The sequence below is a fragment of the Dendrobates tinctorius genome, unplaced genomic scaffold (assembly GCF_039654945.1).
Source record: "Dendrobates tinctorius isolate UK_male_01 unplaced genomic scaffold, ASM3965494v1 ptg000056l, whole genome shotgun sequence".
In the NCBI taxonomy this organism is placed as follows: Eukaryota; Metazoa; Chordata; class Amphibia; order Anura; family Dendrobatidae; genus Dendrobates; species Dendrobates tinctorius.
Window position 1 is genome coordinate 1,179,757 of NW_027361724.1, and position 72,089 is coordinate 1,251,845.

The following is a 72,089-nucleotide window of genomic DNA, read 5'->3' on the forward strand; positions in this document are numbered from 1 at the left end:
ACATGCTACATACATTCATACAATACATACATAGACATACAGTACATATAACATAGAGTAACATACTTACCAATACTTGTCACATTGTTCCCCGAAGCCATTGTCTATTCCGGGATAAATATTAACATAACAAACCACAAAAATACTCACCCACGATCCGAAGCAGTCCACGAGTGTGTCCCACGACGATCTTGGGTAGAGAACTGCAGCATCAGATGATGCTGCCGTTCTCTACGGGCTGTAGGAATCCAATGACGGAAGGTAGGTATCCTTCCGCACTGTATTCCTCCGCCACTTAAAAAAAAAAAAGTCCCTAGTCTCACTTTATGCCATTGCTGTGTGGGAATTTCCCACACAGCAATGGCATAAAGTGAGACTAGGGACTTTTTTTTTTTTTAAGTGGCGGAGGAATACAGTGCGGAAGGATACCTACCTTCCGTCATTGGATTCCTGCAGCCCGTAGAGAACGGCAGCATCATCTGATGCTGCAGTTCTCTACCCAAGATCGTCGTGGGACACACTCGTGGACTGCTTCGGATCGTGGGTGAGTATTTTTGTGGTTTGTTATGTTAATATTTATCCCGGAATAGACAATGGCTTCGGGGAACAATGTGACAAGTATTGGTAAGTATGTTACTCTATGTTATATGTACTGTATGTCTATGTATGTATTGTATGAATGTATTGTATGTATGTAGTATATATGTGGTATGTATGTAGCATGTAGTATGTATGTGGTATGTATGTAGCATGCATGTAGTATGTATGTAGCATGCATGTAGTATGTATGTAGTATGTATGTAGTATGTATGTAGTATATATGTAGTATGTAGTATGAATGTAGTATATATGTAGTATGTATGTAGCATGTAGTATGTAGCATGCATGTAGTATATATGTAGTATGTATGTAGTATGTATGTAGCATGCATGTAGTATATATGTAGTATGTAGCATGTAGTATGTATGTAGCATGCATGTAGTATGTAGCATGTAGTATGTATGTAGCATGTAGTATGTATGTGGTATGTATGTAGCATGCATGTAGTATGTATGTAGTATGTATGTAGTATGTATGTAGTATGTATGTAGTATGTATGTAGTATATATGTAGTATGTAGTATGAATGTAGTATATATGTAGTATGTATGTAGCATGTAGTATGTAGCATGCATGTAGTATATATGTAGTATGTAGTATGTAGCATGCATGTAGTATATATGTAGTATGTATGTAGTATGTATGTAGCATGCATGTAGTATATATGTAGTATGTAGCATGTAGTATGTATGTAGCATGCATGTAGTATGTAGCATGTAGTATGTATGTAGCATGCATGTAGTATATATGTAGTATGTATGTAGTATGTATGTAGCATGCATGTAGTATGTATGTAGCATGTAGTATGTAGCATGCATGTAGTATATATGTAGTATGTAGCATGTAGTATGTATGTAGCATGCATGTAGTATATATGTGTTATGTATGTAGCATGTAGCATGCATGTAGTATGTATGTAGTATATATGTGGTATGTATGTAGCATGCAGTATGTATGTAGCATGCATGTAGTATATATGTAGTATGTATGTTGCATGTAGTATTTATGTAGTATGAATGTAGCATGTATGTAGTATGTAGTATGAATGTAGCATGTAGTATGTATGTAGTATGTATGTAGTATTTTTTTTTTTTTTTTACATTTAACACATTAGCCGGATGATGGGACTACTACTGTCCCATCATTGGCTAATGTGTCAATCACTGTCATGGTAGCAGGCATCGCCCGATGGGACTTGTAGTCCCATCGGACGATGCCTGCACAGACCCCCGGAGCCTGCACAGACCACCGGCAGGCCGGCACAGCCCCCCGGCAGGCCGGCACAGCCCCCCGGAGCCTGCACAGCCCCCCGGCAGGCCGGCACAGCCCCCCGGCAGGCCGGCACAGCCCCCCGGAGCCTGCACAGCCCCCCGGCAGGCCGGCACAGCCCCCCGGCAGGCCGGCACAGCCCCCCGGAGCCTGCACAGCCCCCCGGCAGGCCGGCACAGCCCCCCGGCAGGCCGGCACAGCCCCCCGGAGCCTGCACAGACCACCGGCAGGCCGGCACAGACCACCGGAGCCTGCACAGACCCCCTGGCAGGCCGGCACAGCCCCCCGAAAGGCCAGTACAGACCCCAGAGAGGCTGTACAAGGGCAGGAAAGGGTTTTTCTTATTCCGATACCGGAAGTCCCATAGACTTGAATGGGACTTCCGGTATCGGAATCGGCGATACCGATACTTTTTTTAAAGATCGGCCGATACCATCCGATACGATACTTTGAAGTATCGGACGGTATCGCTCAACTCTAGTAGTCAATTTACTATTACACCTCTGACAGTTTCCTGACGGCAAAAAAGGTTGTCAATTATAGTGCGCTTGTTATTTGAGCAATAATTTGTGACTTTTTTGCTGATGATGAATCATTTCTAAAAAGAGGACTAAGCTAAATGGAATTAGTGTGGCTACCAGCAGTTATACAAATTCACCAAATTATACTAGAGATGAGCAAATTCATTACCTGGAGCCTTGTCCGGTGGTCCCATCAGCAGTACCAGGGTTGCCAACTGTCCAGAAATTCCAGGACTGTTCTTAAAAATAAGCACTTTTTTTTCCTTGTCAGTAAGAAAAATTTAAGGCTCCCATGATTTTTTTTAAGCATTTTTGGTAAATATCATCATTTACAGGCTGGTAAACAAACGCAACATGTATTGGTCTACCGGTATACTGAAAATCATGAATGTGATTTCACAAGAGAAAATAAGTCATTGTGGTGAATCTACCATTTTCCTCATGCAAGCTTTCTGGTGATCAAAAAAAAACAGAAAATGATGGCGCATTACTGACACAATAACTTTTGATTTTTTTTCCTTTATTTTTCGTTTCTAAAAAAGTGAAAAAGCTTAACAGCCAACATGCCACAAGGTGCCTGAAAATGTACCCCAATTTATGCTAAATTGACACAAATTATAGCACAAATCCACACTATCATTCATCTGCCCAATATTTAACTTTCTGTTTCATGGATTGTCAGTTATTGTATTATGAGACATGTGCCAAAATTTACAACTTTTTTACATAAAACACTGATATACAGTGAATAATTAATTCCAAACTTATCTGCTGGTTCCTTCTAGTTACTTAGTCCAAGAATCCTTCTCGTGCACTACCGGTGGCTCAGTGCTGACTCGGTTAGACCCCCCACAAGGTCCAAAGCCATGGAAAATCCAAGATTCCGGCGCACCAGAGAAAATGGGGATAAAACATATCCTTTATTCCATCCTTAAAAATCACATGGTGAAGTACAATTGAGGTAGACAAGTTAAGCATCGTTTTGGCCCAAAAAGGCCTTTTTCAAGCCAGAATTACAATAAAAATTGCAGCCTGTAAGGCTCGGAATCTTGGATTTTTGGTTCCTTCTAGTTAGTTCCTAGTTACAAGAATTGAGTTTATGCTGCTGATAAATTCCATTTCATGTAAGGCTATACCTCACAAATCTGCAACACCAATTAATATGTGTAGTTAGGTAAATTATTGATCTTAAAAATATATGATCATACTTAATACTGCCACTTCCTGACAAAATGACCTGATTATCACTGTAAGGGCTTTCCCACACAAGTGTATAACTCAGGCGACTCCTATTCAATGTTTTATCACTAGTCCAATTTTTCAGTCATCGGACAGAGCCCTTCATGCATTTTACCCTACCAAACAGGCTAGAGAGGTGTATATCCATACTGTTGCTTCCAAACTGGTAGCTTAGTAGAGAAAACAGATTTTTACTCCGTCTCATCAAGTGTCTGCTTTGTGTTGGCCAAGTTGTCCTGAGGTTTCGCCAGTAAACCTTTTTGAATCCTCCCTCTCTCGTTTTGAATGACAGTTTTAGCATTCCTCTGGGGTCTTCAGTGTGAAGCCTTCTCCATTGATTTTGGTAATGAACTGCACATGTGCCGGCCTCATAGTAAGTGATGCAGGTTGATGGTTTCATTCTGAGTGTCAAGCCAGATACTCACCTCCATACACTCCAGCACTTTCTTACTGTCAAAGGAAGCTTTATGATGTCCATCCCTATTAGTCTGATCCTTTTTATCTTTCCTGTCCTGCATGGAATGTAGGAATCAGTGCATGGCAGGAGGAGAGCGTTCTGCCTAATTAGGGGGTATGGAATGGGCCGACTGCCACGTCCAGGTCTTCTGACCAGGACCACTTCCTCCAGGTCCTCTTGCTATATGGATGGCCATGCCTATAGTGTATATCTTCGAACTCTACCAGAAAGTGGTATAGAAAATTTACATCTCTGATTCCCCCCAGCAGTATACTGAGACAGAATATATTTTAAATCAATGTATTTTTATCTGTCTTCCTCCTGAATCAACCAAGGTGCTCAGGATGTGACAGTTTGGTTGAAAAGCTGCTGCTATGTAAAGTGAATTCAAAGACTACAGTCTCTGACACATTGACAACCTAAGTCATGCACTTTCATATAAACAAGGAACATAGTCCAAAAATAGGTATATGATTTTACAAATTAGCATTTGCTCTGTGGACTTGCATTTGCGCAGCTTAATAAACAGCATTTATGGAGAAACATGTTTGCTTTTCATTTTGGCTAAGATACATGACGAAACTTTGCAAACCCTTATGTGATGTAGAGCATATTATTAATATAAAAAATTAAAAATTTCAACACACAAGATCCTCAAATGTGTGAAGAGAAAATCTACACAGTTTTAATTCTTTACTGGTGGAAACAAAATCTTGAAAATATTGAGAATGGCAAGAGAAGCCGTGTCATACATTGGTTTTTCTTGACCAGGCAGAGGTCAAGTTATTGAAAAAATTGGACAAACACTATAAAATGAGAATACAGCGACTTGGTATGATAAAAGCCATCCCAATAATACTGGCCTATAATAGAGCTAAGTTCACACTTCAGACTTTATGTTTATCTGTTCAATTTTGTAGGAACAGACAAATAGCGTTAATGTCTAAAATGGATCCATTGCTTATCTGATGTAAGTGGAAGCAGAGGGACCCCATTGATTATTTTGGGGTCATCTGAACTCCATCATATGACAGTTTTCAGAACAGATTAAAAAAAGTTCTGCATTATGCACTTTTACGTCTGTTCTAGGAACCGACACATAACAGAAGCCAGACAGACCACATAATAATTCTTCTTACTTATGCATCAATTATGCAGTAAATCCATTTTGGATGCTAAAGGGGGGCATTTATTTTAAATAAAGATAAATATTTTGGGATAAAAATACTTTTTCAATTGGGTTTCATCAAAAATTTTGCAGTTTGCCTTTTTAAAATTAAACCTGTCAGGAGGATTGTGCACAGTAACCTACAGACAGAGTCAGGTTGGCGCCATTATACTGATTAAAATGATAACTTGGCTGCTACAACCATACAAATGGGTAATTGCTTTTATTACTTATGCAACTCTTGTATCACTATCCTTCTTTGAGTTTTTTATTGAAAATGTCACTTTTTGCATTTGCCAGCAAAATATCCATGCAAGATCAGTCTGAACTATAATTTGTTGACACTTATTGGCATAGAATATCACCAGATCTTGCTAAGAGGACACACACAATTGCAGACCTGGTCCTAGGTTAGATATACATACTGTTCCTCTGACCTACCTTGTGTGGATTTTTTTCTGTATTAACTTATTATTATCATGACCTGGCTCCTAGGATATTCCGGGACAGTTACCGATCGCCAATGACCTCGTGGATGATCCAGAGGAGGCATGGGAGAAGGTCATGTGGTCAGATGAGACCAAAATAGAACTTTTTGGTATCATCTCTACTCACCGTGTTTGGGGGAAGAAGAAGGATGAGTACAACACCAAGATCACCATCCCAACCATGAAGCATGGTGGGATAGATATCATACTTTGGGGGTGCTTTTCTGCAAAGGGGACATGACAACAGCACATTTCCTCGGTAAGAGCATAGAAGATGAGACATAGCTGGGTGTTCCAGCATGACATTGACCTTAAACACACAGCCAGAGAATCTAAGGAGTGGTTCTGTAAGAAGCATTTCAAGGTCCTGGAGTGGCCTAGCCAGCATCCAGACCTGAACCCAATAGAAAATCTTTGAAGGGAGCTGAATTCATTGTTGACCATTGACAGCCCCGAAACCTGAAAGATCTGGAGAAGATCTGTATGGAGGAGTGGGGGGAAATCCCTGCTGCAGTGTGTGGAAACTTGGTCAAGAACTACTGGAAACTTCTGACCTCTGTAATTGCAAACAAAGGTTTCTGTACCAAATATTACGTTCTGTTTTTGTATCAAATACTTATTTCATGCAATAAAATGCAAATTAATTATGTAATAATCAAACAATGTGATTTTCTGTTTTTTTTTAAACATTCTTTCTATCACAGTTGAAATGTACCTACAATAAAAATTACAGATCTCTCCATTCTTCGTAGGTAGGAAAACTTGCAAAATCAGCAGTGCATCAAATACTTATTTTTTCTCACTGTATACGCAATTCTTGTGGTCCCAGACAATATAGGGAACTGGATCACAATCTTTTTAAATAGAGAGAAAAATCAATTTCTAAAAGTATATGTGCAATAAGGATTAGTACATAAAATGTAGTAAAAATCTCTCTGTAATACATGTAGTTGCATTACATTGATTACTTCCATGTACAGATTGGTATCATCGCCTAGATGTTGTAGCCAATAACAAAATTAGTAAAAGGGGCTTTTACCCATAGTGGATTCAGAGAGCATGTTGCACGTGCTCCCCAACACTCGTTTTGCATTTCTCACTTCCTCAGGGAGCTGCCATTCATGACGAAAGCTTATCATACTCATAGTATCCTATGTATATGGTCATATTTAGTCTTGAATGGAGCCTGTAGAGATCGTACTCACTCAGGTGCGGCAGGAGGAAAACAGGATGCGCGTTTCTTTGAAAATCTCCGTGCTGGTTTATTTACTTCATAAACCCCTAAGGCCTCTTTCACACATCAGGTTTTCGACGTCAGGCGCGATCCGGCGCTTTTGACAGAAACCGGATCCGGCGAAATGCAATGCCGGATCCGGTTTCCCCCCCATTGACTTGCATTTGCGCCGGATGGCCATGCGTTTCATCCGGTTTTCGCCGGATCCGGCAATGTGTCACGATCCGGCGTCTGGAAAAAACGGCTACTGTAACGTTTTTTGTCTCCAGCGAAAAAGCCGGACACGCCGGATCCGGCGCGTCCGGCTTTTTCACACAATGAAAGCCTATGAGCGCCGCAATGCGCCTGATCCGGCGAAAGTGATCCGCAATGTGCCTGATCCGGTTTTTTGGTCTGAGCATGCTCAGTAGCTCTGCCCACAAGACATATATAAAAGCAAGACAGTGGGACCCACAGCCACACCCAACATGCCACCCAAGAAAGCAACCAAGCGCAGCAGGAGAAGGCAGGAGACCACTGCAGCACCATCAGCACCACCACCACCCCAAATGGAGCAGCAAATGGAACATGCTGAGGAGGGGAGGCCAGCAGCAGATGAGAGACGGTAATTATCAAATCCCCCATTCCTCCAAACTAGGGCTATTGAATATCAAGATATTCATTGGCCCTTTGTTTTTCTTTATTCAACAGCCGCCCAATAGATGCAGCAGCAGCAGCAATGGCAGCAGCTGGAACACCACCCACAGGCATGGAGTGTGGCCACCAGGAAGACAGCAAATCATCTTCTGGGAGCCCTCCCTCGCATCGTCAGCGTTTGACGGTAAGTTTTTATTTCCAAAATCCATCATCTCTGTAATATATGTCTATTCATTGCCTTTTATTTCAAAACAGGATTCACAAGATGAAGAGGAGCTCCCAGAAGAAGAAGGAAGGGGTGGACAGACACTTGGAGTGGGCTCACAATTGGTAAGTTTTTTGCATCAAACGCAGAAACACAACATCACACTACACACAACACATAGAAAACAATGTTCTGCAGACCACACACAGCAAACAAATGCCTACATCCAAAGACATAACATTTTTTGCTTTCTTCTCTAGTTTTCCCAATCTGGTGCTCGGCCAAGAGGTCCTCGCAGTGCCTCCCAGGGTCGTCGGCGACAGCAACGCGGCGGTCACCAGCGTGTAAGTATAAATATTTTTGCTTTGTTTTTTTGCACTTTTTATTTCATTTCTTTTGTGGAGGCTAATTATGTTATTTTTGTCTTTTTCTTTAACAGCCTTCACAGCGTGCTCCCGACTCTGACGGTGAGGATGGAGGACTCGATGTGGACCACCTCATCGATCTCGTCAGAGAAAGGGAGCCGCTCTGGAATATGGCTGACCGCCGCCACGCTGACCTTATCGTTACTCGACGACTCTGGGAGGAAATCTGTTCGCTCCTTGTGGGCCGCTGGGAGGACCTCGATGTTCGGGCCCAGATTAAAGAGCGTAAGTATATACAGTACCGGTTGCTTGATGTAAACCAGTGTTTCCCGAACTCCAGTCCTCGTGGTCCCCACGGATCATGTGTTCAGGATTTCTATTTACTATGGAAATCCTGAAAACATGACCCCTGGGGACCATGAGGACTGGAGTTTGTGAAACACTGATGTTGTATACTAACCACTCCTTTCTCGTTTCAGGGAACAGAATTGTGAATCGGTGGCGGTCTGTGAGGGATCGTTTCAAGAAGGAGTTCAATAAAGAGATGCGGGCCCCGAGTGGATCTGGAGGACGCAGGAGCAAGTACAAGTACGCACAAGCCCTGTCGTTCCTCCGGGAAACAATGGTCACTAGAAGGTAAATATTACACACCACATGTGAAAAAAAATGTTAGATGTAACTTTTTTTTTTCAGCCAGGGCCATACCATGTCAGTATTTTAATTGTTTTTTTTTCTCTTTATTCCACAGCACGGTGAGCAGCACTCGGGAGCCTGCACGATTGGACCCTTCTGAGGCAATCCCTGAGGAGACCGGCACCGAGGGACACTTCGACCGCCCCGGTACATCTGCACCTTCCCAGCCTTCCCACACATTTGACCCATCTGTCCCATCCACCAGCACAGGAGCATCGTGGCCGCCTACATTACATGAAGCTGCTGGTGAGGAGATCGCTTTCCCTTTACCCCACCCTTCTTCCCCTGCCACCTCTAGTATACCTGCGGGTACTGGGCGGCAGCGGCAGAGGGGTCAGGAAAAGAGTTATGCGCCAGAGTTCTTGCATCTGAATGCATCTTTCCAGAACTGTCTAAAAGTCTTGTCAGAGCAAATCTCCACAGGCTTTCAGCAGATCAACTCCAGCATTCTGGAGGTGAAGACACTTCTGCAAACCATGCATTCAGAAGCAAGATCTTCGCCAAACCACACCTTTTTCAGGTCTGTTGTGGAGCGCATGGCAACACTATCTCCTACCCAGCAGATGCATGTAATGCATTCGTGCCACGGTGCTCTACAGCAGGTTACCTCCCAACCTCCACCTCCCACCACTGTAGTTCCTCCACCTGCACCCCCTCCAGCCACTTTCCATCCTCCCCCTCCTATTACATCTGCACCCCCTCCAGCCACTTTCCATCCTCCCCCTCCTATTACATCTGCACCCCCTCCAGCCACTTTCCATCCTCCCCCTCCTATTACATACCAGCAACCTCACCAGTACCAGCAACCTTCCCAGTACCAGCAACCTCCCCAGTACCAGACATCTCCCCACTTCCAGCAACCTGCCCCATACCAAACTCCTTCCCCGTACCAAACTCCTTCCCCGTACCAAACTCCTTCCCCATACAACTTTCCATCAACATCATCTGCTCCTACAGTCCCTGCCCAACCCTCCACTCCACCGCCCACCACCTCTTCTGCCTCCCACATGTCCACCCATTCTGTAGCTTTTTCCACACCATCACCTCTAACTGTTCCTTCCCCACCACGATCCCAGTCCTCTCTCCACACTCCCATTGTCGAAGTGTCCCGCAGCCCCTCCAGCAGTATTTCCACCCCACACTACACCGAGTTATAATGTTTTTTTTGTAATAAAAATGCCCATTTGGTTGGTTTCAAACCTTTATTAAAAAAGTTTTTTTAACTTTAAAAACAGTTTACACAAAAAAAAATATTTTAAATAAAAGTTAAATTATTGTTTACACTGGTTGTCTGTCATTTCTTTCTGCGGCGAAATATGTTTAAAAAAAAGGTTAAATACAGGGTATTTAAAAGGTAAAAAGGTATTCAAAACCAGGTATATAACTGTGGGTAAATTTTAGCTTTTTGCCACAGTTGTGTTCCTGGTTGTGTTTGAAGCAAAGTATTTCACCTGAAAAGTTGTGTTTATTGTTGGTGATTTCCTAACAATGTACACAACTTTTGTTAAAAGGTGAAATACTTTGCATAAAACACAACCAGGTACACACCTGTGGCCTAAAGCTAAAAATAGTAAGACCATGACAAGATAGCCAACTTTGGTTGGCAAAGGTATATACTGTTGGTCCAGAAGGTACACAAGTTTGGTTAGGGCACAAATCTTTCACACTCTGTCATCCTGCCAGTGTACTCTGCCTTGAGGTGACATAAAGTATAGTGCAAAATTGTCCCTCATTACTGAAACCGTCACAGAACTTCTAGTGGTAATATTTCCAATGACAACATCCATCTTCGCCAGTAAAACTTGCTCTTCTCTCCAACCTGCACTTTCTCCTCTACAACCTGTCAAAGAAGGGCTGTAGGAACATGCTATATATAGTTTTCCAGTAGCCAATCCCGTTCGGAAGGCCACAAGGGTCAATTTTAAAAACCAGATCCGGCGTAATCCGTCGAAAAACGGATAGAAAAACGGATGAACCGGATGAGACGGATCCGGTTTTGTCTGTCAAGAGCAAGACGGATCTGGCAGAAAACCGGATCCAGCACATCTGGTTTTACAATACACCGGATCGCGCCTGACGCTGAAAACCTGATGTGTGAAAGTAGCCTAAGCAACAACAAAAGGGTAAACGACCTTCAGAGCAAGCAAAACAACACCAAAATGTCCTCAGCCGGGTTCTGCTCCCTCAGGTCTGTGGGCTCAAGGCCGGGCAGTGTCCAGCATACAGGCTCAGTCTGGAGCCACACACACTCGAAGGCTTCTCCCTCTCTGCACACAGACAATGTGCCAAACAACAGCCTCCATTATGTAGGCTGTAACCCCATCCACATGTGAGGTATGTGGGTAGTCAGACTCACCCATCTCTCATAGCTACCCGCAACCCGGACCCAGGTGCACTAAACAACATCCTAGTGCTTATGTGCACTAAAGGAATATACTCCAGGTTAACACAGGGAGCAGCCATCCCTGTGACACATACCTCCCATTGACTACACGGCCATCAGCCTCCTTACAGGCCTCAGATTATAAAACCATCGTTTGTGTTATTTTATAGCATATTAATCCCTTTGTGACCAGACCAAATTTTTAAAATCTGACCAGTGTCACTTTATGTAGTAATAACTATGGAATGCTTCAACAGTTCCTAGTGATTTTGAGATTGTTTTTTCACGGCACATTATACTTTATAATAAAGGTAAATTTAGCTTGATATGTTTTGTGTTTATTTATAAAAAATATCAGAATTTTGACAAAAATGTAAAAAAATTAGCAATTTTCAAACTTTGAATCATTAATCCTTTAATCCAGATGGTCATACCACAGAAAAGCATTAATGAATAATATTTCCCACATGTCTGTTTTACATCAGCACTATGTGTAAAATGTTATTTTGTTTTGTTAGCATTTTAGGATGTTTAAAAATGTAGCAGCAATTTTTCATTTTTTTCATGGAAATTTACAAAATGTGTTTGTTTTTTTTAGGGACCTATCCAGGTTTGAAGTGACTTTGAGGGTCCTATATATTGGAAAACCCCAAAAGTGTTACCATTTTAAAAACAGCACCCCCTGACATACTGAAAACTGCTGTCAGGTAGTTTATTTACCCTTCAGATGCTTTTCAGGAATTAATACAAAGTGACATGACAGGAATGAAAAAGTGTATTTTTACCACCTAAATGTCGCTAACTTTTGAACAGGTTACAAGAGCCGGCAGACTCTAAAGCCACTATTTGGCCGTGAACTGCCATTGCAAACATCAGGGTCACACAATCATGAGCTCATGGTGCCAATGGGGATAAGGAGGGCGCCCCCACACTCTTTTAACCATTTATATGATACAGTCATTATGAACAGCATCTAAGGGGTTAAACAGATATGGACAGTGCCAACATTAACCGTGGCTGATGCAGCAAGTAGTAATGAACGAGTAGCATCATTGCTCTGGCTTTCCCGAGCATGCTCGGGTGTTCTCGGAGTATTTTGACGTGCTCGGAGATTTAGTTTTCGTGTCCGCAGCTGCATGACTTGCGGCTGCGTCGAAAGCCTGAATACATGTGGGGATTCCCTAACAAACAGGCATTCCTCACATGTATTCAGCCTGTCCAGCATCCACAAATCATGCAGCTGCGTCGACAAATACTAAATCTCCGAGCACACCCAAAATACTCGGAAATCATCCGAGCATGCTCGGGAAAACCCGAGCAACAAGTATACTCGCTCATCACTAGCAACAAGTTGTCAGCTGTAGTATACAGCCAACAGCTACTGGATTGTCACCTGTATGGGAATACTATTCTCTTATATCTCATTTCAGTAAAAAGACGTATTGGCGGTCATTGACTTCCCCTTGCATACCAATGGAGGCATTACTGGTTACCAGATTAATTAAAGCCTTATTATTTTTAAATTAAGGGGCAAAATATTAGTCAATCAGTCCAAGATAACACCCAAGGCTAGAAAGAACTGTGCATCATTTGTTGAGTACTTGGTTAAGGTATTTACTCGGCCACATCATAGATGTAGATATAGAGCAATGATTGTCATGCCGTGTTTCTCTAGTTGAAAGATTTAAAGCAGCTGGATACAGCCCCTACTGTACTTTTGGCTTTTGATGTCAACCCATATTTCAGTATTCAAGGGTGCATTCTTCCTTGGCAATAACATTCTCTTTTATTAGCTGTCATCTACTGGACATCAGCTTGAGTTTTATAGTACAAGGGATGATCGGGTCATGTTAACCAAATGATGTGTCTCTAGATCTTCTTATATTTCATTCTGATGTCAAGGTTTATTTTACAAGTTTCACAACTTTTATACTTTGAGAAGAAAAAGAACATAAAAATATTTCTTTGAATTTCACCTTAATATTACGATCTGTGGTCATTTGTAAATTATGCTTTATTGTTACAAATCAAAAGTGCCATTGTGTCGAGTGATAATTCATCTTGTTTTTTTGTTCTTTTTTATAACATTTAGTATGTATATGATGGAGGAAAACTCTAGATGTTGGAAGATTAAAGAATATGCAGTAGCTTATACTTTATATGGAGGGAGTCACAGGTTGCAGTCACACGTGGTCTCTGGCATGTGAAGGAAACCAAAAGCCCCTCTGCTATTTAAAGGGGTTGTCTGGCCTTAGGGTACAAGTCTGTAGTCACTCTATGTCACTGCAGACTTTGTGAATCTTCAGGGTGTGCTCAGGATACTCCAGTATCAGCACCAGGATTGTGACTGCAAGTATGTAATTTGTATACATGTGGTCACTTGCCAACTAGATGTGCACAGCCTTACTCAATACAAATGAAATGAGTGAGGATGGACATGTCTAGTCAGAATGTTGCAGGAAGTATGTAAATTACATACTTTTGGCCCTCTTGAACCGGAGAGTCCTGACAGCGCGCCGTGAGCTTGCGGTTAGGATTCACATGTCTGCAGTCACACAGAGTGACTGCATACTTGTACCCCAAGGTCGGACATCCCCTTTAAAGTAATTTTATAATAAAGCTTGTTCAGGGCTATCTTGATACTGTTATTTCACAAAAAAAATCACTGTTCATTAAAATACCTTATTCTTTACATTAGGATGTAGTAAAATTCAACAAATTTCACTCATTTTACTCAAATAATGTTCAGATTTACATTAGGTATGTAAAACCCCAGTCTTATGTGCCAACAACCATGAGTTGCCAATATGCCTGACATGGAAATGCAGTTATGGTGGCATACACAATGAAAAATTATCTGGTTGCTGTTCTTTAAATATCAAGACGAAAAAACAATAATTAGTATCCTGACATAACATACTCACCTACACCATTCGTAACCTAGGGCAGCACGGTGGTTAGCACTGCAGCTTTGCAGCGCTGGGGTACTGGGTTCGAATCCCCGTGTTTGCGTGGGTTTCCTCCGGGTACTCTGGTTTCCTCCCACATTCCAAAAACATACTGATAGAGAATTTAGATTGTGAGCCCCATCGGGGACAGTGATGATAATGTGTGCAAACTGTAAAGCCCTGCGGAATATGTTAGCGCTCTATAAAAATAAAGATTATTATTATTACCCTAGATCCTGGTTTAGCAAATAGGACAATAATGTAACAATTCTTTAGCCTCTTTTCGTAGAACTCTACTCCTTGAAATTCGACTTTAGAAAATTCTTTAAATTGAGGGAGGGGAGGGATTCTATTTGCATCAAATAAATTCTATGTTAAATGTGTTGGCCGCGAAAGGGATTAAAAACTCTTATACTCACCTCTCCTCATCTCTTCCCATACCTGCCACACCGATGTCAGTCCTCCACTGTCTTCTAAAATTCTAAAATTTTTGAACAAATTAATTCCACTCAAATAAATTTGCCCAACTCTATTGAGTATCTTTTCTTCTTATCCCTTGCCCTCTATAATCCAGAAAAATAGCTCATGAATACCATTTTGCTGAGTTGGCCCAAATCAAATTGCAATAAATTCAGATTCTGGTAAAATCACATTTTTTGAAAGATTCAAGTGGATTTGCCTGGAATCAAAAAGTCGATGTTATTGTATAAACGTAGATGAATTTCCTAAAAGAAAAAACATAACGTAAAGTCCGAGGTTAGTGATTGCTTAAGGGAGCGCGTAGGCTTCGGGGCAAATTACATAATGTTATAGGCGGACATTTGCCTTGTGAGCACCGAGGAGGGTCTTATAAGGGTCTACAGTCTATTGGACTATAACAATCCCCCAGCAATGTCAAGATTTACATTATCATTACTGCCCCTGTTGTGAACCTTTTCTATTCATCATACAGACACCATGGAAAGTGTCCAAAACAACCAATAATGCAGTGTAAACATAGTCTCAAAGTAGAGTTCAGTTTAACATTGAGACTGCTGTCCAGAGATCGAACACAGAGATAAGCGCTGTTCTTCCATTTCCCTTTGTGCACTTCAGTCATGACCCTAATTAATGTGCTTTGTTTAAACATGCATTTCTCCAGCTAATGGGTGGCTCTGTTTAGACAATTAGGCAGAGCTGACAAGGAAATATTCCCTCAAACCCGGTCATAAAAAGTACATTATGCTATATTATTATGAGTCAAGTAGCGTTTATTACCTGGGCACTACAATACGAAGTGATCAATCATTACCTGCCACTGAGCTATGTTAACATGAGATCAAAAGAGCGAATGCCAAGTTAAACAAACAAAGACACATAAAAATCGCCTTAGTATTTTACATATATAGTAAAAGGATAAAAAAAATCTTCAGCCTCCCATAGAAATTGAGTTACATTAGCTGGGAGAAGTAGATAAAGTTTAAGGTTACTTCTATAAACAGTCAGTAAATAATCTGCATGGATGTATTCATACGTAACACAAGTAACAGAGACTTGAAGAAATGCTTTCTTTAATGAACTTAGATCTTTATAATGGATCGTAAAGATAGTCGTGTTGCCTAGGTTATTTTTATGCAGTTTTCACATGTGGCATTGTTGTAACTTCTCAAAGTTCTTTGTCCTTTAAAGGGTTATTCTCATCTTCTAAAATGAGTACATTTACAAGAATCTTGTAAAAACAAGAAGCTTTACAATTTACTTGTTTTAAAAATTTTGTACCATTCTCACCAAATGTTTAATTTTTTTATTTTATTTTTTTTACTGCTCCTTGCCAATGGGGATCAGCCATCACGGGTTTTCTAGAAACAACTGCCAAAATGAGCAGCGCTTACAAGCTCTTTCATAGTGAGTTTATAAGTGCTACACTGTGCTGTGCTGTTGTGTTTTTTTTTAATTATTTTTGTCTGGAAATTTGTAAAGCATTTTCTTAGGTCTGCTGATTTTTTTTTTCCCAGCATTATACCATTTTGTAGAAATGTTGCAGGGAGTGGCAGAATCCAAAAAGCAAGAAAAACAAAAACAAATCTTAGATGCAAAAAGGTAAAACAGAAAACTTAGCTTTAGGAGAGCAGGAATCAGACTGGCGTCCAAGAGTCCACAGAGAAATCACCAGCAGGGCAGAAAGGGCGTAGGCTGCCTTAAATCCAGTCAGTGACTCCACTCAGCCAATCGTCTTCATTAGTCCCAGGTGCCTGATAATCAGGCTCACTACCTTCCTTCACTAGAATAGGGAGTTCACCAGGCCTCAGTGATGGAGGGGAAAATGAACTCACAACAGTACCCCCCCTTGAGGAGGGGTCACCGAACCCTCAACAACGCTACCAGGGCGATCAGGGTGAGCCTGATGAAAGGCACGCACCAATCTTTTGGCATGAATATCAGAGGCAGAGACCCAGGAATTATCCTCCTGACCATAACCCTTCCACTTAACCAAATACTGGAGTCTCCGTCTAGCCAGACGGGAATCCAGAATTTTCTCTACCTCATATTCCAAGTTACCTTCAACCAATACAGGGTCCGGAGGTGCCACCTCAGGCACAACTGGCTCAACAAACCTCTTCAACAAGGACTTATGGAACACATTATGGATCTTAAATGTGACAGGAAGAGCCAAACGAAAAGAAACCGGATTAATAATCTCCAAAATCTTGTAAGGTCCAATAAATCTAGGCTTAAACTTAGGAGAAGCCACCTTCATAGCAATATTTTTTGATGATAACCACACCATATCACCAATCTTAAACTGGGGACCAATGGTCCTATGTCGATTGGAAAACCGCTGGGCCTTTTCCTGGGAGAGAGATAACTTATCCACCACTTGGTCCCAGATCTGGTGCATTCTCTCCACCACAGTGTCAACACCTGGGCAGGCAGAAGGCTCCACCTGCCCTGAAGAAAATCGAGGGTGAAAACCAAAGTTACAAAAAAAAGGTGACATCAAAGTGGCAGAACTAGCTCTATTATTTAAAGCAAATTCGGCGAAGGGCAAAAATGAAACCCAATCATACTGATCAGCGGAAATAAAACATCTCAAATACGACTCCAAGGTCTGGTTTGTTCTCTCTGTCTGCCCATTGGTCTGAGGGTGAAAAGCAGAGGAGAAGGACAACTGAATTCCCAACTTGGAACAGAACGTCCTCCAAAATTTAGACACAAATTGAACTCCTCTGTCAGATACAATGTTCTCAGGAATCCCATGCAAGCGAACCACCTGTTGCAAAAACAGGGGCACCAACTCAGAGGAAGATGGCAACTTAGGGAGTGGTACAAGATGAACCATCTTAGAGAACCTATCACAAATCACCCAAATAACAGTCATTCTTTGAGAGACCGGCATATCAGAGATGAAATCCATTGAAAAATGGGTCCATGGCCTCCTGGGGACCGGCAAAGGCATCAACAACCCACTAGAGTGAGAACAAGATTTAGACCGGGAGCAAGTCCCACAGGACTGCACAAAATTCCTGACATCATGAGACAAGGTGGGCCACCAAAAAGAGCGACTCACCAGATCTCTAGTACCAAAAATACCTGGATGACCAGCCAATGCAGAGCAATGAACTTCAGACATCACTCTCTTCTTCCACTGGTCAGGAACATACAATTTTCCACTGGGGCAACGCTCAGGTTTGTCCTCCTGGAACTCTTGCAGAGCAAGTCTCAAATCGGGCGAGATGGCAGAAAGAACTACCCCTTCGCCTAAGATGGTGGCAGGCTTGGTCACCACAGGAGAATCAGCAAAGAAACTCCTAGAGAGGGCGTCTGCCTTGACATTCTTAGTTCCAGGAAGGAAAGAGACCACAAAATCAAAACGTGTAAAAAACAAGGCCCACCTAGCCTGTCTAGGGTTCAAGCGTTTAGCCGACTCTAGGTAAATCAAATTTTTGTGGTCAGTGAGGACCACAACTTGATGTTTGGCTCCCTCCAACCAATGTCTCCACTCCTCAAATGCCCATTTCATGGCCAACAGTTCCCGATTCCCCACATCATAGTTACGTTCAGATGAAGAGAACTTACGGGAAAAGAAAGCACAGGGATTCATTTTAGATGTTACCGGATCCTTTTGGGACAACACCGCTCCTGCACCAATCTCAGAAGCATCCACCTCTACCTGGAACGGGAGTGAGACATCAGGCTGCCGCAGAACCGGGGCGGAGGTAAATCTACGCTTCAGCTCCTGAAAGGAAGCAACCGCCTCCGGAGACCAATTCAACACATCCGCACCCTTCCTGGTCAGGTCAGTCAATGGTTTGGCAATACTAGAAAATTTTGCTATAAATTTCCGATAAAAATTAGCAAAACCCAAAAACTTCTGGAGGGCCTTCAAAGAAGTGGGCTGAACCCAATCATAAATGGCCTGTACCTTGGCCGGGTCCATTTCAATAGTTGACGGAGACAAAATAAATCCCAAAAAAGAAATTCTCTGTACTCCAAAAAGGCATTTTGATCCTTTGACATACAGAGAATTCTCTCTCAAGATCCGGAACACAGTCCGAATATGTTCCACATGAGAATCCCAATCCTTGGAGAAGATCAAAATATCATCCAGATAGATAATCAAAAATTTATCGACAAAGTCTCGGAAAATATCGATCATGAAGCACTGGAAGACAGAAGGGGCATTAGTGAGCCCAAAAGGCATCACCAGGTACTCAAAATGTCCCTCCGGAGTATTAAACGCCGTCTTCCATTCATCCCCCTGCTTAATGCGGATAAGATTATACGCCCCCCTGAGGTCAAGCTTGGTAAACCAGCAAGCACCTCTGACTCTAGAGAATAGATCCGAAATCAGGGGTAACGGATACTGATATTTAATAGTAATTTTATTGAGGGCACGATAATCAATACAAGGCCTTAAAGAACCATCCTTCTTGGCCACAAAAAAAAACCCGGCACCTAAGGGTGAAGAGGATGGTCTAATATGACCCTTCTCCAACGCCTCCTTAATATAGGACTGCATAGCCTCGTGCTCGGGTACAGATAAATTGAAGAGCTGACCCTTAGGAAATTTACACCCCGGGTTTAGTTCAATTGCACAGTCATAACTCCTATGAGGAGGCAAGGACGCAGACTCATTCTCACTAAATACATCATAGTAGTCCGCCAAATAGTCAGGAACCTCATGCGACTGAGGAGAGGTGGAAAAAACCGGAACCTCACTAAAGGTACACCGGCAACCCCAACTCACCACAGACACAGACTTCCAATCCAAAACTGGATTATGAATCTGCAACCAGGGAAACCCCAGAACAACGGCATCATGCAGACCATACAACACCAAAAATCTGCAATTTTCTTGGTGGTCTGGGGTGACCCGCATGACCAACTGGGTCCAAAACTGAGGTTTATTTTTAGCCAGAGGGGTAGCATCAATCCCCCTCAAAGGGATAGGTGTCTGCAGAGGTGTCAACGGAAATCCACAACGTTTAGCAAAATCCAAGTCCGTTAGGTTTAGCGCTGCTCCCGAATCCACAATAGCCTTGGCGGAAAATGTGGACAGGGAACAGATCAGAGTAATCGCCAAAAGAAACTTAGGCTGAACCCCACCAACAGAAAACGTGTGTGCAAAGCGTTTCTCACGTTTAGGACAAACAGAAATAACATGTGAGGCATCTCCACAGAAAAAACACAGCTTATTACGCCTTCTGAATTCCTGACGTTGCGCCTTAGACAAAACTCTATCACATTGCATAGGTTCAGACGTCTGTTCAACCGGTGGCAACACCTCTCGTGTAATCCTGCGTTCACGTAAACGCCGATCAACCTGAATGGCTAAAGACATAGAATCGTCCAGACCAGAGGGAACAGGAAATCCCACCATAGTATCTTTTACGGCTTCTGACAAACCCTTCCGAAAGAGAGCAGCCAAGGCACTATCATTCCAGGTAGTAAGGACCGCCCACTTTCGGAACTTTTGACAGTACAACTCTGCAGATTCTCGACCCTGGTTCAATGCTAACGGGGTCTTTTCAGCCTGATCAATAGCATTAGGTTCGTCGTACAGCAACCCCAAGGTTTGAAAAAATGCGTTCACATTAGTCAGAATAGGATCATCTGGTTTCAAAGAAAATGCCCAATCCTGGGGATCGCCGCGCAGCAAAGAGATGACAATTTTAACCTGCTGCGCGGGGCTCCCTGACGAGTTAGGCTTCAAAGCAAAAAATAATTTACAATTATTTTTGAAACTCAAAAATTTAGATTGATCCCCAAAAAATACATCAGGTGTGGGGATCTTTGGTTCAACAGCATGTGAACGAGCAAGATAGGCGGAAATTCCTCGCACTTCAGCAGCGAGCTGCTCCACACGATCAGACACTTGCTTTATCTCCATTGAGAGAAAAAAAAATTCCCCCTACGGCCTCAGAGATATAGAGGAAAGAATATACACACACCCTTTTTTTTTTTTTTTTTTTTTTAAACACAATTCTTTCCTGCTATTGAGTACCCCAGGATCTGCGGTTTGGGCGGGTGATTCTGTTATGATTGAGTCACCGTAGGAGGCAAAAACAGAAATGCTAGCTAAGTCCTGAAAACCAGAGAAGTTGGCAACTATCAGATTGCAGACCCCTGAACCTATCAACACAACTAGCAGTAGCCGTGGGGGGTTCCTACAATGACTTAGACCCCTCGATCACAGCCGGAGAGATACATAGGCCTAAAGAAAGAAAGGGGAAATCTAACTGCCCCAGAGCAGACCCCAAAGCAATAGGCAGCCCCCCACATATAATGACGGTGAAGCAAGATGAAAACACTTACACAGACAGAAAGACAGGCTGAGCAAAGACGGGGCCCAAAAACTACCTAGATAGGAACGGATAGGAAGGCTGCTGTCTGCAATCTGCCAAAACCCTATCAGAGACAAAAGCCAACAAGCTGATATAAAAATGGCCCTGAAGCAACTAAGCTTCAAAAACTAAATCAGCACTCAGGTACTTTCAGAAGACAGAGCTCACGGAACACTGCACACTCCAGCAGGGAGTGGCAGAATCCAAAAAGCAAGAAAAACAAAAACAAATCTTAGATGCAAAAAGGCAAACCAGAAAACTTAGCTTTAGGAGAGCAGGAATCAGACTGGCGTCCAAGAGTCCACAGAGAAATCACCCGCAGGGCAGAAAGGGCGTAGCCACATGCGTAAAGTGAGCATTTCAATGCAATCTTATGGGTGCGGAATCGTCGCGATTCTGCTAAAAGAATGAGCATGCTGCTGATTTTTCCGCTATTCGATTTCGCAGCAGAAAAATCCGCAGCATTAGCACAGCATTGCGGAATCCCAAAGGATTGCATGGGATGCGTTTTCTTTGCGAATCTGCAGCAGAAAAACGTAAAGACCCTACTGATGATTTCAATGGTCAACTTGAACAGCTACTCGTTAATGCTTTGGAATCGGGCATTATTTCAAAGAATGAGAAAGCATTTATGTTTCAAAAAACTCCCACTGTCTCCATTTTATATGCCCTACCAAAAGTGCACAAGGGGCTGTCCCCTCTCAAGGGACGCCCCATTGTTTCATGCAATGATTCTATTTCTCAAAATTGTGGCATTTATATAGACAGGGTGCTACGACAATCTGTGACAGCACTACCGTCATATATTAGAGATACTTCGGATCTTCTAACAAAGATTGAGGATATGTTACTAGAGGACAATATACTCTTGGCCTCAATTGATGTCGAGGCACTATATAGTAGCATCCCCCATGATATGGGATTAAAAGCAGTGGAGTTTATTCTGAAATCGAGAGGGGTACATTGTAATGCACATAGCGAATTCATTTGTACCCTACTACAATTTTTGTTGACACACAACTATTTTTTGCTTGATGTGTTTTTTACCACCAGCTCAGGGGCACTGCGATGGGCAGCCCTTGTGCGCTCACGTACGCCAACTTGCTCCTGGGCTGGTGGGAGGACACTGTCATTTTTGGTGACGACAGGACAGCATGGTAGTGCCCCCAGATTATTTTCTGGGGGCACTACATTGATGATATTTTGGTCGGGTGATATGTCCTCCTTTAATAAATTTGACCAGGAACTCAATGTCAATGATATAGGCCTTAAGTTCACTTCTGAGGCCAGTTTGACATCCATCAACTTCCTAGATATAAATATTCAGAAAGGAGTTGGTGGTGTTTTGGAAACTACAATATTTAGGAAGTCATCCTCAACTAATAACTTACTTGATTGGGGGAGCAACCACCCCCTTAGCCTACGTAAGGGCATCCCTAAGGGGCAATATCTCAGGGTCAAGAGAAACTGCTCCAAACCATCTGGCTTCTATAAGCAAGCCAAGGAGCTCAAAAACAGGTTTCTCGACAGGGGGTACCCAGAGAGGGTTCTGGTGAATGCATTCCAGGAGGCTGAAGCATGTACCAGAAGTGGTCTTTTGCACCCTAAAGAGAAAAGAATTGACAAAAACACATGTATTATTGGAAATTATGATGGATGCTCATTGGAAGTACGTAATATAATCAAGAAGCATTGGGGTATTCTAAAGGCCGACAGTGAAATTTGTGAGTTTCTATCGGATACTCCTGCTATCACCTACAGGAGAGGCAGATCTGTCGGCGACCAGTTGGTGCATAGTTTATACACTCAACTACCCAAAAAGAACACTTGGTTAGATAGGAGAGCAATGGGAACCTTCAAATGTGGGGGTTGTTCTTTTTGTAGATTCATTGAAGTGTGGAAGGATTTCCCTAGTGAATCTACGGGCAAACTTTACCAGAGTCAACATTTTGCCAACTGCAAAACTAGTGGAGTCATTTACCTCTCCAAATATTCTTGCCCACTAAATTATGTTGGCAAAACCAAAAGGGAACTAAGGAGAAGGATTGGTGATCATCTGGGTGACATTCGTCACACCAGAGATACCTCAATCTCCAGACATATTAGAGATGTACATCAGGGAGATCTGAATTCCTTTTCGTTCTGTGTCATTGAGGTCATTGCACCATCAGTACGTCGAGGTGATTGGAATTAAAAGATCTTACAAAAGGAACTGAAATGGATATACAGACTGGACACGGTCACTCCAAATGGTTTGAACAAACAAATGCAATTTAATTGTTTTCTATAGTATTTCTGCCAGATATAAATGATTATTCCCCCTCCCTCCCTTATTTTTCCCATGTGCCCTATGATCTCCCACTTTGGTGGACCTGAGGTCATCGTTTGCCGCCTTATGTTCATCGGCCCTAATGGGCTTTACATGGTTTTATTTGCTTTCATGGTAAAGCGCTGTATCTTTTGTCTCCCCAATCACTTGGTGAGAATACCTTATGTAGAAGTGCAACTAGTGACTCAGTGCCCAGGAGAAGTAAGTTCTTAAAAGCGTTTATATAATTAGAACCATATTTGTGCATCTAATATTAAAATAGACTGTCCAAGAGTTATCTTTATGGTACCATCTGTATGTAGTTCAGTGATATGGGCAGGCTTAAAGTATCATTATGATTATATCTATAGTGCGTGATTGTACTACAGTTGTGGCCAAAAGTATTGACACCCCTGCAATTTTGTCAGATAATACTCAGTTTCTTCCTGAAAATGATTGCAAACACAAATTCTTTGGTATTATTATCTTCATTTAATTTGTCTTAAATGAAAAAACACAAAAGAGAATGAAGCAAAAAGCAAAACATTGATCATTTCACAAAAAACTCCAAAAATGGGTCAGACAAAAGTATTGGCACCGTCAGCCTAATACTTGGTTGCACAACCTTTAGCCAAAATAAATGCGACCAACCGCTTCCGGTAACCATCAATGAGTTTCTTACAATGCTCTGCTGGAATTTTAGACTATTCTTCTTTGGCAAACTGCTCCAGGTCCCTGATATTAGAAGGGTGCCTTCTCCAAACTGCCATTTTTAGATCTCTCCACAGGTGTTCTATAGGATTCAGGTCTGGACTCATTGCTTGCCACCTTAGAAGTCTCCAGTGCTTTCTCTCAAACCATTTTCTAGTGCTTTATGAAGTGTGTTTTGGGTCATTGTCCTGCTGGAAGACTCATGACCTCTGAGGGAGACCCAGCTTTCTCACACTGGGCCCTACATTATGCTGCAAAATTTGTTGGTAGTCTTCAGACTTCATAATGCCATGCACACGGTTAAGCAGTCCAGTGCCAGAGGCAGAAAAGCAACCCTAAAACATCAGGGAACCTCCGCCATGTTTGATTGTAGGGACCGTGTTTCTTTCTTTGAATGCCTCTTTTTTTTCTCCTGTAAACTCTATGTTGATGCCTTTCCCCAAAAAGCTCTACTTTTGTCTCATCTGTCCAGAGAACATTCTTCCAAAACATTTTAGGCTTTTTCAGGTAAGTTTTGGCAAACTCCAGCCTGGCTTTTTTATGTCTCGGGGTAAGAAGTGGGGTCTTCCTGGGTCTCCTATCATACAGTCCCTTTTCATTCAGACGCCGACGGATAGTACGGGTTGACATTGTTGTACCCTCGGACTGCAGGGCAGCTTGAACTTGTTTTGATGTTAGTCGAGTGTTGTGAGTTCATTTTCCCCTTCACTACTGAGGCCCAAGGAACTCCCTCTTCTGGTAAAGAAAGGTAGTGAGCCTGATTATCAAACACCTGAGCCTAATGATGATGACTGGCTGAGTGGAGTTACTGACTGGATATAAGGCTGCCAACGCCCTTCTGCCCTGCGGGTGATTTCTCTGTGGGATCCTTGGAGACCAGTCTGAATTCCTGCTCTTCTAAAGCTAAGTTTTCTGCTCGGCTTTTTGCATTTGTGCTTTGACTTTGTTTTGCTTTGTTTTTCTGGATTTCTGCCATTCCCTGCTGGGGTGAGCTGAATTCCTTTAGCTCTGTCTTCTGAAAATACCTGAGTGCTGATTTAGTTTTTGAAGCCTAGCTGCTTCAGGGTCTTTTTCCATATCAGCTTGTTGGCTTATGTTTTTGATAGGGTTTTGGCAGATTGCAGACAGCAACCTTCCTTTCCTGTTCTGTTTAGTTAGCTTGGGCCCCATCGTTTGCTCAGCCTATCTTTCTATCTGTGTGTGTTTTTTCATCTTGCTTCACCGTCATTATATGTTGGGGGCTGTCTTTTAGTTTTGGGTCTGCTCTGGGGCAGTTTAGATTTCCTTTTCTGTCTTTAGGCTATTTAGCTCTCCGGCTGTGATCGAGGGGTCTAGGGCACCGTAAGAACCCCCCACGGCTACTGCTAGTTGTGTTGATAGGTTCAGGGGTCTGCAATCTGATAGTTGCCAACTTCTCTGGTTTTCTGGACGTAGCTTCTATTTTTGTGTCTGCCTACTACGGTGACTCATTCATAACAGAATCGCCCGCCATACCACAGATCCTAGGGTACTCAATAGCAGGAAAGAATTGTAAAAAAAAAAAAAAAAAAGTGTATATTTTTTCCTCTATATCTCTGAGGCTGTAGGGGGAATTTTTTTTTTCTCTCAATGGAGATAAAGCAATTGTCTGATCGTGTGGAGCAGCTCGCTGCGGAAGTGCGGGGAATTTCCGCCTACCTTGCTCATTCACATGCTGCTGAACCAAAGATTCCTACACCTGATGTATTTTTTGGGGATCGGTCTAAATTTTTGAATTTCAAAAATAATTGTAAATTATTTTTTGCCTTGAAGCCTAACTCGTCAGGGAGCTCCGCGCAGCAGGTTAAAATTGTCATCTATTTGCTGCGTGGCGATCCCCAGGATTGGGCGTTTTCTTTGAAGCCAGATGATCCTATTCTGACTAATGTGAACGCATTTTTTCAAGCCTTGGGGTTGTTGTATGACGAACCTAATGCCATTGATCAGGCTGAAAAGACCCTCCTGGCTTTGAACCAGGGTCGAGATTCTGCAGAATTGTGCTGTCAAAAATTCCGAAAATGGGCAGTACTTACTACCTGGAATGATAATGCCTTGGCAGCTCTCTTTCGGAAGGGGTTGTCAGAAGCCGTAAAAGATACTATGGTGGGATTTCCTGTTCCCTCTGGTCTTGACGATTCTATGTCATTAGCTATTCAGGTTGATCGGCGTTTGCGCGAACGCAAAACTGCACGAGAGGTGTTGCCACCTGTTGAACAAATGTCTGAACCTATGCAATGTGATAGAGTTTTGTCCAGAGAGCAGCGTCAGGAGTTCAGAAGGCATAATAAGTTATGTTTTTTCTGTGGAGACGCCTCGCATATTATTTCTGTCTGTCCTAAACGAGAGAAACGCTTTGCACACACGTTTTCTGTTGGTGGTGTTCAACCTAACTTTCTTCTGGCTATTACGCTGATCTGCTCCCTGTCCACATTTTCCGCCAAGGCTTTTGTGGATTCGGGAGCAGCCCTGAACCTAATGGACTTGGATTTTGCTAAACGTAGTGGATTTCCGATGACACCTCTGCAGACGCCTATCCCTTTGAGGGGGATTGATGCTACTCCTTTGGCTAAAAATAAACCTCAGTTTTGGACCCAGGTGGTAATGCGGGTCGCCCCAGACCATCAAGAAAATTGCAGATTTTTGGTGTTGCATAATCTGCATGATGCTATTGTTCTGGGGTTTCCCTGGTTGCAAATTCATAATCCAGTTTTGGATTGGAAATCTGTGTCTGTGGTGAGTTGGGGTTGTCGTTGTGCCTTCAGTGAGGCTCCGGTGTTTTCCACCTCTCCTCAGTCGCATGATGTTCCTGATTATTTGGCGGACTTTTATGATGTATTTAGTGAGAATGAGTCTGCGTCTCTGCCTCCTCATAGGAGTTATGACTGTGCAATTGAACTGAGCCCGGGGTGTAAATTTCCCAAGGGTCGGCTCTTCAATTTATCTGTACCCGAGCACGAGGCTATGCGATCCTATATTAAGGAGGCGTTGGAGAAGGGTCATATTAGACCATCCTCGTCACCCTTAGGTGCCGGGGTTTTTTTTGTAGCCAAAAAGGATGGATCATTAAGACCTTGTATTGATTATTGTGCCCTCAACAAAATTACTGTTAAATATCAGTATCCGTTACCCCTGATTTCTGATCTATTCTCCAGAGTTAAAGGTGCTTGCTGGTTTACCAAGCTTGACCTCAGGGGGGCGTATAATCTTATTCGCATTAAGCATGGGGATGAATGGAAGATGGCATTTAATACTCCGGAGGGACATTTTGAGTACCTGGTGATGCCTTTTGGGCTCACTAATGCCCCTTCTGTCTTCCAGTGCTTCATGAAGGATATTTTCCGAGATTTTGTCGATAAATTTTTGATTATACATCTGGATGATATTTTGATCTTCTCCAAGGATTGGGATTCTCATGTGGAACATATTCGGACTGTGTTCCGGATCTTGAGGGAGAATTCCCTGTATGTCAAAGGATCTAAATGCCTTTTTGGAGTACAGAGGATTTCTTTTTTGGGATTTATTTTGTCCCCGTCAACTATCGAAATGGACCCGGCCAAGGTACAGGCCATTTACGATTGGGTTCAGCCCACTTCTTTGAAGGCCCTCCAGAAGTTTTTGGGTTTTGCTAATTTTTATCGGAAATTTATAGCAAAATTTTCTAGTATTGCCAAGCCATTGACTGATTTGACTAAGAAGGGTGCTGATGTGTTAAATTGGTCTCCGGAGGCTGTTTCTTCCTTTCAGGAGCTGAAGCGAAGATTCACTTCCGCCCCGGTTTTGCGGCAACCTGATGTCTCACTTCCGTTCCAGGTAGAGGTGGATGCTTCTGAGATTGGTGCAGGAGCTGTTTTGTCCCAAAAGGATCCTGTAACATCTAAAATGAATCCCTGTGCTTTCTTTTCCCGAAAGTTCTCTCCATCTGAACATAACTATGATGTGGGGAATCGGGAACTGTTGGCCATGAAATGGGCATTTGAGGAGTGGAGACATTGGTTGGAGGGAGCTAAGCATCAAGTCGTGGTCCTCACTGACCACAAGAATTTGATTTACCTAGAGTCAGCTAAGCGCTTGAACCCTAGACAGGCTAGGTGGGCCTTGTTTTTTACACGTCTTGATTTTGTGGTTTCTTTTCTTCCTGGAACTAAGAATGTCAAGGCAGACGCCCTCTCTAGGAGCTTCTTTGCTGATTCTCCTGTGGTGACCAAGCCTGCTACCATCTTAGGCGAAGGGGTAGTTCTTTCTGCCATCTCGCCCGATTTGAGACGTGCTCTGGAAGAGTTCCAGGAGGACAAACCTGAGCGTTGTCCCAGTGGAAAGTTGTATGTTCCTGACCAGTGGAAGAAGAGAGTCATGTCTGAAGTTCATTGCTCTGCTTTGGCTGGTCATCCAGGTATTTTTGGTACTAGAGATCTGGTGAGTCGGTCTTTTTGGTGGCCCTCCTTGTCTCGTGATGTCAGGAATTTTGTGCAGTCCGGTGGGACGTGCTCCCGGTCTAAATCGTGTTCTCGCTCTAGTGGGTTGTTGATGCCTTTGCCTGTCCCCAAGAGGCCATGGACCCATATTTCAATGGATTTCATCTCTGATATGCCTGTCTATCAAAGGATGACTGTTATTTGGGTGATTTGTGATAGGTTCTCTAAGATGGTTCATCTTGTACCACTCCCTAAGTTGCCATCTTCCTCTGAGTTGGTGCCCCTGTTTTTGCAACAGGTGGTTCGCTTGCACGGGATTCCTGAGAACATTGTATCTGACAGAGGAGTTCAGTTTGTGTCTAGATTTTGGAGAACTTTCTGTTCCAAGCTGGGAATTCAGTTGTCCTTCTCCTCTGCTTTTCACCCTCAGACCAATGGGCAGACAGAGAGAACAGACCAGACCTTGGAGTCGTATTTGAGATGTTTTATTTCCGCTGATCAGGATGATTGGGTTTCATTTTTGCCCTTGGCCGCATTTGCTTTAAATAATAGAGCTAGTTCTGCCACTTTGATGTCACCTTTTTTTTGTAACTTTGTGTTTCATCCTCGATTTTCTTCAGGGCAGGTGGAGCCCTCTGCCTGCCCAGGTGTTGACACTGTGGTGGAGAGAATGCACCAGATCTGGGACCAAGTGGTGGATAAGTTATCTCTCTCCCAGGAAAAGGCCCAGCGGTTTTCCAACCGACATAGGACCATTGGTCCCCAGTTTAAGGTTGGTGATATGGTGTGGTTATCATCAAAAAATATTGCTATGAAGGTGGCTTCTCCTACGTTTAAGCCTAGATTTATTGGACCTTACAAGATTTTGGAGATTATTAATCCAGTCTCTTTTTATTTGGCTCTTCCTGTCACATTTAAAATCCATAATGTGTTCCATAAATCTTTGTTGAAAAGGTTTGTTGAACCTGTTGTTCCGGGGGTGGCACCTCCAGACCCTGTATTGGTTGAAGGTAACATGGAATATGAGGTAGAGAAAGTACTGGATTCCCGTCTGGCGAGACGGAGACTCCAGTATTTGGTTAAGTGGAAGGGTTATGGTCAGGAGAATAATTCCTGGGTCTCTGCCTCTGATATTCATGCCAAAAGATTGGTGCGTGCCTTTCATCGGGCTCACCCTGATCGCCCTGGTGGCGTGGTTGAGGGTTCGGTGACCCCTCCTGAAGGGGGAGGTACTGTTGTGAGTTCATTTTCCCCTTCACTACTGAGGCCCAAGGAACTCCCTCTTCTGGTAAAGAAAGGTAGTGAGCCTGATTATCAAACACCTGAGCCTAATGATGATGACTGGCTGAGTGGAGTTACTGACTGGATATAAGGCTGCCAACGCCCTTCTGCCCTGCGGGTGATTTCTCTGTGGGATCCTTGGAGACCAGTCTGAATTCCTGCTCTTCTAAAGCTAAGTTTTCTGCTCGGCTTTTTGCATTTGTGCTTTGACTTTGTTTTGCTTTGTTTCTCTGGATTTCTGCCATTCCCTGCTGGGGTGAGCTGAATTCCTTTAGCTCTGTCTTCTGAAAATACCTGAGTGCTGATTTAGTTTTTGAAGCCTAGCTGCTTCAGGGTCTTTTTCCATATCAGCTTGTTGGCTTATGTTTTTGATAGGGTTTTGGCAGATTGCAGACAGCAACCTTCCTTTCCTGTTCTGTTTAGTTAGCTTGGGCCCCATTGTTTGCTCAGCCTATCTTTCTATCTGTGTGAGTGTTTTTTCATCTTGCTTCACCGTCATTATATGTTGGGGGCTGTCTTTTACTTTGGGGTCTGCTCTGGGGCAGTTTAGATTTCCTTTCTATTTAGCTCTCCGGCTGTGATCGAGGGGTCTAGGGCATCGTAGGAACCCTCCACGGCTACTGCTAGTTGTGTTGATAGGTTCAGGGGTCTGCAATCTGATAGTTGCCAACTTCTCTAGTTTTCTGGACGTAGCTTCTATTTTTGTGTCTGCCTCCTACGGTGACTCATTCATAACAGTCAAGGTTCTTTATCCAACATCCGCACAATCTTGCGTTGAAATCTCTTGTTAATTTTTCTTTTCCGTCCACATCTAGGGAGGTTAGCCACAGTGCCATGGACTTTAAACTTCTTGATGACACTGCGCACGGTAGACACAGGAACATTCAGGTCTTTGGAGATGGACTTGTAGCCTTGAGATTGCTCATGTTTCCTCACAATTTGGTTTCTCAAGTCCTCAGACAGTTCTTTGGTCTTCTTTCTTTTCTCCATGCTCAATGTGGTACACAGAAGGACACAGGACAGAGGTTGAGTCAACTTTAATCCATGTCAACTGGCTGCAAGTGTGATTTAGTTATTGCCAACACCTGTTAGGTGCCACAGGTAAGTTACAGTTGCTGTTAATTACACAAATTAGAGAAGCACCACATGATTTTTCGAGCAGTGCCAATACTTTTGTCCACCCTTTTTTCATGTTTGGTGTGGAATTATATCCAATTTGGCTTTAGGACAATTCTTTTTGTGTTTTTTCATTTAAGACAAATTAAATGAAGATAATAATACCAAAGAATTTGTGTTTGCAATCACTTTCAGGAAGAAACTGAGTATTATCTGACAAAATTGCTGGGGTGTCAATACTTTGGGCCACAACTGTATATATGTGGCCTAAACATAGGTCACACATGGATATGGCTAATTATAGAATCACATTCAGATTTGCTCTTTTAGGTTTGATTAATGCATGATTGTCTAATGTGCATAATGACCTATATGCGGACCTGCTCAGTGGATATGTGCTCTGCATGATGCTACCTAGAACACATAATTACCCAATGAATGGGATCTTGAGGGCTTGATAGAGTCTGACATGCGCAGTATACATGGTCTGTGTGCAGAACTATATCCGGTCCTGCGCCTCATAGTCATATTGGGATGTGCACAGTTTGCAGAGGCTATATGCAGAAACATATCCAGTACTACGCAGTACAATCATATCGGGACATGCGCAGTATGTATGGGCTGTGTGTGGGCTATATGCAGAACCATATCCGGTCCTGCACAGTATAATCATATGGGGACTTGTGCAGTATGTACGGGCTGTGTGTGGAGTCCGTTCTTATGCAGTGTATTCATGCCAGGACATGCGCAGTATGTATGAGCTATGTGCAGAGTCATTCCTGTTCAGTAATAGAACGGATAAACACACTGGACATGCGCTGTTTGACCACTAGACACGGCTGTATAGCGGCTCATATCCGGACATGTGCACTTGAGATTCTCTGGCGCTTCATGTGACGTCATCTGAAGGGGATCCGGATATGTCCTGACATGGTACGCAATCAGCTGGCACGCACGCCATGTCAGCTGTTCTCTCTCCATCTCTATAAAGGACGGGCTCATGGGTCACTGACTTCAAGCATCATACCAATGGGGGATTGGACCTGTCCATCAAATGACATCTTGTACATCATACTAAGCTAAATACTCCAATCCATCTTACTTCATATGAACCTCGGAAGAGGGGAAACGCGTTGAGCTGTGTTTTATACTGGAGTGTTACTGGCCGTTAACTGTGACTGTCCCAAATCATTCTATATATGGACATTCTATTTGCTGTTACATTAGTCGCTTAATTGAGTGCCACCCTATACATAGGTGGCTTTATTTGCGTTTACTATGGCCGGTATAAGCTGTGAATTGTAAAGGTATTTAATCCTTTGCACTGTAAGTTGCATGATTGGATGCGGCTTTTTGTATATATAGACTGTTTAGGTTTGCAGTGTTGTATGTTTTGTATATACTGGGGTCTTTTTCATGTTCATAATTATACATGGGTTTGTTGCATTTTGATTTAATGCCTCTTTTTTGCTCTGGCTGAGATAAATCTATACATAGATATATTGAAAATCTTCTTAATAGTTAACTGATTCCTTGACAATTGGGTACAGTAGTAATATATATTCTCTCTATAACTTCTTCTTGGGTCTCACTAACAAAGAGGGGACATTTTTCATATGCTATTCTATTAGGAGATAACTAGATTAACACAGCAATTAGATACCCTTTATATACTAAGGAGATAAGAGATCATTGAATAGCTCTCCTTTTGCAAATAATAGATATTCTGGTGTATTTCCAAGAAGAAAGAAGAGATTTGAGCTAGAACTCAAGCCAAGAAGAAGAAAAAGATTACACATTCTCTCTCATTCTCACCTACCTGTTTCAAATCTCTATCACTCCCCTGCCACTATAGGGCCCTATAGGGATAGAAGGGTGAGCCATCGTGGAGTGGGGGGCTAATTGCACAGGTCCTAGGGCTCCAACCTCCGCTGTCAGGCAGGGAGAATCAGCCAGTGCAGGGACAGGCACCTCCCAGTGGTGATCATTCTTTTTGGTATGATGCATTGTTTTAAATAATTTTTGGTTATTAAGTAATTGTGATCTTTAAATAAAGTTTGAAGTTTTAGCAGAGTTGCAAGAGAAACTGTGAACCTTTTTTGAATTTGTCTCTTGTTATAAATTTTTTTCTTGAGACTGTGATTCCAAAAATGCAATGTGGGCACACAGACTAAAGTATGAGCACATCAATGACATAGCAAAGTAATTACATTGATTTTAGGTGGCCAGAATCTTTAGGCAGCTGTCTCAATGGAGAGTGGAGAATAAGCCCCTAGCAGACATACAGTCACACATGAAATATGAGTAATAAAAGCTGTATGTGCTCTTTAACCTGGAGTTTGTTTTGTGGTTTAGGTGAACACAGAAGACACGGAAGCATATGTGTCCCTAATTTTCCAGCTGCTAATTTTTGACTTTCCAGAGAATTCATCATCAGTCTACCTATACCTTCATGATGAACTACAGCTGGAAATCATTAGCAAAGTCCCTTCTATATACTCTAATTGACAGTAGGATGCAATGTGATTACCTTTGTCTTAACCTATATATAGTGCTTAGCATAAATAAGTACACCCCAACAGATTTGTCAGAAAATCTATATAGTTTCCTTTCCGAATCAACATTTTCTCTGGGATACCATCTCACAGAGAGGTCCAGGTGACCACGGAAGTTAACACCTAAACAGGAGAGTCTTCTGATGAGAAAGTTTGAAGAAAATTGACATGCAAGTTCACTGCTGTTAGCTAACAATGTAGAAAGGCAATCCGGTATAAATGTTTTCTTGTGACAGAATGTGGCGTAAACTGCAGAGGAATGGCATGTATGTATTTTCACAAAGGAAACCTCTCATAAAGCCCATGTACAAAAAAGCCCGCCTACAATTTTCCAGGGCCCATGCTGAAAAATCTGAAGACTATTGGAACTCTATACTCTGGAGTGATGTGACCAATGGCTTCAAAACTGTATGGTGTTTCAAAGGTGAGGAGTACAAAGAAAAGTGCATGGAGCCTACAGTGAAACATGGTGGTGGCACTGTCCTTATGTGGGACTGCATGAGTGCTGCTGATGTCGAGAGCTACATTTCATTTATGGAAAGCTGGGACGAAGGGTAGGCAGGGTAGGCACCTACCTAGGGCGCTACTTCATGCCTTACCTGAGGGAGGGCGCACCATGAAAAAAAAAATTGCTCAATGTCTGCGGTAGCCCAGCATCTTCCTGCGGACACAGACATCTTCTTTCTAAAACGAACATGGCAGCACGGCTAAAGTTTGCAAAGTTGCATACTAATAAACTGCAAAACTCCTGAAATAGTGTCCTGTTGACAAATTAAACCAAATCAAAGATTGTTAACTAGAATGTCTTGTACAACATTTGATGAAAATCAAACGCAGCATATCAGTGTAAATACCTCATACCAACTGTCAAGCACACCGGGGGGGAGGGCTGATGATTTGGGCTTGTTTAGCATCCACAGGACCTGCGCTCCTTGCAGTCATAGAGTCTACCATAAAATGCATGAATTCATCTACATACCAAAGTAAAGCTAAAGCTAAATCTTGGCAGAAACTGAGGCAAGCAGCAAGGCAATCCCATCAGCAAATATACATCAGAATGGCTGGAAAAGAAAATAATCAAGGTGTTGTAATGGTCAAGTCATAGTCCAGACCTCAACTCAATTGAAATGCTTTGGTGGGGCAATAATGGAGCTGAGAAAAAAAAATGAATACCTACAAACCTCTATGAACTAATGCAAGGTTGTAAGGAAGAGTGGGTCAAAATTCCTACAGGACAATGTGAGAGACTAATAAAGTGATGAAAAGGTATGGCTGCTAAAGAAGGTTCTACAAGCTATTAATTCATAGGTCTTCATTCCTTTGGAAGGAGTAAGGGTGTACTTAATTTTTCACACACTGCTTCTGCATTCTGGCCTAGTTTTTGTTAAATAAATACTAACGGTGCAATTTGTCATCTTGAGTTGTTGTTCAACTAACAGCGTAATGCTATCAATATAACATGCATACATGCAGTTAGGTCCATATATATTTGGACAGAGACAACATTTTTCTAATTTTGGTTCTAGACATTACCACAATGAATTTTAAACAAAACAATTCAGATTCAGTTGAAGTTCAGACTTTCAGCTTTCATTTGAGGGTATCCACATTAAAATTGGATGAAGGGTTTAGGAATTTCAGCTCCTTAACATGTGCCACCCTGTTTTTAAAGGGACCAAAAGTAATTGGACAGATTAAATAATTGTAAATAAAATGTTCATTTCTAGTACTTGGTTGAAAACCCTTTGTTGGCAATGACTGCCTGAAGTCTTGAACTCATGGACACCACCAGACGCTGTGTTTCCTCCTTTTTGATGCTCTGCCAGGCCTTCACTGCGGTGTGTAATGTATAATAATTAGATCTGTCTCTTTAAGCAAGCCAGACTTATGGGACTTGGGGGGTGGAGACAAGAGGGATGAGAAGGGAAGTTTCATTTTCACTTCTGGGTAGCATGGGAATGCAACTGTTATGCTGTGTGCTGGAGGACGAAGAATAAAACATATCTAAAGTTTAATACCTTGAATTCTTCATAACGTGTGGATATTACAACTGGCGACGAGGATGGGATATAATCACCTACTGCTGTGAGTACGGACTATATTTTACCGCTTCACACGCCAGCACCACTGAGAGACTCTATCATGGCTGACTACTTGCACACATTCCCACAATTTGATATGACTGATGTCATTAATCTCTCCCATAACTGGAGAAAATGGCTAAACAGATTTGAGAATTTCCTAGAAGCCATGGACATAAAGGAGGAGAAAAGAAAGAGAGCTTTGCTCCTGCATTGTGCAGGCACAGGAGTCTATGACATATACAGTACGTTACCTGCACCAGAAACAGACACATACAACAACTGCACTAAAGCTCTCACTGGCTACTTCAACCCCAAACAGAACATCAGATATGAAAGATATAAATTCAGGATTGCCAAGCAGCTTCCAGAAGAGTCCATAGACACTTATGTCACACGGCTGAAAGAGTTAGCACATGGATGTGCCTTTACAGATGTAGATGATGAAATCCTAACTCAAATAATTGTCACCTGCTCGTCTAATAACCTAAGGCGTAAGGCTCTGCAGCAGGATATCTCTCTACATGATTTGCTCAAAATGGCCCGTGCTATAGAAATAGCAGATCATCAGGCTACCGTAATGGAGAATGGGGATAAATTACATGTGCATAATCTCAAACAGAAAAATTTACCAGACAAACAAGCCCAGAAACAGAAGAAATGTTATAGATGTGGACAGGATTTCCCTCACCACCAGAACAAATGTCCAGCTATGGGACAAACCTGCAGTAAATGTGGAAAAGGGAATCATTTTGCAGCTGTTTGCAAATCAGCGCACTACAAGCCTCCGCTGCCTATGACAAAATCTGCAGAGGTAAAAGTGATAAATCAGGACACAGAAGAAATGTCTGCGACTGAGAACTATGTGTTCACTACCTCTGTCACTGGTTCAGTACAGTCTCCCTGTGTTACACTCTCAATCTGCAACACTGACATTACCTTTACAATAGATACAGGAGCTTCAGTGGATATCATAGATGGCACTACATATGAACAATTGAAAACAAGGCCAGTCTTACAAGTGCAGACTAAAATCTTTCCTTATGGATCTAAAACACCTCTAGCTATAATGGGACAATTTGATGCTGAAATTAGATATAAAGAAAACAGGCAGAAAACCACTTTCCACACATTACAAGGATCGGGAGGCTGTCTTCTCAGCTATCACACTGCCTTGGAGCTAGGGCTCATCCAGGTTATTCATACCATAACTGACCCTGCGGATATGGATGTACAAACTATGGTGAACAGCTTTCCCTCCCTATTTAGTGGTTTGGGAAAACTAAAGGACTCTCAAGTACACCTTCATGTGGATGACAATGTTCGTCCAGTAGCCCAGCCTCACAGGCGTATTCCATTTCACCTGAGACAGAAGGTAGAAAAAGAACTCCAATTGCTCATGGATGAGGACGTTATTGAAACTGTTACTGGTCCCACTCCGTGGGTCTCTCCACTTGTGGTAGTTCCAAAACCAAAGACTCCTGATCAAGTGAGACTGTGTGTTGACATGCGCCTGCCCAACACCGCTATACAGAGGGAAAGACATATCTCACCTACGATTGATGACATTATTCATTTATTAAATGGAGCCACCGTCTTCTCAAAGCTCGACCTCAATAAGGGATATCATCAATTAGAACTGAGTCTAGAGTCCCGATACTTGACCACATTTTCCACCCATGTGGGCCTCAGAAGATACAAAAGATTGACTTTTGGAGTCTGCTCAGCAGCAGAAATTTTTCAGGATGCAATAAGGAGTGTCATTCAACACATCCCAAATGCCTTTAATTACAGTGATGACATATTGGTTTTTGGTAAAACTCAAGCTGAGCATAATCGTGCTCTATATGCTATCTTCGATTGTCTGCTTTCTGCTGGACTCACTTTAAACAAAGAGAAGTGCGAGTTTGACAAGGGTTCCTTAGAATTCTATGGTCACATCTTCTCGGCAAAAGGAGTACAACCAGACCCCAAGAAAGTGGAAGCTATCAGAACAGCCTCAATTCCACAGGATGCCAGTGAAGTGCGTTCTTTCCTTGGAATGGCAAGTTACTGTGCTAGATATATTCCGAATTTTTCAACAATCAGCAATCCACTACGGGAACTTACAAAACAAAGTTGTATTTTTCAATGGTCTCAAGACTGTCAGGCCTCTTTTGAAACAATTAAAAATGAACTCTGCTCGACAACCACTATGGCTTATTTTGATCCAGCCCTTCGAACTGAACTGATTGTGGATGCCAGTCCCGTGGGACTGGGTGCTATTCTAGCGCAGTACAAGAATAACAATCAAAATCCTCACATCATTTCTTATGCAAGTAAGAGCTTAACAAACACTGAAAGAAAATATTCTCAACCTGAAAAAGAAAGCTTGGCAGTTGTCTGGGGATGTGAACACTTTCACTTATTTCTCTATGGAGCTCCCTTCACCATTGTCACAGATCATCAAGCACTTCTTACAATTTTTGGAAATCCCAGAGCTAAAATGCCTGCACAAATTGAACGATGGGGCCTATGTCTACAGGACTACAACTATAAAATTGTTCACAAACCTGGAAAATACAGCAATCCGGCTGATTATCTTTCAAGACATCCTACTAATGATGATATACCTGTGCATTCCTCCATTGAAGAATACCTACGTTTTGTTACAGATCATGCCGTGCCAAAAGCACTTTCTCTTGATCAATTTATAAATGAAACAACAAAAGACAAGACACTCTGTGCCCTAATACAAATCATCCAAAATCGAAGGTGGCATGAAATTCAAAAGGAAAAATTTCCTGATTCTGAGATTGATCTGAAAGAGTTAAAACTATTCTCAAGCGTACGTGAGGAATTATCAGTCACTGAAGAACACCTCATTCTTCGAGGTACCAAACTAGTTGTACCTAAGACTTTGCATAACTTAGTCATACAGATAGCACATGAAGGTCATTTAGGAATTGTTGGCACAAAGAAGTTACTCAGAGAAAAAGTGTGGTTCCCAAATATGGATCACTTGGTGGAAGAAAAGATTAGACGCTGTTCTACTTGTCAATTAATCACTCCATCATCAAACTTAGAGCCATTACAAATGTCTCCGTTACCCACTGCTGTCTGGGAGGAAGTGGCAGTCGATATATATGGACCATTGCCAAATGGCCAATACATTCTCGTAACAATTGATGAATATTCTCGATACCCTGTCATTTCATTTATCTCTTCAACATCTGCTAATAATGTCATACCAGAGCTGGACGACATTTTCTCGGCATATGGTATTCCAAGAGTGGTCAAAACAGACAATGGACCTCCATTCAATGGACATGTGTTTACACAATTTTCTGAATACTTGGGATTCAATCACAGGAAAATCACACCTTGCTGGCCGCAAGCCAATGGCATTGTGGAACGTTTTATGCGTACTCTGGGGAAACGTATCAAGGCAGCGAGTCTGGAGCACATCCCACTGAAACAGTCATTATACAAATTCATGCGTAATTACCGCAATACGCCACTCTCCACTACTAATGCTGCTCCAGCTCATTTAATGTTCAGCAGAACCCTGCGTATACATCTCCCTGATGTGACCAGCCATCCCCGACCGAGTGACTCCTCAGTGAGATCCACAGATTTCTCCAACAAACAAGCCATGAAACGTTATGCAGATAGAAGGCGAAGGACACAGTCAAGTGCCATCGAAAGAGGGGATGTCGTGGTGGTACGTCAAAGACCAACCAACAAGACCTCACCTGTATATGGTCCTGCAAAATATTATGTTACTAAAAGGAAAGGCAGCATGATCACAGCTGAACGAGATGGACACTCCATAACGCGAAATTCTTCATATTTTAAAGTCATACCGCAGAATGGTAGCTGGTCCATCAATGGTAGCTGGTCCATCAATAATGAACCCTCTCAATGAGCCCAGACGTTATCCTACACGAGAGAGAAGAGCTCCATCGAGGCTTATTGAAGAAGTGTAACTATAGTTTTGTTTTGTTTTGTTTTTTTTGTTTGTTTGTTTCTCTGGTTTTTGAATTGAACAAATAAGACAAAACGGACATATGATTTCTTTGGACGTTTTCATGTTGTTGCATTTATCAGTAATATGGGTTATTTATAGTAAAAAAAAAAAGAAAAAAAAAAAAAAGGGGATGATGTAATGTATAATAATTAGATCTGTCTCTTTAAGCAAGCCAGACTTATGGGACTTGGGGGGTGGAGACAAGAGGGATGAGAAGGGAAGTTTCACTTTCACTTCTGGGTAGCATGGGAATGCAACTGTTATGCTGTGTGCTGGAGGACGAAGAATAAAACATATCTAAAGTTTAATACCTTGAATTCTTCATAACGTGTGGATATTACATGGTGGTTTTCAGTTGCTGTTTGTTTGTGGGCCTTTCTGTCTGAAGTTTAGCCTTTAACAAGTGAAATGCATGCTCAATTGGGTTGAGATCAGGTGACTGACTTGGCCATTCAAGAATATTCCACTTCTTTGCTTTAATAAACTCCTGGGTTGCTTTGGCTTTATGTTTTGGGTCATTGTCCATCTGTAGTATGAAACGACGACCAATCAGTTTGGCTGCATTTGGCTGGATCTGAGCACACAGTATGGCTCTGAATACCTCAGAATTCATTCGGCTGCTTTTGTCCTGTGTCACATCATCAATAAACACTAGTGACCCAGTGCCACTGGCAGCCATTCATGCCCAAGCCATCACACTGCCTCCGCCGTGTTTTACAGATGATGTGGCATGCTTTGGATCATGAGCTGTACCACGCCTTTGCCATACTTTTCTCTTTCCATCATTCTGGTAGAGGTTGATCTTGGTTTCAGCTGTCCAAATAATGTTCTTCCAGAACTGTGCTGGCTTTTTTAGATGTTTTTTAGCAAATTCCAGTCTAGCCTTTTTATTCTTGATGCTTATGAGTGGCTTGCACCGTGCAGTGAACCGTCTGTATTTACTTTCATGCAGTCTTCTCCTTATGGTAGATTTGGATATTGATATGCCGACCTCCTGGAGAGTGTTGTTCACTTGGTTGGCTGTTGTGAAGGGGTTTCTCTTCAACATGAAGACTATTCTGCGATCATCCACCACTGTTGTCTTCCGTGGGTGCCCAGGTCTTTTTGCATTTATGAGTTCACCAGTGCTTTCTTTCTTTCTCAGGATGTACCAAACTGTAGATTTTGCCACTCCTAACGTTGTAGCAATTTCTCTGATGGGTTTTTTCTGCTTTTGCAGCTTAAGGATGGCTTGTTTCACCTGCATGGAGAGCTCCCTTGACCGCTGGTTTCCTTCACAGCAAAACCTTCCAAATGCAAGCACCACACCTCAAATCAACTCCAGGCCTTTTATCTGCTTAATTGAGAATGACATAACGAAGGGATTGCCCACAACTGTCCATGAAATAGCCTTGGAGTCAATTGTTCAATTACTTTTGGTCTCTTTAAAAACAGGGTGGCACAAGTTAAGGAGCTGAAACTCCTAAACCCTTCATCCAGTTTTAATGTGGATACCCTCAAATGAAAGCTGAGAGTCTGAACTTCAACTGCATCTGAATTGTTTTGTTTAAAATTCATTGTGGTAATGTCTAGAACCAAAATTAGAAAAATGTTGTCTCTGTCCAAATATATAAGGATCTAACTGTATATATTCACTTTAATGTCTTTGAGAAGAGCACCAAAATGGGAGTATTATTATAGGAAGGGACCAGGAGGGAGGACTATATAACAGGAAGGGATCAGAATGGTGGACATTATAACAGGAAGGGACCAGGATGGGGGACATTGTTAAAGAAAGGGTCCAGGATGGAGGACATTATAACAGGATAGGGGCTAAAAAGGTAGCCATTATTTCAGGATGGGGGCCAGGATGGGCTAATTATTACAGGATGGAGACATTAATACAGCATGGGGGCCAGTATATGATACATTATTACAAAATAGAGGCAAGCATGGTGGACATTGTTACAGTATAGAGGCCAGAATGGTGGACATTATTACAAGATAGTGGTCAGGATGGGGGGCATTGTTAATGGATAGAGGTCAGGATGGTGGACATTATTATAGTATGGGGACATTACAAAATGGGTGTCGTAATAGTTTTTTCTTCATTTCCTATGACAATTTATTAATTGTAAATATACTGTATTTTTTGTATTATGAGACACACATTTTTTCCTCAAAATTTGGTAGGAAAATGGGGTGTGTCTTATAGTCTGAATGTAGCTTGGGGGTGGCAGTGGATCGGAGTCACAGGAGACATGGTCAACACTGCAGGAAGTCAGTGGTGGCCGGAGTGGGGCGATGCTGCAGACCCTGAGCTGGGAAGAGGGGCAGTCATTGAGCCGAGATCTAAATCTGCGCATGCGCCGCCTCCGACGGCCATTTTCCTGAAGCCCACCTCAGGGAAATCAAAGTGCAGAGCGGGGACTCCTCTCCTGCCTCACTACCGACATTCTCTTGAAGCCCCGGGCCCGCAGCCTCGCCTCTCTCCTGCTGCTGCTGCTGCCGGCTTCCTGCAGCAGCCACCCTTCGACCGTCCTTCTGTGACCCCGCTCAACTGACGTTACCCCCTTAATAATCTAAATTCGGACTATAATACACACCCCTTTTTTTTACATTAACATTTTTCCCCTATTTTCCTCCCCAAAATATGGGGTGCGTCTTATGGTCCGATGTGTCTTATAGTCCGAAAAATATGGTAAACTATTAACACTTTTTTTTATTATTTTTAAAGCATTTTTAATTTTCAGAATTTGTTCCACACCCGTGTAAAATTTTTGCACAGTACTGGATAAATTAATTGAAACCCGACATTTCATTAGCCAAGTGCAGTAAATTCACAACCTGAAACGTCAGAATAAATAGATAGATAAATAGATACACAATATTTTTTCATACATTACTAATAAATGTTATATAGTGCTGCATTTAAACAGCATTTTAACATTATAACAGTTCATTTATTTCTACAAGGCCGTGCGTATGTCGAAATGAGTTTACAGTACCTGCAGTTTTTTAATTGATCGATGTGTTGGTTTTCCCAATATTTAGATGATGTTCAGGACAGTTGTGTTTTGCTAGACTGATTAAGGTTTATTAAAACTGGTCCACTTTGGGTAAATCCAATCAGTAAAACTCTAGCATCAAGTTATCATTCGTGACTGCAGCTCATTAAGCTCCTTATTGTGTAGTGCTTGGGGGACATTAAATTTAGCAGTCTATTGAGCTGATCTGAAAATTCTTTTATTAACAGACACAGAGAATCACGGTCATTTCTCCTACTGAAAAATCCTTGCTACGGTTAGAGCCCCAATAAAACAAAAAAAATTATGAATATGAATCTAGATCATAGACTGAAATGTACAAAACACATGAGAAAAAAATGTAATGGATAAAATGGTAAAAGGCTTGTAAACATTTTACATCAACAAGCTCTATTTACAACCCATCCTATCATAGTGATTTAATTGAATCCATATTTACAGAAAATATATAATAACTGCATAATAATAGTAATGACAATGCACAAAATATTACAGCGGGATTAACACTGTTTATATAAAATGTTTTCCCATATATTATGTTACTGTAAAGTGTAGTAGAAAGTATTCCTAAAACTCATGTTAATCTTCTGCAGCTGACTTCAGGGTTAATAAGAATTTAATATTAAAGGTTTTACCAGAATGTTCATGGGAAAGTGGAATATCTGATCTCAAGCCAAAAACTTCAAAAAATATTAAAGTAAAAAAAAAAAAAGTATGTTATATAATGTTTATTATTTCATCATCAACTCATAAGTTAAAAAAAAAGAGCAAATTGAATTGGACGAGTAATATACACACACAAATGTGTACAAAGCATTGAGCATAAAATTATTAGGAGTCTGCCTTTTTTTCCCCGTAAATACTATAAAATAAGATGAAGCATTTGTATCGCGTCCCAGGCCACAATCTGATGTGAACCTATATAACCTCTGATTATCATCCATCATATAAATATGAGGCCAAATAATATAAATCAATGTCTTTACTGAGTAAATGAATTCATAAAATTCATGCAGCGATATAAAAATATAGCAGCCTATACTAACCATCAGACATGACTGCCAAACACCACATTGTTCTTTAAAAAAATAGCCATTTCAATACTTCCTTCAATAAGACCAAATGTTATTATATATCTTTAGGGGATCTTCTAGTTGTATTTTCTGGCATATGCCAATAGTTTTGTGCACATGCTAATGTGACGTTCCTGAGTATGCGTCAGGTTGTGTGCATGTCCGGAGTGACGTCTTAGCTTTCTTTCCTATTGCGGGTGCCTTTTAGTCATCTGACTGCACAAGCATGCGCGGTGTGATCCTAGAGACACCAAACATGCACCATATACTTAACACAGACAAGATTTATATTGACAGGTGAGTGTATATTATTTAAATCAGCAAAAGTGTTCTGGTGCCCCCTGACGAAGCTACTTGCGAAACGCGCATTGAGGTACTTAGCAGTGTGGTGTTTGGCAGACATGGCTCATGGTTGGTACAGACTCCTATTCGTTTGATATTAAAATAATCTATCTATCTACAAAAAAGAGAGCACAGCAACACTCTATAAGGGCCAATATGTATATTGCTGCTGTGTTCTCTTTTTTGCATATAGTCCAGTCATTGCAGCTTGCGCCTATTCACATAATATGGAAGTGCCTGTCAGGTTTTTGTTTTTTTGTAGTTATTATCTATCATTCTATCTATCCATCTATCCATTATCTATCTATCTCTGTCTATCTATCTATCATGAAAAACCTGGCACCTCCTTAGTGTGAACAGGTGGAAGCTGCAATGACTATATAATATGAAAAGGAAACACAGCAGCACTCTGTAAGGGCCAAGATATATGAAAACACTAGAAATGTTAAATATAAATTATGTTGTTATTCAATAGCATGTACTTACAAAAAAGAAGGTTTTTAGCACATAAATTAACCAATTCATGGATGCTCATCAACAACGGCAAGGTGTCTTCCCTCTGATGGGTCCTATCCTACTGTACACACCACTCTTGGGTTATAAGCCTAAAGTTAAAGGGACAAGCGTGACAAACATGACACTCCCAGGCTATGAGCCTACAAATACTTGAATTGGCCAATTTATGCACTAAGAACCTTTACCTTTTGTAAGCTGAACAGGGTTTCTCAGGGGCCAAGGGTGCCAGACAAGGAATGGATAACTCAGGAAAGAAGTGTGAATGTAACATCATACTGTGCTGTGATTAAGATGGAGATTGGACTATTCAGTAAAGTTCATTTGTTTGAAAAGGATCAAGTGTCTCCTGTTGAATGTGCGGCAGTTCCTGAATCCGAGATCATGTAGCCAGCAGAGTCCTCAGGACAAAAAGTGAGTGTTATACAATTCACATGGAGCACACGACAAATGGGACACTATTTACTGGTGGGGTGACAGGGTGTGGGAACACAGCAGCCCCTCGCCCATGACTATTGCCTTGTGCACCTTACAACAACCAGTCAGCCTTTGACTGCTATGGAGCCCTTGATATACAGCATACTTGTTAATCTTTGCCTTTTGTAATACAGGGGAATAAAGCTTTGCACCACACAAAAATTTTTGCGCATAACCACAATCCAGTTGAAGGTCGCTCTGCTCCACACCCATGTGCCTACCATGCTCCATTTACTGCCTCCACGAATGTTCAATTAAATTCAGTTATCACTGCAGCCTTGCAGCGTTGGGGTCCTGGGTTCAAATCCCACCATGGACAACATCTGCAAGGAGTGTATGTTCTCCCCGTGTTTGCATGGGTTTCCCCGGGTTTTATGGTTTACTCCCACATTCAAGGCATACCGGTAGGGAATTTAGATTGTGAGCCCCACAGGGGACAGTGCTGATAATGTCTGTAAAGCGCTGAGGAATTAATGGCGCTATACAAATTAGTAAAATAAATTCAGGGCTTAAGAAACCCTCCTGAATTGTTTGTTTACGAGGGGCTTAAGGCAGTTTTGGTAGAATCCTTGGCGTTTACCAACTTCTATAGAATTCCTGGAGGTGTTCCCCTTCTCTGGGAGACTCTTGGACATTTCCAGAAAGTTGGATACAGAAATAATGCATGGATCTCATCTCTATATGGGGTATAATGTTGGAAAACCATACAAGGATCATGAAAATCAGATGCGACAACAATTATTTTATTTCCATGTATGCCTAGAATTTCACATGTAGCCAAGAACAGATTTGTTCTCTGGGACTCTGTATGAAAGAAATTGTGGTATTCTCCATCAGATAACATGGTGCTAATAGACCATATGTTTACCCAATTGCTTTGTGTCTAGGAAAAATACTTTTGTAAATCAGTGCGATATTAGATACTTTGTTTTTCAGTCACTTTCAGTAATATATTTTAGCGACTAGTTAGTATAAAAAAAAGATATAAACATTTGTCAGTTCTAGATTACATCAAACTAGAAAGATGCCAAGTTTAGACAACATGATTGAGTCAAACGCAGCAATTTTACCTCATTCTTGGAAAATTTGGTCAAGGAAATGTGTCAGGAATGCATCATGTGAACTTGGCCTTAGGTTTCCAATACTGTAAAATGTAAAATTGGTCAACTACTGCTGATGCAACATCTCATAGAGGTTTTCACACTTCTTTCGCAAACCTCTACAAAGTCTGCAACTCCTAAGAGATCCCTTTTCCAATAACTAAGGGCCCCGTCACACATAGCGACTCACCAGCGATCCCGACAACGATATCAACGTGTCAGGATCGCTGGTGAGTCGCTACATGATCGCTGGTGAGCTGTCAAACAGACAGCTTCACCAGCGATCAGGACCAGCGACGCCGATCACCCGGCATCGCTGTGTACGTTAGTTACCAGCACGCTGATGCAGGGAGCTGGTAACTAGGGTACACATCGGGTTTCTAAGGGATGTGCGTCACTTAGAAACCCGATGTGTACCTTAGTTACCAGCTCCCTGCATCAGCGCACTGGTAACTAAGGTACACAGAGGGTTTCTAAGCACAGCGCCGTGCTTAGAAACCCTGCATTTACCTTAGTTACCAGCTGATCGCTGGTCTCCCGCCTGTCACATGCAGCGATGCGTGCTGGCCAGCGGGAGACCAGCAACAAAAAAAATGTCCAGGGCTTTCCAACAGCGATCAGCGATACCGGCAGGGGGGGCAGTCGCTGATCGCTGTCACACACAGCGATCTCGCTGGTGAGATCGCTGTTGCGTCACAAAACTTGTGACTCAGCAGCGATCTCGCTAGCGAGATCGCTATGTGTGACGGGGCCCTAACTAGCATTCTGACTTTTTTTTATTTAATTTTTTTTTAGTCACTTTAACCACTTACTAACATATGATGTACCTCATTTGCCAGCTATCTGATTTTGATATAGACTTGCATGCTGAGCCCGCATCTTTAACCGGCACATGATGGCCTTGCCTGTGGCTGTTAGCCTGTTAAATTCCACTGTCATTCTCTGACAGCGGGATTTAACACACGTCCACAGGTGTGCATTCCCTGCTCTCACCAGGGAACCTGTGACGTGATCACGGGGCATCAATGGGTACATTACGATACTCCTGTGAACGCCGTTGTGTGGCTGGCGTTTATAGGAGATTGTTATTTTATCATCCAGAGCTCATTTTAAATGAAAGGGGGTCTTACCAGTGTGAGACATATAATGACTGAGAGTCTGCTCTCCTGACCTACATGTCTCTGGTAGCACCTCCTTTAATTTATAATAAGCTCTGAAGGCAGATTTTCAGGGAGATCTATGACCCACCCAGTAATTTTAATATCTCATTTACATATTAATAAAAACATGAATTTCTCTGGACTAAGACATCAGATCGCAGATATCAAGGTATCATTTTATTGAGCTGCACGAACATATAGACATTTTAGGAGGGTTGATCCTAATGACAGATTATCTTTAATAAATCTTCTGACCTTACTTTTTTTTATAGAATTACATGTCACTGTAATTTTTTTATCGCCTGTCTTACTAAATATTCCAATTACCAGCCATGGTTTGTATGTGCATGGCATTTCCACCAGTTCGCTCAGCAAATTAAAGCCATTTAGAGGAGACGGCTCCAGTAGCTTTCTTCTAAATGTTGCATGACGCACCCCACAGGCAGTTTTTTAGTATTCTTTTAGGGACTACACTGCAATAATTAGTTCAGTTAGAGAGTAAAGCTGTTCTACTTTGTACTGCTGATTAATAAACATGGTTTAAATATACATGAATAAACACATTAAAAAGAACTCATATAAAATTTATTTAGTGTCTTTTAGTGACGGCTTTCTGAAAATTAGGTCAAAGAATACTAAAAAAAAAAAAAGACATTTACAGAAGTAAAACATTTACATATGAGATATTTACTCTTCACATCTACATTATTTATTCCATGTACTATGGTCATTGGATTCAAAATGATACAATTATCAGCAAAATCACTGGCAACAGTCATAGATGAGTCTTTAGCCGGCTCTTAATGTGCTGGTGGGTTAATAAAGCAAGACAGTTTTATTGCAGATGTCTTTAAACCAGAAGAGACTGAAGTTATCTTTGCACCAGAAAAGAGCGATGCTTTAACTGAAGGAATATAATGTACATATAATGGAACATCGAGAAGTGCTAAGCCTTACACCGATCAGCCATAGCATTAAAATGGCTAACAGTTTATGTGGATACCATTGATTATGTCATTACAATAGCATCTGTTGAAGCATGGGATGTATTAGGCAGCAAGTTAGCAAACAGTTCTAGAAGTTAGAAAAACACAACGTAGCAAACATCAGCTCACCGGGTTGAGAATTTCCTAAAATAGGGGTGCGGTGCAGGAAGAATTCAGGCTAGTTTCCTGAGTAAATGAACCGTAAAAAAATGGACAAATCCAGTAACCTCAAAAGACATAAAACTTCATATTTATTAATATATTAAAAAATAAAAAGGAAAAATTTAAAAAACATGATAACGGTTGATGCGTTTCAAGTTACGCTAGCTGTCATGATTAAGAGTTAGTGCAGCTCGAAACGCGTCGACCGTTATGTTTTTAAAATTTTTCCTTTTCATGTTTTAATCTACTAACAAATGTGATGTTTTATGACTTTTGCGGTTGCTGGATTTTTCCATTTATTACACAGTTATAGAAGTTGGATCATTGGAAGCAGGAAAAATAGGCAAGGGTAAGAATCAAGGACTAAACTATACAGCTCTGGCAAAATTAAGAGACCACCACACAAAAACCCTGTCATGGGCAGCCCATTCTCTAGACCTGAACCCCATTGAAAACCTCTGGAATGTAATCAAGAGGATGATGGATAGTCACAAGCCATCAAACAAATAACTGCTTAAATTTTTGCACAAGAAGCAGTGTGAAAGGCTGGTGGCAAGCATGCCAAGACACATGAAAGCTATTTTTACAAATCATGGTTATTCCACAAAATATTGATTTCTGAACTCTTCCTGAGTTAAAATATTAATGTTGTTGCTTCTATATGATTATGAATGTGTTTTCTTTGCATTAGCTGAGGTCTGAAAGCACTGGGTTTTTTGTTTCATTTTGACCAAAAAATACAAAATTTGTTGTTTGCAAATTTGGTGACATGTTGTCAGAAGTTTATAGACCAAAAGAACAATTTACATTTTACTCAAAAATATACCTATAAAGAGAAAAATCAGACAAACTGAAAATTTGAAAGTGGTCTTTTAATTTTTGCAGAGCTGAAATGGCTAGACAACTAGGTCAGGGCATCTCCAAAATAACCATTTCTAGTAGTGGTTAGTACACTTAGGTCCATATATATTTGGACAGAGACAACATTTTTCTAATTTTGGTTCCAAACATTACCACAATGAATTTTAAACAAAACAATTCAGATGCAGTTGAAGTTCAGACTTTCAGCTTTCATTTGCGGGTATCCACATTAAAATTGGATAAAGGGTTTAGGAGTTTCAGCTCCTTAACATGTGCCACCCTGTTTTTAAAGGGACCAAAAGTAATTGGACAGATTAAATAATTGTAAATAAAATGTTCATTTCTAGTACTTGGTTGAAAACCCTTTGTTGGCAATGACTGCCTGAAGTCTTGAACTCATAGACATCACCAGACGCCGTGTTTCCTCCTTTTTGATGCTCTGCCAGACCTTCACTGCGGTGGTTTTCAGTTGCTGTTTGTTTGTGGGCCTTTCTGTCTGAAATTTAGTCTTTAACAAGTGAAATGCATGCTCAATTGGGTTGAGATCAGGTGACTGACTTGGCCATTCAAGAATATTCCACTTCTTTGCTTTAATAAACTCCTGGGTTGCTTTGGCTTTATGTTTTGGGTCATTGTCCATCTGTAGTATGAAACGACGACCAATCAGTTTGGCTGCATTTAGCCAGATCTGAGCACACAGTATGGCTCTGAATACCTCAGAATTCATTCGGCTGCTTCTGTCCTGTGTCACATCAATAAACACTAGTGACCCAGTGCCACTGGCAGCCATGCATGCCCAAGCCATCACACTGCCTCTGCCGTGTTTTACAGATGATGTGGTATGCTTTGGATCATGAGCTGTACCACGCCTTCGCCATACTTTTCTCTTTCCATCATTCTGGTAGAGGTTGATCTTGGTTTCATCTGTCCAAAGAATGTTCTTCCAGAACTGTGCTGGCTTTTTTAGATTTTTTTTTAGCAAAGTCCAGTCTAGCCTTTTTTTTTCTTGATGCTTATGAGTGGCTTGCACCATGCAGTGAACCCTCTGTATTTACTTTCATGGAGTCTTCTCTTTATGGTAGATTTGGATATTGATATGCCGACCTCCTGGAGAGTGTTGTTCACTTGGTTGGCTGTTGTGAAGGGGTTTCTCTTCAACATGGAGACTATTCTGCAATCATCCATCACTGTTGTCTTCCGTGGGCGCCCAGGTCTTTTTGCATTGATGAGTTCACCAGTGCTTTCTTTCTTTCTCAGGATGTACCAAACTGTAGATTTTGCCACTCCTGATGTTGTAGCAATTTCTCGGATGGGTTTTTTCTGTTTTTGCAGCTTAAGGATGGCTTGTTTCACCTGCATGGAGAGCTCCTTTGACCGCAAGTTTCCATCACAGCAAAACCTTCCAAATGCAAGCACCACACCTCAAATCAACTTCAGGCCTTTTATCTGCTTAATTGAGAATGACATAATGAAGGGATTGCCCACACCTATCCATGAAATAGCCTTGGAGTCAATTGTCCAATTACTTTTGGTCCCTTTAATAACAGGGTGGCACATGTAAGGAGCTGAAACTCCTGAACCCTTCATCCAATTTTAATGTGGATACCCTCAAATGAAAGCTGAAAGTCTGAACTTCAACTGCATCTTTGCATCTGCAAATTGTTTTGTTTAAAATTCATTGTGGTAATGTCTAGAACCAAAATTAGAAAAATGTTGTCTCTGTCCAAATATATATGGACCTAACTGTACATACCAAAACTGGTTAGAGGGCCCCCAAGATAATGAGCACTGGGGAACAAAGGCTAGCTTGTCAAATTATACATGTGGTATAAATTGCTGAAAAGTTAATGATGGCTATGATAGTTGTCAAGCCACACAGCACATTGCAGAATGATGAGTATAGCTGGAGAAAAGGCTGCCCATGCTGAAGCCTTCCAACTGTCGAAAGAGCTTACAATGAGTGTGTAGGTATCAGAACTGAACTACAAAGCAGTGGAAGAAGGTGGCCCTGTCAATAAATTATAGTTTCTTATACTTCATAAGGATGGCCAAATGCCTAACTTATCTTGGAAAATATGGCACCATAGGAAGAAGACAAGCCGGTTAAGGTATTGTTCTGTTGGTAGTCCTTGGGTTCTGATACTATGTGGATGTTACTTTGTCTTAGACTGCCAACCTAAACATTGTATAGACCAAGAAATCCTTGTATGGCAACGGTATTTAATCTTGACAGTGATATCTTTTAGCAGGATAATGTGCGCTGCATAAATGTTCAGGAAATGTTTCAGCATTTGAGGAACAAAACAGTTTGAGGTGCTGACTTTACCTCTTTTGGAAACACAATTCCTAAGCATCCAAATTTATAGCATTTAGGGATCTCCTGCTTAAATCTTGTTGCCAGATACCAAAGTACACCTTCTGAAGTTTTATGAACTTCATGTCTGCATCCCCAGATGAAGCATAAAAGCGAAACGCACATCAGGTGAGGTGGATCTTGTAACTTTTAGCTGGGAATGTTTAATAAGTCCATATTTATTTACTAATCTCTTTGCTAGATGTATTATATCCCCGCTTGATTTTCACATACTGTATATTGCCTCTATTATACCTGTTAGACTCACCAAGTGAGGTGGATTCGCCAAGACCAAGGTATGGGTGAGCACAAAGACCACGAATGTCAGTGCAGCAGGTAGGAGGGGCACATGGGACATGGACAGCCAATGAACAGGACACCACAGCCAGGTAGGAGCAGACGTCAGGAAACCATAGGCTGGTGCAGAACTTCAAGAAACCGAAAGCAGGTGTAGGACGTCATGAAACTGCAGGCAGGCATAGATTGTCAGGACAGTACAGGCAGGTGCAGAATGTCAGGAAATTGAAGGTAGGCAGAGGACACCTGGAATCTGCAAGCAGGAGACACAGGGGTGTAGCAAGCCAAGATTCAGCAACACCAAAGTCTTACTGCAATAGTAAGACACAAAGGTGTGTCTCAGGGAGTTTTATATAGGCCTGGGCTGATACTTAATTGAGACATGACACTTTCCGCAAGGAGAAACGTTACCCCTTGAATCTATTTTATTGTATTTTTTCCAAGAAAGATTGTATTTTTTTTTGCACTTGTATCTTCCAGTATATATTTTGTTCCTTTTTGATGATTTCTTTTTCATGCCTGCATAATTGAGAGATGTTATGGCAGCAAAAAGGGAATTACACGATACTCAGTGAGTGATTTTAATGTCATGACTACTGATGTGCGAACCTCTGGCTGTTCGGGTCCGACGAACAGTTAAAGAAGTTTGGTTCGGGTACCAGAAAAGTACCAGAAAGCGAACCCAGACCCCATTCAGATAAATGGGGGGTCTGAATATTTATTAATTGCCACGGTGTCAGCAGCATAACAGCGCAGAAAACATTGCCTCTGATCAAATGACAGCATGAACTAGCAGTTGTGATCAGATGTTAAAAGTTTACCTCTGGTCACAGGTGTCAACTGATGGGAGTAGTACACCCATCAGCCTACGTCTGCTGTCCCTGATAACTGTCACTGAATCAGCATGTGAAAATAATCGCAGATCTGCACTACCCCATAGTATAATATTGGGCCGAGTGGTATCTGTTAAAACATTGGATAGCTCTCGGCTGTGTTTTACAGCAGTGTGAGCAAGCACTTAAAGAAAGCTTTAACTATCTAATTTTTCACAACATATACTGATCAATGAAGTTCTGGGTCTATACCAAACACCTACTATTTGGGCATGGACCCCGAACACAGACTTAGGCCGGGGTCACACTAGCGATTAAAACGGTAAAATGCAATGCGATAAAAAATCGCATTGCATTCGAACCCATGTTATTCTATGGGGCAGCTCACATTATGCAATTTTTTATCGCATCCGATCCTTGGACCGAGACAATCGCAGCATGCTGCGATTGTCACCGATTTTCGGTTCGGATTCCCCAATGCAAGTCTATGGATGCGATAAAAAAGCGCATGGAAAACGCACCAAACGTGTGACCTGCGATTAAATCGCACAACTTCTCCAGGTCTACAGGATAGGGCATCAGGCATTGGCATTGGATGTCAATTTGATGCTTAGATGCGATTAAAATTGGTTCCTTGCCGGAAAATGGGATGACAGACGGATATCTGGCCAAGAATTCTTTGTGCGATTTCGTACCGTTAAAATGGGACCGATTTTTTAATGGTTGTGTGTGACTCCAGCCTTAAGATGATAACGGCTAGAGTAGGCGTGGCTGATGGGAGTACTCATCAGCCGGCACCTGAGCTATAAATAAATAAAATGGCGTGGTCAATACACATTATATAGTTTTTTGTTTTTTTTTCGGCTGATTGCTTGTTTGGGGAACAACTATTGTTCCTGAGTCATGACCAACTTACACATGCATGTTGCACTTGGCCATGCAGGCATGTGTTCTAATTGTAGAGTGAGAAAAAAGCTTTGGACAGAATCCTATGGTGGCAGCTTATCTCCTGTGATAATAAGAAGCCATATTCCATGTTTCGAGCACTGAGCTCTTATTTGCAGGAGAACCTGCCAGCAAAGGTTCAATTCTCCAGCAATGCCACCATCAAATATATAAAGTGTTTAATGTGGCCATCTGAAATCAAAAGACCGTCCATCCAACACATGGATCTGCTGGTTCCTCCATATTTATACATTTTCTTCTAAACCAGTCAAGCTTTTTTGGCGTTCATACATGCAGTTTTTGAGATGGTTTTAATGGTAATCTTTGATGCAATTTTTAAGGCAGGAGTTAACGCACAAGAGAAGAAAACCTCAGACTTTTCTTCATATATATTTTCTTTTCATTTCTGGCCTTGTATCATAAATCTGCCTGAAATCTGCATATATTGTTCCACTTTTAAATTGCCTATATCCTTCTAAAAGCAGATTATCCTCAGACTTATAAAGCTATAACAATCCATAAGAATATTGTGATGAACTCTCAAGTGTTATTTTACTGCGTGTTTCCAATTTTCATTTTTAAATAAAAAAAGATAATGGTTTATTACTAAACACCTTTATTTCTACAGGTTGGGATATGTTTAGTTGTTATATATTTAGATAGTAATATTAGTTTTTTTTCTTGTTACGATTTGAGTACAATGAATGACGGGACAATCAGTTTGTACAAACCGTATTAAAACAATTCTCCAAATACAAATAACGCATTATAAAAAGCTCATATTTCATTTTTGGATGACTTCTCACTTCCAGGCATGGGAACTACACAGGTTTCTAGCTCTTCAATGAAACATCAATCATTATAAAGTCTTCATTGGTTGAATGTTGTAACACAGACATTTATATTTCCCAACAATTACAAATTTAAATAACATAATAAAAATATTTACTATTTTCCATTTACAAGTATTATGTAAATCATAAACATATTTTTTTTCACTTTTTTTTCACTTTTGCTTTAGCTCATGAGTCCCAGGACATTACTGGAAAGAGAGCAGCGGGAGTAAATTGTGTTATGACTCACAGCTCTTGGGATTCTCCACCACAATTTTATTGTTCCAGAAATGTTGGCCAACCCATAACTTAGGAATGCTTTTTACATTCCATGTGCTGCATTTACGCTAACAAAAGACCACTGCAGTGAAAAAACATTCAGCCAAAACACATAAAAATTACATTTTAAAAGAAGCTTCCACGAGTATCGTGAGAACAGGAGAGCTGCTTGTGCACTTATTTTCTATCTAGGGGTGTCATTCTATATTGAGAGAAATATTATGAAATTTATAGTTAACACAGATTTTTCTTTCATGGAGTCTAATGGCAGAACATATATTTGACCTATTGGTCCTGCAACTAGGATAGGGTTACTTTTAGGGATTAGCAGACACATGGAGGTTCAGGTTATGGTAACCAATTTGGCTCGGAACTGTTCCCAAACTTGAACCAGAACCCAAACCAAATTGAAAACAATGCGGACCTGAACTTTTCAGCTAGGAAAAATTTCTGTCTCTCTTTCCTCCCGGAACTCCGAACATTGCAGCGGACTTTCAGGAGAAGTCCATGTTTGGCGTTTAGCACTGGACATTAACTGTCCAGTACGAACCCCAAATTTTTAAGTTTGGGTTCGCTCATCTCTAGTTGAGAGTTGCGCTGTCTCTAACTAACAGACTGCTGTAGGCTGATATTAATAGCCTAGGAAGGAGCCATGGCTATTGGCTTCCTTCCAGACTAAAACCATCTGCTCTCACTTACCACAGAAATGGCGCATCCATTAGATGCGCCAATTCTGGTTCTTAGCCTCTCTTTACCCACTTGCCCTGGTGCTGTAGCAAGTGGGGTAATAGTTGTGGGGTTTACGTCAGCTTTGTAATATCAACTGACATCAAGCCCAAAGGTTAGTAATAGAGAGACGTCTGTAAGACGCCCCCATTACTAACCCCATAGTCTTGTTGTAATAAAGGCACAGCAAGAATAAAGACCTTTATTTGAAATAAAACACCCCAACCTCTTTTACCATTTATTTTAAAAAATAAAAAATAAACATCTGTTCCAAGAAGAACTACAACTCTGCAAGATCTGGGTGGTTGGTTAAGCAGTGGCATGATGCAACCACTCAGCAAGCCAGCTAAAACACACTGAGACAGGAGCATGATGTCACCGCTCGGTGCATTAGAAAGTTCTCATAAGTGCTGATGTCTGTGAGGTGACTGAAGTTCATCAGCTATGAACTCCAGTGACCTTTCTCATATCAGCGCTACACACTGCAGGAGCTATCTTAGTGTGTCCCGGCTGGTTTGGAGAGTGGTCGCATCACTGATGTGACTGCTCTCCAAATCATCTGAATCGTCATGGGACATGGCCATTAATGGACTATCGTCAAACAGGTGAGGAATGGTGTTTAATTATCTTTTGTCTTCTACAGAGGGACATGGGCATCAATTGATTATCGGCGAACAGAAGATGAATATGGTGTTTTATCCTTTTTTACTTTTACAGTGGTACATGGATATCAATGGATTATCATTGTAAAGGTGAGTATAACTTTGCTTTTCTACTTTTGCGAGTAAATGGATAAAAGAGGGTGGGGAGTTTTATTTAAAATAAAAGGACTTTATACTGGCTGTGTATTTTTTACAATCTGACTATGAGTTAGTAATGGGGTGTCTTATAGACACCTCTCCATTACTAATCCCTGGGCTTGATATCAGAGGCCATAAAACAGCTAACATCAACCCCAAACCTATGACCCCACTTGCGCCTTTTCTAGGGCTGCTGCGGGCTGCAACTTTTTGGCTGGGAGGGGGCCCGTCTGAGAATACCAACCCTCATTTGTCTGCTTTAGCTTGGCTGTATAATATCTCTTCTGGCATCACTGCATGGATTCCCATCCCCCACCAGGCAGATATTCAAACTTACGCACTTACTCACCACTCATGGCCATTCAGTGAGTTCTGTCCTCTGCTTGATGTATGGTGTAAACCACGTGTCCTCTGCTTGCTGTGTGCATACTTCCTGGCTGTATACTTAGGGCGGACCTGCCTGCCCTTCCTGATTCTTAAAGAGACAGTGTGCGCATTCCTAATGTGTCCCCAGCCAATTGCTAAGAGGCCCCTGGTATTTAAGGCATCTCTACCAATAGAAAGATACCTGTGCAATACTATCTTTGAGTTTGTGTTCAACTACTGAGTTGCCAGGTCCTGTCTTGCTTCTCTTCTTGGCTCTGCCACCCTGGGGACTGTATACCCAGGCCTGAATCCTGAATCTTCACCTGTGTCTGTCTTGTCTGAATTATTACCTATTCCTAAACCTGTTTGTATCAAATCCTGGATCTTTCCCTTCCATGCTGTGTCTGTCCCTGTCCAAATTCCTTAAACTTGCAGTGTCTGAACTTGCTTCTATCTCTAAATAACTGCAGTGTCTGTACTGGCACTTATCTAAAAAAAAAAACCCTGCAGTATTTGAACCAGCACCTATCTCTATTCTCTTGTCTGTGCCGTGCCCACCAGTAAATCATCCACACTCACCAGTACTTGCCTGTTTATATATCAGCTGAGCCAGACAGTACGTCTACAGTACTTGCTGCACATATCGTTAGAGTGTCCTGTCCCCTTTGGGGATAGCTGCTACTGCCAGATGCCACCCTGGAATGGTACCTGGCAGCTACCTGCCACACAAGCCTGACCGCACCACTAGAGGCTTTAGCAAACACCAAGCTAGCTGCTTAGTCACGCCCCTCCAGGGTAAGTCTGGTTTGTGGCACAGTGAGCCACAAACATCGCTCACGTGAACCAGTCTGGGTGCGAGCGTTTCAGGCTGATTGTCAAGAACAACAATGATTTATTAAAATAATTAAAAAATGCGGTGTGGGGACCCATCTATTTTTGATAGCCAGCCAATATAAAGCTGACAGCTTTACTTTCCCTGATTACCAAAAATAAAAGGGAATACATACCTTTTTTATTTATTAATTGCACAGTCACCAGCTGATGAATACTCTCATCAGCCTCGCCTGCTCTTGCGGCTGTCAGAGCCTTAACTTGTTCCCACTGCAAGCAATTTTTGGTTTTACGCTTTTGTTTTTTCCTTCTCTTTTTCCAAAAGCAATACCTGTTTTAATTTTTTGCTATCAACATAGCCATTTGAGGGCTTATTTTTAGTGACTCAAGTTGTAGATTTGAATTACACGTGCGGTGAAATGGCAAGGAAAACACAATTCCACAATTGTAGTTTTGCCTTTACTATAAAAATTGTGCCGTTAGTGCAGTTAAAATGACCTAGTACAATTATGATAATATCATATTTGCATATTTTTATTTTTAAATGGTGAAAAATTATTCAAAACTTTGTATTAAAAAAATCTGGTTTGTGTCGCCATTTTCTGAGAGTCAAAATGTTTTTTTTTTTATTGATAGGCATGACTGGCAGTGGATCTCTCAAAGAGAACACAGGAGTGTTTGGCAGAGTGAGCACTACTGCGTATGGTATTGTTGGGCTAGATAGCTACTGGCCAATCGATTGGCCAAACTACAGTTTAGCCGACAGCGATCTAAAGTGCAAGAGGTAGGGAAAAGGCTATAGACTTGTTTGCATTATGTCTTGCCTTTTCGATAACCTCTTTTCATAGGACCGAACTGAAACACTGATAATCAGATTTAGCCAGCTCTTCTGCATCTTAGACCAGTAAGACAAGAAGACCATTACTCAGAGGTCCTACAGGTCTCCATGACCTGCAAGGTTTGCTTTTATTTGCCAATTAACTTCACAATATCAGCACCTAATTAGCATACATTAATAGGCATAACACTAGCAGCTTCGGTGCTAATTATATACTAATTAATAGTTATGTTGCTGGTGGCGACACTAAACTTAAGCATCTTACTCAAGCAGGCTGCTGAGATGGAATCTCAAGACTGCAATAAAATGGCAAATGTAAGATGACAACCATTTAAAGATAAACACTGTATTGCAAGTAACGTAATAACGAAGGAAGCCTAAGATTAAATAGATTACATTACTGTAGGGTCAGCATATTATTATAGGCTGGACTTACACAATATGTTACTTTACACCTATTATGGAACTATGATTACTCGTCTATTGGTGTCCTTCAGATGAGTGGCCACCTTTTTGCACCAATATATCCTCACAATGGTCAGAGCCTTACTTTCTGATGCAAATCTCCAAATCGTCTGCAAACAGACATAAAGTAAAAGGTGAAGTCTAAATCTGAATTTAACAAGAAGGATCTTTAAAAATAGTACGTTATATTTCTTACCATTTTAGAATCGCAGACCTATGCGTCGCCATAATGCAAATAACAAACTCCACGTAGTCTGACCCTGAAGTTATGTTGCACCCATCCATGCCCTACTGTTTCTTAAAATACATTTGGTGGATTTGCAAGAAATAGGGGACAGATGGAAGCAGGTCCACTATTGGGGCAGGCAAACAAGGCAATTGTCCAAGGCCCCTTCTGCAAATAGTCTTGCTGCTATGTGTCGCTAGTGGCCCGCCGCAGTGTTTGCTTCATAAGAGTTCCATTAGCCAGTGCTTTCTTCCTCTATGCAGGTAGTTACATCCTATGACTCCTCCCTTCTGACCTCTGTCTCCTCATGCCAGGTTGTGCTATGTCACTATTTCCTCCTGTCACTTCTCCTATCTTCTGGCTCCATGTTGCAGCATTACATCACAAGACAGATGTGCTGTACCAAAGTAAACCTCCAGTACTGCCATTCTGAGCAGTCTATAGGTGAGCACTGCATTCTCTGTGCATTAATTCACTGACTATGCTGGGAGATGTATTACCTTATAGTTGCATTGTGCATTGTTTCACTTCCAAGTTTTTCTGGTATTTGTAGTACCTCATTGTTGCAGTGCAGTAAATCAGTGGGGTAGTGTGCATTTATTAATTTTTGTACTAGCTGGCTATGTGCCTCCCACATCATGCCACATTTTCCAGTGACTTTAGAGGGAGTCAAATTAGGGCAAGTACTAGTTGTGCTATTCTATGGGGGAGGGCACTATTATTTTGTAGCGACACAAAAGACAAAATTATTACTTAATAGGATTCACATATGTGGGCATTCCACTTTCTGTGTGCAGGGCACAAAAGAGCTATAAAAACACATTGTACAGTGTGCCGAATCAGGAGGAATTATTGTAGCCTGTGTAAAAGCAAAGGCAAGAAATGCAGCAACCATTTTAAACTGATTTACAATAGTGAAAGGATGTCGGAGCTCACAGCTCAGCAGTGCAGAAAGGAAGCATTGACTAAATACTCCAGATGGTAATGTGTTGTATAACTGCAACAGTGAACAGTGAAGAAGATGAGCGCAGTAGGTTATGAATAAGGCCCCTTCACACTTCCGCTTTTAAAAAAAATACAAGTGAGACAGTGCGTTTTTACTATCCATGGGGTTTCTGTTGGCTGTCCATATGTACGTGTGTACCATTCATGTGTAATCCATGTGTATGTGTGTAGCATCCATGTGCCCTCTGTGTGACATCCATGTGCCATTCGTGTGACACGTACCAGAATAGAATGCCCAATAGAAATTACGGATTTTTATGTTTTAAACATATGCAAAGATATAGATAAATAGATTGATAGATAGCAAAAAAGTGGAACAGCATAATACCAATAAGCGGGTGCTTGTGTTCGGAAGTGGACTGACCTATGGACCTGTCTGCAGCAGGAAGGTAAATGTACAATGTGCCATAAAAGTGCTTGACGTGGACTGCTGTATATGTATGTGGGGAGACAGCTGGAGACAGTAGAAGATGGTAAGATACTGGGTTTGGCCACTAGGGGTAAACCAAGAACAGCAGGAAAAGAAGACGATGTAGTACTGTAGTTTGGCCACAAGATGGAAGCAGGGAGCAGTGAGGAAAGGGCTTACCAACAGCTTAAGGCTACGAAACCGCAGAGTCATGGGGGGTGGAGTTATAGGAGCTCTAGAGGGGAATTCCCAGTGAGGGGAATAAATAGTGGCAAAGAGTTCCAGAAGCAAGTCACTCCAGGGAAAGGAGCTCAGGAGAAGAGAAGACAGAAGGAAGAGGCGGACAGAGAAGAAGCTCCAGTAGGGACTGAGGAGACAGACGGTCACGTGGTGGCCCTGACAGGAGAGCCGTGGACAGAGAAAGCCCCTGGTGTACCAGACAGATGAACTCAGGCAGGGGAAGCGCTGTGGCCATGGGCCTAATGGCAGCCACAATGAAAGAACCACGAGTGACGTCACTGTAAGAGGAAAGAGAAGAAAAGTGAAAGGTACCCGGGCCTGTGCGTGGAAGGTGTCGTGCAGCTGCTGTGTGGTGCTGCATTCAGCTGCTGTGTGGTGCTGCGGTCGTCAAGAGGGCAGCCAATAAAGAGGACCTGTTGAACGCACATCAGTCTCTGTCTCAAGTCTGTTCGCGGTGGCGAAAAAGGGACCACCCCCGGGTCGGCGCACGTACCTACACTTGGGCCTCCTCAGCAAAGCATCCAATACTTGCCAGAATCCGGGTAAAAGGTAAAAGGTAAGGCAGCATTCTATAGACTTTAAAAACATTGATTTTATTCAGACCCACATGGCATAGCAATGTTTCGGCTCACAATGAGCCTTTCTCAATCCTGAGCCTTTCTCACTGAGCTTGAGAAAGGTTCAGTGCGAGCTGACACGTCGCCATGCCATGTGGGTCTGAATAAAATAGATGTTTTTTCACCTTTAACCCCTTAACCCCCAAGGGTGGTTTGCACGTTCATGACCGGGCCAATTTTTACAATTCTGACCACTGTCCCTTTATGAGGTAATAACTCTGAAATGCTTCCATGGATCCTGGTGATTCTGACACTGTTTTCTCATGACATATTGTTCTTCATGTTAGTGGTAAAATTTCATTAAAATAACTTACGTTTATTTGTGAAAAAAAATGGAAATTTGGCAACATTTTTGAAAATTTTGCAATTTTCCAACTTTGAATTTTTATGCCCTTAAATCACAGAGATATGGCACACAAAAAAATTAATAAGTAACATTTCCCACATATTTACTTTACATCAACACAATTTTGGAACCAAAATTTTTTTTTGTTAGGAAGCTATAAGGTTTAAAAGTTGACCAGCGATTTCTCATTTTTGCAACACCACTTTATTTTTACGGACCACATTACATTTGAAGCCACTTTGAGGGGTCTATATGATAGAAAATACCCAAAAGTGACACCATTCTGAAAACTGCACCCCGTATGGTGCTCAAAACCACAGTCAAGAAGTTTATTAACCCTTCAGGTGCTTCAGAGGAATTTTTTGAATATTTAAAAAAAAATGAACATTTAACTTTTTTTCACAAAAAAAATAGTTCAGGTTCAATTTTTTTTATTTTACCAAGGGTAACAGGAGAAATTGAACTGCAAAAGTTATTGTGCAATTTGTCCTGAGTACACTGTTACCTGATATGTGGGGGGGAACCACTTTCGGCGCATGGCAGAGCTCAGAAGGGAAGGAGCGCCGTTTGACTTTTTCAATGCAAAATTGGCTGGAATTCAGATCGGACGCCATGTCACGTTTGGAGAGTCCCTGATGTACCTAAACAGTGGAAACCCCCCACACGTGACCCCATTTTGGAAACTAGACCCCCCAAGGAGCTTATCTAGATATGTGGTGAGAACTTTGAACCCACAAGGGCTTCACAGAAGTTTATAATGTACAGCGGTACAATTAAAAAATCATATTTTTCCACAAAAATGATCTTTTCACCCCCAATTTTTATTTTCCCATGGGTAACAGAACCATAAAAGTTATTGTGCAATTTGTCCTGAGTACGCTGATACCCCATATGTGGGTGTAAACGACTATTTGGGTGCATGGCAGAGCTCAGAAAAGAAGTAGCGCCATTTTACTTTTTTGGCTGTAATTAAGATCGGACACCATGTCGCGTTTGGAAAGCCCCTGATGTATCAAAACAGTGGAAACCCCCCACAAATGACACCATTTTGGAAACTAGACCCCCAAGGAACTTATCTAGATGTGTGGTGAGCACTTTGAACCCCCCAAGTGCTTCACAGAATTTTTTTAACGCCCGGGCGTGGAAACAAAAAAATCATATTTTTTTCCCCAAAAATGATATTTTTGCCCCCATTTTTTATTTTCCTAAGGGTAAAAGGAGAAATTGGACCCCAAAAGTTGTTTTGCAATTTGTCCTGAGTAGGCTCATACCTATATGTGAAGGTAAAACACTGTTTGGGTGCCTGGCAGAGCTTGGAAGGGAAGGAGCACCATTTGACTTTTTCAATGCAGAATTGGCTGGAATTGAGATCAGATGCCATGTTGCCTTTGGAGAGCACCTGATGTGCCCAAACAGTGGAAACCCCCCAATTCTAACTTCAACCCTAACCCCAACACACCCCTAACCCTAATCTCAGCCCTAACTCTAGCCCTAGCCCTAACCTTAGCCTTAACCCTAGCCCTAGCCTTAACCCTAGCCCTAGCCCTAACCCTAATGGGAAAATGGAAATAAATAAATTTTTTAAATTTCATTATTTTTCCCTAACTAAGGGGGTGATAACAGGGGGTTTGATTGACTATTTATGGCGGTTTTTATGTTTGGCAGCTGTCACACGCTAAAAGATGCTTTTTATTGTAAAAATAGTTTTTGCATCACCACATATTGAGAGCTATAATTTTTCCGTATTTTGATCCATCGAGTCACGTGAGGTCTTATTTTTTGTGGGACGAGTTGACGTTTTTATTGGTACCATTTTCGGGCACCTGACATCTTTTGATCGCTTTTTATTCCGATTTTTGGGATGCAGAATGAACAAAAACCAGCGTTTCATGAATTTCTTTTGGGGGGTGCTTTTACACCGTTCCGCGTGAGGTAAAATTGATAAGGCGGTTTTATTATTCGGGTCAGTATGGTTACAGTGATACCTCATTTATGTCTCTTTTTACGCTTTGGAGCTTTTATGCAATGAAAACAATTTTATATAAAAAATAATTATTTTTGCATTGCTTTATTCTGCGAGCTATAACTTTTTTACTTTTTCACTGATGATGCTGTGTGGCAGCTCGTTTTTTGCGGGACAAGATGACGTTTTCAGCGGTACCATGGATATTTATCTTTTGATCACGCGTTATTGCACTTTTTGTTCGGCGGTGTGATAATAAATCATTATTTTTTGCTTCGTTTTTTATTTTTATTTTTTAAGGGGTTCGCTAAAGGGGTTAACTAATGGGACAGTTTTATAGGGCGGGTCGGTACGGATGCAGCGATACCAAATATGTGTACTTTTATTGTTTTTTTATTTCCAAGGCTTTGCAGGCACTGAGGAAGCCAGCTCCCTACAGGCCCCCGAAGGACCCCATTGCCATCTTGGATCCGGGGACCTGCAGGGAAGGAGCCCCCCACAGCAGCGCTGCACATTGTGCTGCTATGGGGGGCTCAGGGAAGCACAGAGGGAGCCCCCTCCCTGCCGATGCTTCCCTTTAACCCCCGGTACACCGCGATCGTGTTTGATCGCGGTGTGCAAGGGGTTAACGTGTCGGGGGCAGTCCGTGACCACCCCTGACACATAGTGCCGGGTGTCAGCTGTGATAATCAGCTGACACCCGGCCGCGATCAGCGGCGCTCTCTCTGTGAGCGCCGCTGTTCGCTGTGACGTACTATCCCGTCCCTGGGAATTAAGTCCCAGGGCACATGGACGGGGATAGTACGTCACATGGCAGAAAGGGGTTAAATTCTATGGAGTGCTGCCTTCCTTTTACCTTTTATCTAGATAGAAACATAGATAGATAGATAGAAAGATAGATAGATAGATAGATAGATAGATAGATAGATAGATAGATAAGACAGGTAGCAGCACAAACTTGAGCAGATTTTGGTGCAATACTTCCTGAGTAATGTGGTTGTCCAACGCAAAATATAAATGGAAAAAAATCAGGCAGCACTCCAGTTCAAGGAAAAATTGTGGGCTTTAATCCAGCACCAAGTTGTACAACGTTTCGACCTCACAGCACTGTCTTTGTCAGAGTCACCAGGTTGCACTGTCCTAATTTTTTTTTCATTTATTTATTTATTATATTAATACATGTACTTCCTGCCAACGTCAACTCAAAAATATTTCACGGAGCCATACATTCCTCAACCAAGAATCTGTGAAAACCCTAGTCCATGCCCTCATCATCTCCCGCCTTGACTACTGCAACCTCCTGCAATGTGGCCTCCCCTCTAACACTCTCGCACCCATCCAATCTATTCTAAATTCTGCTGCCCGACTAATCCACCTGTCATCCCGCTATTCCCCGGCCTCTCCCCTCTGTCAATCCTTGCACTGGCTCCCCATTACCCACAAGACTTCAGTTCAAAACCCTAACCATGACATACAAAGCCATCCACAACCTGAATCCTCCATACATTTGTGACCTCGTCTCCCGGTACTTACCTGCACAAAACAAGATCTCCTTCTGTACTCCCCTCTTATCTCCTCTTCCCACAGTCGCATACAAGACTTCTCCCGTGCATCCCCCCTACTCTGGAACTCTCTACCACAACATATCAGACTCTCGCCTACCATGGAAACCTTCAAAAAGAACCAGAAGACCTACCTCCTCCAACAAGCCTACAACCTCCAGTAACCACCGATCCACCAAACCGCTGCACGACCAGCTCTACCCTCACCTACTGTATCCTCACCCATTCCTTGTAGATTGTGAGCCTTCGCGGGCAAGGTCCTCTCTCATCCTGTACCAGCCGTGAAAAGAAAAGGGGGAGACATGGCGCTTCCAATGCGTAGGTCTGTATGGAAAGTAGATGAGTGCACAGCAAGTGTTAGGCTCACCTGATAGGGTTGTGAGAGTCACAACACCTATAATTGCATAAAACAGCTGCAGCAGTCTGCACGAGGTCCAAGGACTTGGTACAAAGAGAAGGCTGGTAGTGCAATAAGAGACTGCGCTGCTGTGGTAGAATTCAAGATATCTTTATTGCCAACGCGTTTCCTGAGCCAGTCCCAGCTCACTTCATCAGGGCATGTTACAGAAGACCATTGCAGAGGTATATATACATAAAAAAAAAAAAAGAGGGGAGGCGCCAAGAATAGTGGGGTGACACGTCAGCATGGATACATATACATGAACGCGTTGGCAATAAAGATATCTTGAATTCTACCACAGCAGCGCAGTCTCTTATTGCACTACCAGCCTTCTCATTGTACCAAGTCCTTGGACCTCGTGCAGACTGCTGCAGCTGTTTTATGCAATTATAGGTGTTGTGACTCTCACAACCCTATCAGGTGAGCCTAACACTTGCTGTGCACTCATCTACTTTCCATACAGACCTACGCATTGGAAGCGCCCTGTCTCCCCCTTTTCTTTTCACAGCTCACTCGGACCCCTTGGCGGGGGTACAGCAGTTGGTGATCCACTTACATGTGCAGCTCCAGGCGTTTGTCCATCATGGATTACTTCCAACACAGATTATTATCTCGGGAGAGATTGATTCTTCAAACCGTCGGCCAAATTCCCGCATCATCCAGCCATGAGGATCCCATTTTCTGTTCTTATACAGAGGAAGAAATGGAGACCATGAAAGGTCTGTTCCATACCCTTGAGAACCATATCAAGGACGAAATTGTACATAGCTTACATGCTAGGTTTCTCAATATATACCTAGAGGAACAATTATGCCCTCAAGGTTTAAGGATTTTTCTGCAGACCCCTTTCCCAAAAGATCTTGAATTTTCAGTAACCTGGAACAACATACAAAAAGACTGTATGCAGAGACTTTTAGCCTGCTTATGCAAAAAAAGAGCTCTCTTAGCTGAGGCTGCTGCCCAGAATGTTTTGGAAATAGATTCTCAACTCCAAAATTTTGACAGTCATCCCTTATTCAGGAAGATCAACTCTAGCATCTCTACATCTGCTCTAAAACTAGAACATGAACTTATTTTGAAGAAATCTAAAAAACTCAAAAGGGACAGGGAGGATCCCTTGGCGGGGGTACAGCAGTTGGTGATCCACTTACAGGTGCAGCTGCAGGCGTTTGTCCAACATGGATTACTTCCAACACAGATTATTATCTTGGGAGAGATTGATTCTTCAAACCGTCGGCCAAATTCCAGCATCATCCAGCCATGAGGATCCCATTTTCTGTTCTTATACAGAGGAAGAAACGGAGACCATGAAAGGTCTGTTCCATACCCTTGAGAACCATATCAAGGACGAAATTGTACATAGCTTACATGCTAGGTTTCTCAATATATACCTAGAGGAACAATTATGCCCTCAAGGTTTAAGGATTTCTCTGCAGACCCCTTTCCCAAAAGATCTTGAATTTTCAGTAACCTGGAGCAACATACAAAAAGACTGTATGCAGAGACTTTTAGCCTGCTTATGCAAAAAAAGAGCTCTCTTAGCTGAGGCTGCTGCCCAGAATGTTTTGGAAATAGATTCTCAACTCCAGAATTTTGACAGTCATCCCTTATTCAGGAAGATCAACTCTAGCATCTCTACATCTGCTCTAAAACTAGAACATGAACTTATTTTGAAGAAATCTAAAAAACTCAATAGGGACAGGGAGGATCCCTTGGCGGGGGTACAGCAGTTGGTGATCCACTTACAGGTGCAGCTGCAGGCGTTTGTCCAACATGGATTACTTCCAACACAGATTATTATCTTGGGAGAGATTGATTCTTCAAACCGTCGGCCAAATTCCAGCATCATCCAGCCATGAGGATCCCATTTTCTGTTCTTATACAGAGGAAGAAACGGAGACCATGAAAGGTCTGTTCCATACCCTTGAGAACCATATCAAGGACGAAATTGTACATAGCTTACATGCTAGGTTTCTCAATATATACCTAGAAGAACAATTATGCCCTCAAGGTTTAAGGATTTCTCTGCAGACCCCTTTCCCAAAAGATCTTGAATTTTCAGTAACCTGGAGCAACATACAAAAAGCCTGTATGCAGAGACTTTTAGCCTGCTTATGCAAAAAAAGAGCTCTCTTAGCTGAGGCTGCTGCCCAGAATGTTTTGGAAATAGATTCTCAACTCCAGAATTTTGACAGGTATCCCTTATTCAGGAAGATCAACTCTAGCATCTCTACATCTGCTCTAAAACTAGAACATGAACTTATTTTGAAGAAATCTAAAAAACTCAATAGGGACAGGGAGGATCCCTGCTCTCCACCTGAAGATCCTGAGGATGATAGGGATTCCCCTACCATCCCCCAAGCTCCAAGACAGCTTAGAAAACCAAACTCCTACCCCACCTCACACAGGGGACCCTCTGATAGAGGCTCTGGGAGGGTATTCACTAGTAGTAACAGAGGGAGGAATGTTCCTCAGCATAGGAACAGATCCAGAGAACCCCCTGCACTACTAAATCAAAATGCCAAACCTGCTCCCAAATCCAAACCCACTCTATCTGAATTAATGAGTGCAAATATTAGTTCCTTTCAAGAAACTGCCTCTAATAATGTTTTTTTCCCAACTATGGATCTAACCAGCACTACTGAAGTGGTGAACCTTATCAATGATAGAAGGAAATCTGCTTCCTTCCCACTCCCCTTCTTTAATTCTCCCTGTCCCTCTCCTACCCCTACCACATCTGCTCTGACAGTCCTTGATTGTCAGGAACCTGAAGTTTTTCCTGACACTCCAGACCTCTTGGATCTCTCTATCCATCCCACTGATGAGACCTTACCTTCTACCATTCCTGAAAAAATTGTAATAGACAAATCCACTGCAGGCTCTTCAGTTGCTGTCTCTTTTTTACCTGCAGCACTGAATCCTGCACAGAAAACACCCAAAAAGAACACCATAACCCATTTTTTTCAAAAGGTCCAACAAAAACGAAAAAATCCTTTAGAGGATGCAGAGGAAAGGGAATTGAGAAAAAAAGGCAAAAACGATCATTAACACAATCTAAATCTAATATCTTCAACCTTTCCTCCCATGTTCTTTCCTCTGAAGAAATCAGTCTACTGAATAAAGGTTTGTCTTTTTGCCCCACATCCAGGAGTGATGGATTTGATTTGTTTTTGGACACCCAAAGATTTATCAGGAAAATCACACTCCTCAGACACTTTGAGATAAAAAAATCTCTTCCTCCCACTAATGGGGTTAATTCTACTGATTCCTCCTTCCACTTGGATGTGAAAGGCAAATCCACCTTTTACCCTGTGGAAAGTAAAGGCCACTGAAAGATCTAGATAAGGAGCATACCTCTATCAACAAAAATCTTACTAATAGGGAGCAGGCAGCATTGACTAAGCTTGAGAAAAACTGCAATATTATCATCAAATCTGCTGATAAAGGCGGTGGTATTGTAATACAGGACAGGAAAGACTATGTACAGGAATCCTACAGGATTTTATCTGACACCAATTTTTATGAAAAACTCCCCCACAATCCCATCCCTTCTGCCACCATTGCTTATAACCTTTTAATCAATGAAGCTTTTACTGAAGGAACCATCAATGATCAAGAGAAGAAATTTCTGGTCAATAAAAATCCATCCACTCCCTTCATTTATCATCTTCCTAAAATACATAAATCTACAACCAATCCCCCAGGTAGACCCATAATTTCTGGCATAGGGTCCCTTACAAGTAACTTGTCCTTTTTTATTGACCGAATAATGCAACATCATGTTCTCTTGTTACCCAGCCACCTGAAGGACTCCACTGAATTGATTAATATGGTTCATGATGTGTTATGGAAAGACTCTTATTATTTTATTTAATTTGATGTATCTGCTTTATATACAAACATTGAACATGAGTTGGGTCTTGAATGTTTTAACAGGTTCCTTTTATCAGACATTCGTTTATCTGTTGCACAAAAAGCTTTTATCTACAAAGGGATGGATTTTATTTTGCATAATAACTTTTTTACTTTTCTGGGGGAATTTGATCACCAGACACGTGGGACCGCTATGGGATCACGAGTAGCACCTACGTATGCAAATCTTTTTATGGGGGTCTTTGAACAAAATTTTATCACCAATGAGACTTTTAATAAAGGCATCATTTTACACAGAAGATACATTGATGACCTGTTCTTAATCTGGGACAATGACATTTTAGATGTGGGTGCTCTTATTTGTTCCATCCAGAATAATCCATGGGGCTTGACTTTTACCCCACATGTTAATAATCAGTCCATGGATTTTTTAGACATCACATTTTTCATCAGGGATTCCAAGATTTGCAGTAAAATGTTTTTTAAAGAGGTGGATTCTAATAGTTATGTACATTTTAAGAGTGGACACTACAAAAAATGGCTTTTTAATATTCCTCACAATCAGTTCCAAAGGATAAGAAAGAACTGCACTAATGATGAGGATTTTAACACACAATCCGAGGTCCTGAGGGAAAGGTTCCTTGCTCAGAGGTATCCCAAAAAACTCATTAGTTCTACATGTGATAATGTTTTTAAAAATTTTAACCAGAATATTCTCCTCAGCAAATCTCTGACTAAACAAAAGAAAGATGATGCTGAACTCTTTAGAACAAATTTTATTACAACATTCAGTTCACAACAGAACAGGATAAGAGATGTTCTAAATAATTTATGGCCCATCATTAAGAAGGACCCCATACTTAATGGGGTCCTTCCAGACAAACCTGCTATCACCTTCCGAAAGGCCAGGTCATTAAAGAATATTCTGGCTTCAAGTAGACTTCTACCCCAGAAGCCTACTACCCATACCATTTCATCACCAGGGATTTATAAGTGTCACCGTCCTAATTGTGTTTGCTGTCATACCATTTCACACTGCACGTCTGTGTTTGTCCACCCCATTACACTTGAAAAATTTCCCCTCAAATTCCACCTCACTTGTCATTCCTCTCATGTTATATATGTGATTTCCTGTCCGTGTCCCAGATTGTATGTAGGTCGCACTACACAAGCACTACATTGTCGCATGAATTCACACCGTCACAATATCAAAATAGGCTTACAAAAACATGGACTTTCACGACACTTTGACACCACACATTCCAGAGATTTCAGTAAAGCCACCATTTATCCCATTGATCACATACCAGACCACATCCCCAATAGGTTTCAATCACTATGCAGAAAGGAAGTTTTTTGGATCTACAAACTCAAATCTATTGAGCCCAATGGTCTTAATATCATCAATGATGTTTTTTATTGATTCGATTTTGACCCTGTGTTTTAATATCTTATCCTTTCAATTCCTTTATATTATCTTCGTTTTTCAAAGAAAAATTTTTTTATGCATTTTTTTTTTCACCCATAAATTTTTTTTTATTTTTTTTTTAATTTACATTTTTTTTTTTTTTTTAATTTTTTTTTTTAATTACGTCATAACACTCAATTTTTAACCATTTTTATATCACCTATTCCAGAGAGTTTCTTCTTGTTGTTCTTCTCTTTTCTCCACCTAGAAAAAAGATATTTGAGACTAGTTTTGGCTATTTACACATGATTTTAACCATTTTCTCCTTACTTTCCAGTTTCACATGTAGCATAGTGGACTAATACCATGAGTTATATCCTCTGAGGCAAGTTTTAATCCACCCCAGGACTCGAGAGCCATGTTTTAATCTTTTACCTCGTGATCCCCCCCGTGTCTTTTTATTTTGTAATCACGTTTTTTATACCAACACTCTTTTTTTTTTGCATACTGTTTGTTTATTGGTTATAAAATATTTTTTTTAAAACATAAACATGAAAGGTTACATTTCAGGAAAAAGTGGAGAAGAAAAAGTTCTCCTCCCGTTCACTTCCTCCATCAAATCCAACAAGACTTTTAGACAAGGGGGACGTAGGGACAGGAAGGGGAGGGAAGAACATAAAGGGGTATTTGACATATTTTACATATAACACTTCTGATCAGCATGTCAAGGCAAGTAAACTGTTCTTACTGGCAGTCAAGTACGATTGTTCACATAAAGGTCCCAAGGTGACCATATCCGATGGTATTTTTCCAGCTGGTTATTAATACATGCGGTGAGGTATTCCAGTCGCTTTGTTTCCTGTATTCTCTGTTCCAGATCTTGAATGGTAGGGGAGGAAGTCTTCTTCCAGAATGAGGATATGAGACATTTTGCCGAAGTCCAAATATGTAGGAGCAGCCTGGCCGAATCCCTCGAGATACCCATAGGTGGAACACCAAGCAGATAATTGAATGGATCTAAAGCGACCTCAATCCCCAAAACTTTATGAGTCAACCCCCTTACTTCCCTCCAAAACGGAGTTAGAACTTCACAGTCCCAAAAAATATGAGTGAGAGACCCTTTATCCCGCTTACATCTCCAGCATTGGTCCGATGTGTTAGGGAAAAGTCTATTCAAGACTTCTGGAGTATGATACCAATGCATCAATATTTTGTATTGGTTCTCTTTATGTGTAGTGCATATGGACGTCTTTG